We start from the raw sequence: 63,743 nt of genomic DNA, 5'->3' as shown, positions 1-63,743 counted from the left end.
TAGCCTGAATCTAGGATGCAATATCACACCAGCCAGATACCAATCTAGGAGATGAACTCTCAAGGACTATTCAAAACCAAAAAATTTACAACAGGGAACAAGAGAAGTTAATCTGTCAATGACTACATCAGAACAACAAAAGAGGGCATAAACAGAGAAGGTTCACAATTTTCTAATGCAGAGGAAGACATGATGATACCAAGTAATAATAGACTGATTAAAACCTAGGAAGATAAGGGTAAATTTCAAGGTAAACACAAAGAAAGTTAACAAACCAACTCATCGAAATAAAGAAGAAAAACATAAAGTCTCAGTAAAAACAAATCTATAAAAAAAGAGAAAATCGACAAACAAAGGGAATTCAGCACAGGACAGTAACAGAAACAAAGAAAATGTCTGCACCACAAAAACAAACAAAAAACACTACAAAATGACAGCAATAAAGTCACACCTATCAATAATTACACTGAATGAAAGTGGTCTAAATGCACCCATAAAGAGACAGAGAGTGACAGAATGGTTAGAAAAGGATCCATAAATATGACGTCTAGAAGGGCACACCTTAGGCACAAAATGTAAATTTATTAAAAATCAAAGTATGGAAAAAAATGTATCAAGCAAACGGCAACCAAAACAGAGCAGGAGTGGCAATACTAATCTCAGATAAAAGACTTGAAAACAAAGTCCACCATAAAAGGCAAAGAAGGGCACTATATAATGATTAAAGGGATGATCCATCATGAACACATAACCATAATAAATATCTATGCACCCAATGATATAAAACAAACTCTAACAGCACTGAAAAGAGAAAGTCACAGTTCCACAATAATGGTAGGACTTCAGTACAACACTCTCAGTAAAGGACAGAACATCTAGAAAGAAACTCAGTAAAGATACAGAAGATCTAAAGGCCACAATCAGCCAACTTGACCTCATAGACATATACAGAACACTCCACCCAACAGCTGCAAAGTACACAATCTTTTCCAACACATGTGGAATGTTCTCCAGAATAGACCACATCTTAGGCCACAGAGCAACCCTCAACAAAATCCAAAACACTGAGATAATACAAAGTCTCTTCTCTGGCTACAATATCATCAAAGTAGAAATTAACAACAGGAAGAGCAAGGGAAAAAAAAAATTCATTACATGGAAACTGAATAACACCCTGCTTAAAAACCACTGGGTAATAGAAGAAATCAGAGATGGAATCAAAAAATTACTAGAGTCAAATAAGAATGACAACACATCATTCCAAAACGTTTGGGACACAGCAAAGGCAGTGCTCAGAGGTCATGTATAGCAATAGATGCACACATCAAAAAAGAAGGGACAAAATCAAAACATTAACTACACAACTTGAACAAATTGAAAGAGATCACCAAAAGAATGCTACAGCCACCAGAAGAAAGGAAATAATAAAGATCAAGCAGAAACAAATGCAATAAAGACAAACAATAGAAAGAATCAACAAAACCAAAAGTTGGTTTTTTGAAAGGATCAACAAAATCGACAAACCACTGACCAAACTGACAAAAGAGAAACAAGAAAGAGCACAAATAATCCAAATAAGAAATGAAATGGGGGACATTACAACAGACTCAACTGAAATAAAAAAGATCATAACAGAGTACTATGAAAAACTATATTGAACAAATTTGAAAACCTAGAGGAAATGGACAAACTTCTAGGAACACACTACCTACCCAAAGTAACACAAAATGAAGTTGAAAATCTGAACAAACCCACAACAAGAGATGAAATTGAAAGGTAATAAAAAAAAAAAAATTTCCAACAACAACAAAAAACCCTGGCCCAGATGGTTTCACTGGAGAATTCTACCAAACATTCAGAGAAGGGCTTGCACCGGTACTCAAACTATTTCAGAACATAGAAAAGGAAGGCACACTTCCAAATTCATTCTTTGAAGCCAGCATAACCCTGATATCTGAACCAGGCAAAGAAATCACACAAAAAAAGAAAACTACAGACCAGTATCTCTCAAGAATACAGATGCAAAAATTCTCAACAAAATTCTAGCCAATAGAATTCAGCATCATATCAAAAAAACAAACAAACAAACAAAAAAACACCACTACCAAGTAGGATTCATACCAGGTATGCAAGGATGGTTCAACATTAGAAAATCCATCATCATAATCCATCTCATAAATAAAGGAAAAAAAAATCAGATGATCATCTCAATTGATGCAGAAAGGGCATTCAACAAATTCCAACACACATTCCTGATAAAAAGTTCTTAGTAAAATAGGCATAGAAGGGAAATTCCTCAACATAATAAAGGGCATCCATACAAAACCAACAGCCAACATCATTTTTAATGGAGAGAGGCTGAAAACATTTCCCTTGAGAACAGAAAAAAGACAAGGCTGCCCTTTATCACAACTCCTATTTAACATTGTCCTGGAAGTTCTAGCTAGAGCAATAAGGCAAGAAAAAGAAGTACAGTGCATTCAAACTGGTAATGAAGAAGTTAAACTGTCCCTATTTGCAGATGATATGATACATAGAAAACCCAAAAGACTGCAAGAGAAAACTACAGGAGCTAGTAGAAAGATTTGGCAGAGTAGCAGCATTCAAGTTAAACATAAAAAAAATCAGCTGAATTCCTATACATAAATAAAGAGAATAATGAAAAGGAAATCAGAAAAACAATACCATTTATAATAGCCCCTTAAAAAAAAAAAACAACCTAGGAATAAACCTAACCAGGGAAGGCTTATGCAAAGAAAACTTCAAAACACTACTGCCAGAAACCAAAAGAGATCTACATAAATGGAAAAGCATACCATGCTCATGGATAGGTAGACTCAACATTGTGAAGATGACAATTATACCCAAAGCGATTTATAAATACAATGTAATCCCTATCCAAATACCAACAGCTTTCTTTAAAGAGATAGAAAAACTAACGATTAGCTTTATATGGAAAGAGAAGAAGCCCTGGATAAGTAAAACACTATTGAAGAAGATGAATAAAGTAGGAAGACTCAAACCACCTGACCTCAGAACCTACTATATGGCTACGGTAATCAAAACAGCCTTGGTACTGGTACCGTGACAGATACATTGATCAATGGAACAGAATTGAGAACCCAGATGGAAATCCATCCAGTTACAGTCACCTGATCTTTGACAAGTGCCCAAAGTCCATCAAATGGGGAAAAGACACTCTTTTTAATAAATGGTGCCGGTAAAACTGGATGTCCATCTGCAAAAACTTGAAACAGGAGCCACACCCCAGACTATCCACAAAAATGTTCAAAATGGATCAAAGACCTAAATATAAAACAAAAAACTATAGAAGTCATAGAAGAAAAAATAGAATCAATACTAGAGACCCTAATACATGACATTAACATGATACAAACCATAACTAACAACACAGGAACTCCAGAAGATAAGCTAGATAACTGGGATCTTCTAAAAAGTAAACACTTAGGCTCATCAAGACTTCACAAAAAGTGTAAAAACAGAACCTATGGAGTGTAATAGCCAAAAAAAAATTGGCTATTACAAATCTGACAAAGGTCTAATCTCTAAAATCAACAGAAAAATTCAACACCTCTACAGCCAAAAGACAAATAAAAGTGGGCTAAGGAAATGAACAGACAATTCGGTAAAGAAGACATTCTAACAGCTAAGAGACACATGAGGAAACTCTTGAGAATACTAGCCATTATTGTTATTCTTAGGCGCCATGTAGTCGGTTTCAACTCAGCGACCCCATGTACCACATCCTGCGTCATCTTCACAATCATTGTTATGCTTAAGCCCATTGTTGCAGCCACTGTACCAATCCATCTCACTAAAGGCCTTCCCCTTTTCACTGACCTTTTACTTTACCAAGCATGATGTCCTTCTCCAGGGATTGATCCATCCTGACAACATGTCTAAAGTATGTGAGACTTATTCTAGCTATCCTTGCTTCTAAGGAGCATTCCGATTGTACTTCTTCCAAGACAGATTTCTTCATTCTTTTGGCAGTCCATGGTGTGGTCAATATTCTTCTCCAACACCACAACCCGAAGGCACCAATTCTTCTTTGGTCTTCCTTACTCATTGTCCAGCTTTTGCATGCATATGATATGGTTGAAAATACCATGGCATGGGTCAGGCGCACCTTAGTCTTCAAGGTGATGTCTTTGCTTTTCAGCACTTTACAGAGGTCCTTGTAGCAGATTTGGCCAATGCAATGTGTCTTTTGATTTCTTGACTGCTGCTTCCATGGGTGTGGATTGTGGATCCAAGTAAAATGAAATTCTTGACAACCTCAATCTTTTCTCTGTTTATCATGATGTTGCTTATTGGGACAGTTATGAGGATATTTGTTTTCTTTATGTCCATACTGAAGGCTGTGGTCTTTGATCTTGATCAGTAAGTACTTCAAGTCCTCTTCACTTTCAGCAAGCAAGGTTGTGTCATCCGCATAACGCAGGTTGTTAATAAGTCTTCCTCCAATCCTGATGCCCTGTTCTTCTTCATTCAGTCCAGCTTCTTGGATTATTTGCTCAGTATACAGGGTGAATAAGTACGGTGAAATGATACAACCCTGAAGAACACATTTCCTGACTTTTAACCATGCAGCATCCCCTTGTTCTAGTCGAATGATTGCCTCTTGATCTATGTACAGGTTCCTCATGAGCACGATTAAGTGTTCTGGAATTCTCATTCTTCACAATGTTATCCATAATTTGTTATGATCCACACAGTCGAATGCCTTAGCATAGTCAATGAAACACAGGAAAACATCTTTCGGGTATTCTCTGCTTTCAGTCAGGATCCATCAACATCAGCAGCGATATCCCTGGTTCTGCATCCTCTTCTGAATTCATCTTGAATTTCTGGCAGTTCCCTGTTGATATGCTGCTGTGCGCTTTTCAATGATCTTCAGCAAAATTTTACTTGCGTGTAATATTAATGATACTGTTAAATAATTTCTGCATTAGGTGGGGTCACCTTTCTGTGGAATAGGCATAAATATAGATCTCTTCCAGTGGTTGACCACGTAGCTGTCTTCCAAATTTCTTGGCATAGATGAGTGAGTACTTCCAGCGCTGCATCTGTTTTTTGAAACATCTCAACTGGTATTCTGTGAATTCCTGGAGCCTTGTTTTTTGTCCGTGTCTTCAGTGTAGCTTGGACTTCTTACTTCAGTACCATTGGTTCCTGCTCTTATGGTACCTCCTGAAATGGTTGAATGTGTATTCCTCCCATCTTCTTTTTGTGCTTCCTGAGTCATTTAATATTTTACCCATAGAATCCTTCAGTATTGCAACTCAAGACTTGACTTGTTTCTTCAGTTCTTTCAATTTGAGAAATGCAGAGCATGTTCTTGCCTTTTGGTTGTCTATATCCAAGTCTTTGCTCATGTCATTATAATACCTTACTTTGTCTTCTTGAGCTGCCCTTTGAAATCTTCTGTTCAACTCTTTTACTTCATCATTTCTTCCTTTTGCTTAGCTACTCAACATTCAAGACCAAGTTTCAGAGTCTCTTCTGACACCCATTTTGGTCTTTTCTTTCTTTCTTGTCTTTTTAATTACCTCTTGCTTTCTTCTTGGATGATGTCCCTGATGTCATTCCATAACTCGCCCGGTCTTCGGTCATTAGCGTTCAACACGTCAAATCTATTCTTGAGAAGGCCTCTAAACTCAGATGTCTTATAGACAAGGTCATGCTTTGGCTCTCCTGGACTCGTTCTAATTTTCTTCAGTTTTAACTTGAAATTGCATATGAGCAATTGTTGATCTGTTCCACAGTCAGCCCCTGGCATTGTTCTGACTGATGATATTGAGCTTTTCACCCATCTCTTTCCACATATGTAGTCAATTTGATTCCTGTGTAGTCCATCTGGTGAGGTCCACGTGTATAATTGCCATTTGTGTTGCTGAAAAAAAGTATTTGCAATGAAGAAGGCATTTGTCTTGCAAAATTCTACCATGCCATCTCTGGCATCGTTTCTTTCACCAAAGCTGTATTTTCCAACTACTGATCCTTCTTTGTTTCCAACTTTCGAATTCCAATCTCCAGTAATTATCAAAGGATCCTGACTGCATGTTCAATCAATTTCAGACTGCAGAATTTGGTAAAAATCTTCGATTTATTCATCTTTGAAGTTAGTGGTTGGTGTGTAAATTTGAACAATAGTCGTCGTATTAACTGGTCTTCCTTGTAGGTGTATGGATATTTTCCTGTCACTGACAGCCTTGTACTTCAGGATATATCTTGAAATATCCTTTTTGACGATGAACGCAATTCCATTCCTCTTCAAGTTGTCATTCCTGGCGTAGTAGACCATATGATTGTCTGATTCCAAATGGCCAACAGCAGTCCATTACAGCTCAGTAATGCCTAGGATATCAATTTTTATGGGTCCCATTTCATTTTTGATGACTTCCAATTTTCCTAGATTAATACTTTGTACATTCCACACTCTGATTATTAATGGATGTTTGCAGCTGTTTCCTTTCATTTTGAGTCTTGCCACATCAGCAAATGAAGGTCCTGAAAACTTGACTCCATCCATGTCATTAAAGCCGACTCTGCTTTGAGGAGGCAGCTCTCCCCTAGTTGTATTTTTAGTGCCTTCCAACCTGATTTGCTCATCTCCTGGCACTATATCAAATCATGTTCTGCTGCTATTCATAAGGTTTTCAGTGGCTAAATCTTTTCAGAAGTAGACTTCCAGGTCCTCCTTCCTAGTCTGATTAGTCTGGAAGCTCAGCTGAAACCTGTCTGCCACGGGTGACAGTGCTGGTATGTGAATATCTGTGGGATAGCTTCCAGAACCACAGAAACACACAAGCCCCCAAGTACAACAAACTGACAGACAGGTGGGGACACTAGCAGTTAGAGAAATGCAAATCAAAACCACAATGAGATACCACCTCACCCCGAAATTACTGGCATGAATCAAACAACAGAAAATAAATGTTGGAGAGGTTGCAGGGAGATTGGAACTCTTATGCACTGCTGGTGGAAATGCAAAATTGTACAAAATTTTGGTAAAGGTATGGCACTTCCTTAGAAACCTAGAAATAAAAATACCATATGATCCAGCAATGCTATTCCTAGGAATATATCCTAGAGAAATAGGAGTAGTCACACAAATAGACATATGCACAGCCATGTTCATTGCAGCACTGTTCATAATAGCAAAAAGATGGAAACAACCTCAATGCCCATCAATAGATGAATGGATAAACAAACTATGTTATATAATATGCAATGATAAAGAACAATGATGAATCTGCAAATCATCTCACAACATGGATGAATCTGGAAGGCATCATGCTGAGTAAAATAAGTCAATCACAAATGGCCAAATATTTGTGTGAAGGCACTACTATAAAAATTCATGAAAAGGTGTACACACACACACAAAGACAATCTTTGATGATTATGAGGGAAGGGATGGGTGGGGATGGAAAAACACTAAATGGACAATAGATAAGTGATAATTTTGGTGAAGGGTAGGACAGTACACAATACTGGGGTAGCCAGCACAGCTTGTACAAGGCCAGGTCATGGAAGCAAGCTCCATAGAGACATCCAAACTCCCTGAGGGACCAAATTGCTGAGTTGAGGGCTGTGGGGACCATGGTTTCAGGAAACTTCTAGCTCAATTGACGTAACAGTTTATAAAGACAATGTTCTACATTCTACTTTAGTGAGTAGTGTCTGGAATCTTAAAAAGCCTGTGAGTTGCCATCTAAGATACTCCACTGGTCTCACCCCATGGGAGAAAGGGAGAATGAAGAAAACTAAAGACGCAAGGGGAGGATTAGTCCAAAAGACCAATGGATCACAACTACCACAGCTTCCACCAGACTGAGTCCAGTACAACTGGGTGATGCCTGGCTACCACCACTGACAGCTCTGACAGAAATCACAATAGAGGGTCCTGGACAGAGCTAGAGAAAAATGGAGAGCAAAATTCCAACTCACACACACACACAAAAAGAAGACCATGCTTACTGGCCTGACAGAGACTGGAGAAATCTCGAGAGTATGGCCTCGGGACACCCTTTTAGCTTAGTAATGAAGTCACTCCTGATGTTCACCCTTCATCCAAAGATTAGACAGGCCCATAAAACAAAATGAAACTGAAGGGGCACAGCAGCCCAGGGGTAAGGACTAGAAGGCAGGAGGGGACAGGACAGCTGGTAATATGGAACCCAAGGTCAAGAAAAGGGAATGTTGCCTTGTGTTGGTTTTGCTAACCAACATCAAAAAACAATAAGTGTACTAATTATTAAATGAGAAGCTAGTTTGTTCTGTTAGCCTTCATTTAAAGTACAAACAAAAAAAGAAAAATTAAAGTCAGGCTTCTCAGACTTCACCATGTTTCAAAACCTCACAAAGTGCTTTTTAGAATCCATTTCTTTTGAGGAAACCTTGGTGGAGTAGTGGTTAAGTGCTATGGCTGCTAACCAAAATGTCAGCAGTTTGAACCCACCAGGCAGTCCTGGAAAACTCTATGGGGCAGGTCTACCCCATCCTGTAGGGTCCCTATGAGTCAGAATCGACTCAATGACAATGGCTTTGGTTTTTTTTTTTTTTTTTTTTTTTTGGTTGTTGTTATCTTTTGGCTATCTCCCCAGAGATCCAAGTCACTAGTTCTGAAGTGAGTTATGGAAACAAACCACCAGTATGAATAAAGGCCTTAGATGACTTATTTTTACAGGTGCTCTGGGGACATACATGGAGGCAGTTCTGCATGAGAAGACAGCTGGAGTGCCAGGTTAGAGACCACATTCCCAGTGTGATGCTGAACACAGTCGTAGCACCACCATTAGTGATGACCAGAACAGAAGGCTTTCCAGAAACTCTACTGATGGTCCTACAAGACCTACATGGTTGTCACCCCCACACCACGGAGATGATTCTGACTACATGTCCTGCTTTTGTTTTTACTTGTGGAAAGATGACTGACCTCCCTAGTCCTGCCGACTTTGCTTTTCTCCCATCGTGTTTTATAGTGAACACATCTTCCTCTAAACAAAGTCCATTTCCACAGATAAATTTTTACCCTAATAAATTCACATTAAAAATTATATATGAGAATTGTTACAATGCAGCCTTCCCCTTAAAACCTCACTGACTCAATTCACTTTACTTAATTGTATTTCTCTGTGTGAATACAACCAGAAATTACAAAGAAAAAAATGTAAGATAAATTGAATAAGGGGAAAAGTAAACAAACAAAAAACCCATATACCCTCTGTTATGAATTGAATCATGTCCCCCACAAATATGTCTTGTAAATCCTAACCTCCATGCCTGTGGTTGGAGCCCTAGTGGCACAGTGGTTAGGAGGCCTGCTGCTAACCAAAAGATCAGCATTTCATGAGAGTTCCTTGGAAACTCTATGGAGCAGTTTTACCCTGTCCTATGGCATCTCTATTAGTCAGAATTGACTCAAAGGCATTGGGTTACGATTGTGGTTACAGTCCCTTTTGGGAATGGATTGCCTTTGTTATGCTAATGAGGAAGGATTAGTGTAGGGAATATTTTGAGTCAATCTCTTTTGAAATATGAAGGAGATTAAACAAGCAAGTAGAGCAGAGATTGGCAAAGATTGATGCCAATCCACATGGAGATCTCCAAGGAACCAGAAAACAAGTGGAAAAGACAAGGATGTTGATACAGAGCTGACAGAGAGGGAAAGCTTTCCCTTACAGCCAGCACCTGAATTCAGACTTCTAGCCTCCTAAATTTTGAGAAAATAATTTGTTTGTTAAAACCATCCACTTGTGGTATTTCTGTTATAGCAGCACTAGATAACTAAGACAAACTCTTTTTTTTTCCAAGCAATGTATTGTACACAGCAAATAGTTTTCCTTCCAACAGTTTATACACAAATTGTTCTGTGACCCTGGTTGCTGTTCCCACAGTGGGTCAGCATTCCCCTTATTTCTACCTTGCTTCCCTGTTTCTATTCCTCCAGTTTCCCTGCCTCTCCTTGCCTTCTTATCTTTGCTTTTGGGCAAATGTTGCCCATTTGGTCTCTTACAGCTGATTGTTTCAAGAAACACTTTCCTCATGAATGTTATTGTTCATTTTATAGGCCAATCGATTGTTTGACTTCAAGGTGACCTCTGGGAGTGACTTCAGTTGCAGATTAAAAGGATGACTTAGGGCAATTATCACAAGGGTTCCTCCAGTCTCTATCAGTCCAGTAAGTCTGATCTTTTTTCATGAATTTGAGTTTTGTTCTATATTTTTCTCCCATTCTATCTGGGAAGTTCTATTGTGTCCAGACAGACACCTTCTTATCAGTAAATCAGTGAAAAGGAATCAGACAAATAAGGTGACTGAAAGATTACCAACCTTGCCTACTGATTATATTACTAAGACTAGTAAAAGCTGGTGATACATATTATGACAAATGTAAACCAATAAAACTGCTGAAACAAGTGGTAGAAATACAGGAAAGCAAAGAATTACAAGTTTTACAAATGATGACAAGATATAGAACACAATGACCCTAGTTAAATTTTATTGTATATTATGCACCAAACATTGTATTCAGTACTTGTAGTGGTTAGCGGGGTTGACTTCTCCACAGAAAATATACTCTAAGTCATCATTCTAAGGCTCTCATAGTAATTATTTTTCACAATACCAGAAATTTCATTAGGAAGGAACATATGAACCTATTATTTGTGATGAAATGGGATGAGTATTTTCTGTATGACTCCATGGAAAGGATATATTAATTAAAAAATTCTGTTGCCATCAAATCAATTCTGACTCATAGTGACCCTCTATTAGCAAAAGACACCACTCATCTGTCAGTTTGTCATACTGTGGTTGGCTTCTGTGTTCCTTTGATGCTGGAAGCTATGCCATTCCTATTTCAAATAGCAGCAGGGTCACTCATGGTGAACAAGTTTAGGGGAGCTTCCAGACAAAAACAGACTAGGAAAAAGGACCTGGTTACCTACTTCTGAAAAAATTGGCAAGTGAAAACCTTATGAATAGCAGTGGAACATTGTCTGATACAGTGCCAGAAGCTGAACCCCTCAGGTTCAAAGACACTCAAAATATGACTAGGGAAGAGTTGCCTCCTCAAATTAGAGTCAATCTTAAAGAAGTCAAATTTTCAGGACCTTCATTTGTTCATGTGGCACAACCCAAAATGAGAAGAAATATCTGCAAACATCCATTAATAATCAGAACTTAGAATACATGATGTAGGAAAATTGGAAGTCATCAAAAAAGAAATGCATAAAGATCGATATCCTAGGTATTATTGTTGTTGTTAGGTGCCCTCGAGTTGATTCCGGCTCATAGTAACCCCATGTACAACAGTAAGAAACACTGACTGGTCCTGCACCATCTTCACAATCATTGTTATGCTGGAGCCCATTGCTTAGCCACTGTGTCAATCCATCAGGTTGCTGACCCTATACTTCACCAAGCATGATGTACTTATCCAGGGACTGATCACTCCTGATAACACATCCAAAGTATGTGAGACATAGTCATTGCATCCCTGCTTCTAAGGGGCATTCTGGCTGTACTTCTTCCAAAACAGACTTGTTTGTTCTTTTGGCAGTCCATGGTATATTCAGTATTCTTCACCAACACCGTAGTTCAATGTCATCAGTTCTTGCCTCCTTCATTCATTGAACAGCTTTCGAACAAATATAAGGTGAATGAAAATACCATGGCTTAGGTCAGGTACTCCTTAGTCTTCAAGGTGACAACTTTGCTTTTCAATACTTCAAAGAGGTATTTTGCAGCCAATTTGCATCTTTTGATTTCTTGACTGCTGCTTCCATGTGTGTTGACTTTGGATCCAAGTAAAATGAAATCCTTGACAACGTCAATCTTTTCTCCCTTTATCATGATGTTGCTTATTGATCCAGGAGTGAGGATTTTTGTTTTCTTTATGTTCAGGTGTAATCCATACTGAAAGCTGTGGTCACTAGCTCACTAGGTATTAGTGAGCTAAAATGGATTGATATTGGCCATTTTCAATAGGACTTTCATATGATACACCATATTGGGAATGACAAAATGACGAAGAATGGTGTTGCATTCTTCAAAAAAAAAAAAATTTCAAGATCTATTCTGAAGTACAATGCTGTCAATGACAGGATAATATCCATAAATGTACAAGGAAGATCAGTTAAATAACTCTTATTCATGTTTACACACCAACCATTAATCCCAAAGATGAAGAAATTGAAGATCTTTATCAACTTCTGCAGTCTAAAATTGATCAAACATGCAATAAAGATCCATTGATTATTAGAGGTGATTGGAATGCAAAAGTTGGAAACAAAGAGGAAAGATTGGTAGTTGGAAAATATGCCTTGGTGATAGAAACAACACCAGAGATCATATGATAGAATTTTGCAAGACCGATGACTTATTCACTACAAATGCCTTTTTTCAACAATGTAAATGGCTACCATACACGTGGATAACACCAGATGAAATACACAGGAGTGAAATCGACTACATCTGTGGAAAGAGAAGATGGAAAAGCTCAACATCATCAGTCAGAACAAGGCCAGGGGCTGACTGTGGAATAGACCATCAGTTGTTCATAACAAGATCAAGTTGAAGGTGTAGAAAATTAGAGCAAGTCCATGAGAGGCAAAATACAGTCTTCAGTATATCCCACCTGAATTTAGAGACCATCTCAAGAATAGATTTGACACATTGAACACTTATGACCAAAGACCAGACAAATTGTGGAATGTCGTCAAGGATATCACACATGAAGAAAACAAAAGAACATTAAAAAGACAAGAAAAAAAGAAAAGACCAAAATGGATGTCAGAAGAGACTCTGAAACTTGTTTCTGAAGTTAGAGCAGCTAAACGAAATGGAAGAAATGATGAAGTAAAAGAGCTGAACAGAAGATTTCAAAGGGGGCGTTGAGAATATAAAGTAAACTGCTATAATGAAATGTGTAAAGATTTGGAGTTAGAAAACCAAAAACAATTTCTCAGCATATCTCGGCATTTCTCAAGCTGAAAAAACTGAAGAAAAAATTCAATTTTAAGGATTTTTTTTTTATAGTCAAAATATTGAAGGTCCCAGGAAACATTAAAAGAAGATAGAAAGGATACATGCAGTCACTGTACCAAAAAGAATTGCTTGACATTCATACATAAAGAACAATTGGCCTTGAAGGGAAAAGCCCAAGGTACACTGAAGGCATTGGAGACAAACAAGGATCCAGGAGCTGACAGAATACCAGTTGAGATGTTTCAACAAAGGGGTGCAGCGGTGAAGGTGCTCACTTGTCTATGCCAAGAAATTTGGAAGACAGCTACCTGACCAACTGACTGGAAGAGATCCATATTTGTGCCCATTCCAAAGAAAGATGATCCAACAGAATGTGGAAATTACCAAACAATATCATTAATATCACCTGCTAGTAAAATTTTGCTGAAGATAATTCAAAAGCAGTTGCAGTAGTACCTCCACAGGGGACTATCAGTAATTCAAGCCCCATTCAGAAGAGGTCATGCAACAGGGGATCTCGTTGCTGATGTCAGATGGATCTTGGCTGAAAGTATAAAATGCCAGGAAGATGTTTACCTTTGTTTTATTGACTATGCAAAGAAATTCAATTGTGTGGATCATAACAAATTATGGATAACATTGAGAAGAATGGGATTTCCAGAACACTTAATGGTGCTCGTGTGGACAGAATCTGTACATAATCCAAAAGGCAGTCATTCAAACAGAACAATGGCATGCTGTGTGGTTTAAAATCAGGAAAGATGTGGATCAAGGCTGTACTCTTTCACCATACTTATTCAATCTGTATGCTGAGCAAATAATCCAAGAAGCTGGACTATATCAAGAAGAATGTGACATCAGGAGTAGAGGAAAACTCATGAACAGCCTGCAACATATAGATGACACAACCTTGCTTGCTAAAAGCAAAAAGGACTTGAAGCACTTACTGATGAAGATCAAAACCCACAGCCTTCAGTATGGATTACATGTCAACATAAAGAAAACAAACTCCTCACAACTGGACCAATAAGAAACATGATAAACAAAGTAAGGATGGAATTTGCCAAGGATTTTGTTTTAGTTGGATCCACAATCAATGCCCATGGAAGCAGCGATCAGGAAATCTGCAAAAGACCTCTTTAAAGTGTTAAAAAACAAAGATGTCACTTTGTGGGTCCAGGTGCACCAGACCCAAGCCACGCCATTTTCAATCTCCTCATATGCATGCAAAAGCTGGAAAATGAATAAGGAAGACCAAGGAAGAGTTGATGCCTTTGATTTATGGTGCTGGGGAAGAATAGTGGATATACCATGGACTGCCAGAAGAGCAAACAAATCTGTGTTGGAAGAAGCACACTCAGAATGTCCCCTAGAAGGAAGTACAAAGAGACTCTGTCTGATGTACTTTGGACATGTTATCAGGAGTAACCCGTCACTGGAGAAGGACATCATGCTTGGCAAAGTAGGCAGTGAGTAAAAGAGAGGAAGACCCTCAATAAGATGGATTGACACAGTAGGTTTAAAGATGGCTGAACCATAGCAAAGATTGTGAGAAAGGTGCAAGACTGGGCAGTGTTTCATTCTGTTGTATATAGGATTGATTTGAGCTGGAACCTACTCAAAAGCACCTAAAAATGACAATTAACAACAGGTTCATGGAGAAAGAGTGACCTTGTGTGGTTGAGCATTGTAACTGGATATGATGCATAAGTCTGTGGCAGCCATTCCTGGCCATGAGGGTAACCATTCCTAGGATGAAGGTACCTTGTTGAAGCCACCTCATGGAAGACTAAAAAAATTCTTTTTTTTTTTTCTTTTGCATCCTCTATCTCTGAAGTTCTTGTAATGAAAGTTAACTCTATTGTTTATGTATTTTAGAGTCAAGGTTTATATTTTCTTACTAGAATCAAAGCCTTCTAATAAGATTCAATTATCACAGTCATCTGAAGCCACTGAGATAATCCAAATAAGCCAATTTTATACATTATGTAGGGGAAATTGTGGTTCAGTGGTAGCATTCTCACTTTCCATCGAGAGACCCAGTTCTGATTTTTGGTCAATAAACCTCATGTGCCACAACAACCTGTCTGTCTGTGGAGCATTGAGCATTGTTATGATGCTGAATCGGTTTCAGTGGCTCTTCCACATTAAGGTTAACTAGGAAGAAAGCCCTGGCTATCTTCTCCCAAAAAACCAGCCAGTGAGACCCTATGGATCACAATGATTCTACCCATTATGGACGGTGTTGCCATGAGTCAAGTGCCAGGGTGATGGCAGCTAGCAACAACACCCAGTACAAAAATAAATGATTAAACTGAGTATGGTGGATGCTAACGTTACCCGGACACACAGGTTTTACCAATGACATGTCATATTAATATCTAAATTTGGGCATAAAGGGTCAGCTCTCTGGTCTCGCAGTGGGATTAAGCCTGATTTCCATTCACATGACTCAGTCCATGGCATCAGGCGGAAGCTAGTCTCTAGCTTTTCCCACAGCCTTGTCTGCATCCTTTCCCTACCCTTCTACCGTCTCCTGCTTTCTTTATTCTGAGACTGTGCCACAAAAATAAATCAACCCTGCCTCAGGCTCCGCTTCTATGGAACTTGCCCAAAGAGACTCAGCTTAGAGAATTAAAATAATTTGTCAAACAACACAGAGCTACACAAAGAATAAAGTCAAATTTCAAACCTAAGTTGAATTGCACTTAGCCATTATGTTGTGTTGTCATTTTAAAAGAACGTGGTAATGGGAGAGTCAGGCATTCTGCCTCACATGTATTCTTTTCCCTTTGATGCCATCTAGAAATCCAAGCTGAAAGTAGGTAGGTAAGATAATCACTGAAAAGCAGTTATGCTCCTGAAAATTTTTCTGTAAGCCCCCTTCACATCCCTGTTTCTCAGGCTATAGACAAAGGGGTTCATCATGGGAGTGGCCACAGTGTACATCACTGAAGCTACTGCAGTCTTCCTGGAAGAGTGTGTAAATGCAGCACTAACATACGTGCCTAAGCCCGTCCCATAAAACAAGGAAACAACTGAGAGGTGAGACCCACAGGTGGAGAAAGCTTTATACTTTCCACCTGCTGATGGCATTCTCAAAATGGAGGAAGCAATTTGTATATAAGAGAAAATGATTCCACAGAGAGGAACACCACATAATACGGTAGCTGCAAAATATGAGAAGATGTTATTGAGGAGGGCATCAGAACAGGCAACCTCAATGACCTGAAGAACTTCACAAAAAAAGTAAGGAATTTCCGGATCTGGGCCGAAGGACAGTTGCAACACCATCAGACCGTGGAACAAGGCACTCATGATCCTAATGAACAAGGAAGGTAGAAACAGCAGGCCACAGAGGCGAATGCTCATGATGACTGTGCATGTCAGTGGGTGACAAATTGCCACATAGCGGTCATAGGCCATTACTCCCAGGAGAAAATTTTCCAAAGCACCAAAAATCAGGACAAAGCAGAGCTGGTGAGGCAGCCTGCATAAGTGATGCTCTGATTCTGTGTTTGGAGGCTCGCCAGCATTTTTGGGATCGTGGCTGTGCTAAAACAGATGTCAGTGAAGGACAGATTGGCAAGAAAGAAATACATGGGGGTGTGGAGGTAGGAGTCAAAGGTGACAGCCAGGACAATGAGTAGGTTTCCCAGGGAGTGATCACATACATGGACAAGAACAGGCTAAAGAGGAGGGGCTGCAGTTCTAGATCCTCTATCAGTGCTAGGAGAAGGAATTTTGAAATATCTGTTTTATTTCTGGGTTCCATATTGTTGATGAATATGATGGAAAAGATATGATAAGACAGTAAAATGCATGGTTCCTGGAACAGCAGCCGCTGCATCACCAGAGGCAAAAATCATCTTGGGAAAGAACAAAAGGAATAAAGAGGAAAACAAATAGGATGTCTTCATTATGCATACTTTGTTACTTAAAAAATAAACAGATGTTGATACAGCAGAGAATTCTGGAAAGGGGCAAAATTGCATCCATGGTTTTTGTTCTGTTTTTGCACAATCTGCTGGCATGATCTTTTATATATTAGGTAATTTTACAAAAACAAACAGATAGGGACGTAGCCTAATGTGTCTGTCTGGGTCTCCAACTCCTTCATCATAGTTCAGAGGCAGACAACAGAGTTAATATGAAAGTGTGTTAAGAACCGGAGATGGAAGGGTAAAGTGAAGCAGTCCCCTTCCCCACAAGAATGCAGGTAAATGTCAGACAATTCTGTTATAGTCATCCTGTTTGCTCAGGAAGAACAGGGCCCCTGCCCTTACAGAGAGAAGGAGGCTAATGGAATGAGAGTTGCTTGAACATTGATGCTAAGATGCAAGGAAAAATGTCAGAATATTTCTGGCAGACAGGCAGAAGTTCTATGGGTTACTTGGTTCCAATCATTTTATGCATATACTCTATTCACATCTTCACCTGGATGAATCTGTATTAAAATAACCGTCCTTATTTCCAGACATTAGCTAAGCCATTTTTAGTTACCTGGTGACAGCACTGAGGAATGATCACACCTGCCCTGGATGGTGAAGTTGGAAGATATGTCCTCAGGAAAGGCAAAGGAGCTAAATGAGGCATGAGGTCTCAGAGTAAGAAGCATCACTGGTGGGCGGAGTCTCAGGTGTGCCTGCTTCCTGACTATGGGAGGGCTGTTGAGTGAAGTGGTCACAGCAGACTATTTGCAGTCTCTATGTCCCTTGGGGCTCAATAGCCAAAGCTCCTCATTAACCAAACACTTTTATTGTCATTCTGATCCCAGGGCAATGCAAATCTGTAAAGACCAAGACAATAGGAGACATCCAAATTGGAAAAGAAAAGAAACACTACATCTATTCACAAATGACATGACACTTGTTATAGACTGAACTGAGCCCCACAAAAATGTGTGTATCTGTTTGGCTGGGCCATGGTTCCCAGTATTGTGTGATTGTCCACCATTTTGTCAGCTTATATGATTTTCTATGTGTTATAAATCCTGCCTTTATGATGTTAATCAGGGTGGAGGGGCAGCAGTTGTGTTGATAAAGCAGGGCTCAATCCACAGGATTGGATTGTATCTTGAGCCAGTTTCTTTTGGGATATAAAAAAGAGATGCAAGCAGAGAGACAGGGGGACCTTATACCACCAAAAAAGCAGTGCCGTGAGCACAGTGCATTCTTTGGATGCAGGGTTCCTGCAAGCAGAAGCTCCTAGACCATGGGAAGATTGATGAGAAGGACTTTTCTCCAAGCCAAGAGAGAGAGAAAGTTTTCCCCTGGGACTAACACCCTGAATTTGGACTTTTAGCCTACTTTACGGCACTGGGTTGGGTTACTGGGTTACTGTGAGGAAATAAATTTCTCTTTGTTAAAGCCATCCACTTGTTGTAGTACTGTTATAGCAGAACTAGATAACTAAGACAACCATATATATATGTATATATATATATAAAATATGTTGTTGTTGTTAGGTACTGTCAAGTTGGTTCCAACTCACAGCAACCCTATGTACCATAGAACAAAACATGGCCTGATCCTTCACCATGCTCACATTCATTGTTATGCTCGAGCCCATTGTTGCAGTCACTGTGTCACTCCATCTCATTGAGGGTCTTCCTGTTTTTCACTGACCCTGTACTTTACCAAGCATGAAGACCTTCTCCAGGGACTGATCCCTCCTGACAACATGTCCAAAGTATGTAAGACACAGCCTCGCCATCCTTGCTTCTAAGGAGCATTCTGGTTGTACTCCTCCCAAGACAGATTTTTTTGTTCTTTTGGCAGTCCCTGGCATATTCGATATTTTTCACCAACACCGCAATTCAGAGACGTCAAATCTTCTGCAGTCTTCCTTATCCACCATCTAGCTTTCAGATAGATGCGTATGATGCAATTGAAAATACCATGGCATGGTTCAGGTGCACCTTAGTCTTCAAGGTGAAAGCTTTGCTTTTCAACACTTTAAAGAGGTTCTTTGCAGCAGATTTGACAAACGCAATGCATTTTTTGATATCTTGACTGTTGCTTCCATAGGTGTTGATTGTGGATCCAAGTAAAATGAGATCCTTGACAGATTCAGTCTTTTCTGTTTGTCGTGATGTTGCTTATTGGTCCAGTTGTGAGGATTTTTGTTTTATGTTGAGATGCAATCCATACTGAAGGCTGTGGTCTGTTGATAATTCTGCTGAATTACCTTTCTTTGGAATGGGCACAAATATGATCTCTTCCAGTTGTTTGGCCAGGTAGCTGCCTTTCTTCCAAATTCCTTGGCATGGACAAGTGAGTGCTTCCAGTGTTGCATTCATTTGTTGAAACATCTCAATTGGTATTCTATCAATTTGTGGAACTTTGTTTTTCACCAATGCCTTCGGTTCAGCTTGGTGTTCTATTGACTATGCAAAGGCATTCAACTTTGTGGATCATAACAAATTATGGATAACATCTAGAAGAATGGAAATTCCAGAACACTTGATTTTGCTCATGAGGAACCTGTACATAGATCAAGAGACAGTCTTTTGAGCAGAACAAGGGGGCACTTTGTGGTTTAAAGTCAAGAAAAGTGTGCTTCAGAGTTGCATCCTTTCACCATACTTATTCAATCTGTATGCTGAGCAAATAATTTGAGAAGACTGTATCAAGAAGAAGGAGGCATCAGAATTGGAGGAAGACTCGTTAACAACCTGCGTTATGCAGATGACACAACCTTTGCTTGCAGAAAGTGAAGAGGACTTGAAGTACTTACTGATCAAGTTCGAAGACCACAACCTTCAGTATGGATTACATCTCAATACAAAGAAAGAAAAAGTCCTCACAACTGGACCAATAAGGAACATAATGATAAACAGGGAAAAGACTGAGGTTATCAAGGATTTCATTTTACTTGGGTCCGCAATCAAGACCCATGGATGCAGCTGTCAAGAAATCAAAAGACACATTGCATTGGGCAAATCAGCTGCAAAAGATCTCTTTAATGTTTTGAACAGCAAAGATTTCACCTTGTAAACTAAGTTGTGCCTGACCCGATCCATGGTGTTTTCAATCACCTCCTATGCATGTGAAAGCTGGACAATGAATAAAGAAGACCAAAGAAGAACTAACACCTTTAAATTGTGGTGTTGGAGAAGAGTATTGGATATACCATGAACTGCCAAAAGAACGAACAAATCTGTCTTGGAAGAAGTACAACCAGAATGCTCCTTAGAAGCAAGAATGGTGAGACTACATCTCACATACTTTGGACATGTTGTCCAGAGGGATCAGTTTCTGGAAAAGGACATCATACTTGGTAAAGTAGAGGGTCAGCAAAAAAGGGGAAGACCCTCAATTAGATGGATTGACACAGTGGCTGCAACAATGGGCTTAAGCGTAACAATGACTGTGAGGATGTCACGGGACCAGGCAGTGTTTCGTTCTGTTGTACATAGAGCCACTATGAGTCAGAACTGACTCGGTGGCACCTAACAACAAAACATCTGCATTAGAAAAGATATCTGTTATGAAACGTCACCATACATGATGTAAAAAAATACAGCATTGTTTGTCAATGAATTACTGCTATACCCAGGAACACGATTGAATTTCAAAAAGCGTAATCAGGATACAAAATTCATACATTAAGATTTATCTACTAACATGTTTAAAAAGAGACAAATTTGTAAACTGGATAGGGATATACATAGAGGTGATTAAAAATAATCGTTAATTCCATTGCCAGTTTTATAAAGAAAATATGATCTAATACTGCCAATTTCACATGTTTATTAGCTTCCTAGAGCCCATAAAAGGGTACCACAAAGTAGGTGGCTTAAAATATGGAAAAATTATTGTGTCACAGTTCTGGAGGTGGGAGGTGTGAATTCATGGTGTTAGCAGGCTATTGTCTTTCTGAAGGCTCTAGGGAAAGATTCTTGTTTCTCACAGTTTCTGGTATCCCCAGGCATTCTTTGGCTTGCAGCTGCACCATAACTCTTCCTCTGTGTTCAGATGACCATCCTTCCTCTGTCTCTGTCTCTTTTATAAGGATACCACTTACCGGATTTGAACCCACTCTATTCCATTATGACCTCATGTTACCTTAACTGATAACAGCTTTGAAGAGAGCCTATTTCTGAACAAGATCCCCTTCAAAGGTACTAGGGAATTAGGACTTGTTGGAGGATGTAATTCAGTCCATAATAAAAAGATTCAACAAATTGAAGAACATCAGAGAAAATGATAAATACGGAATTCAAGATAGTGTTTGCCACCAGGAGGGTAGAAGGCTATAACACAAGGAGACCTTTCAAATGGTTTCTATGGTGATGTCATTGCTTTATTTTTAAACTAGGTCACAGGCATATGAGTTTTCATTATATCACGATTCTTTAAGAACTATAGATACATTTTACACACTGTTTTACTATTGTATTTTAAAAAATAAAATTGGAAATATTTCAATGTCCAGATTCTTTCATATTCCAGGTTTTAAATACATTCTCCCATATTCTTCTACTATTAAAGTCCCTAAGCCTGCCAACTCTCCTTTTCCACTGTCCTATTTTATACAAAATGTCTTCCTCAAAATAAAGTCCATCTCCGCAGAAAAACTTTTCCTCACAAATACACTTTAAAAAGTTTTATATGAGATCCCTAATAGTATGGCCAGCCCACTATGACTTCAATGATTTAATTAATTTTACTCAACTGTATTTCTTTGTATTGGCTCTACTATATCAAACAATGACTCCACTAGAGATGACAAAGAAAAATTGCAAAATAAGGTAAGTAACGAGAAAACTAAAAGCTTCCATACACTCTTATCAATACCTCAATGAGAAGGAATCAAAGCAAATAAGGTTTCAGAAACATTATTTCCCTTTTCCCTGCCTATTCAATAATTTATCATTTGATTATATTACTAAGACAAGTAAAAGCTGCTGATAGATATTATGATAAATGTAAACCAACAAAACTTCTGAGGTAAGGTATAGAAATATGTGAGAGCAAGAAATAACAAGCCTAATAAATAATGGCAACATATGGAACACACGTGTCTTAGTTAAATTTTATTGAATGTTATATGCCAGGCATTGTATTAAATGCTTGTAATAGTTATAAGGGTTATCCTTCCAACAGGCTAAGGCTCTCATAGTAATTATTTGTTCCCCAAACAGAAATTTGATTAAGAAGGGATATATGATGCTATTCTCAGTGATGAGATGGGAGGAGACATCTTCTGTATGGAAAGGTCTATTAACAATAGATCTACTATCAACAATAGGTTCAGGGACAAATGGTCAGTTTTGTGGCTCTGAGTATCACGTCTGGATATAATACCTGACTGTTGCAGCCATTTGTCACCATGAGGGGAACCATTGCTAGGTGAAACCATCTCAAGGGGAATGAATGAATCCCTACTGTAATGTTCCAGTACATTTCTTAACTCTGAAGTCTTTGTAATGAAAGATAATGCTCTTTACTGTGGGAGCATATTAAAGTCGGTGTTTATATTTTCTAATTACAACTGATGGCTTCCTCACTGATAAGGTTTAATTATATCACAATCATTAGAAACCACTGAGATAATCTAATTATGCCAATTTTATAGATTATGAAGGGGAACAGCAGTGGTTCAGTGGCAGAATTCTCGCCTTCCATGTGAAAGATCCATGCTTGATTTTTGGCCAATGCACCTCAGGCATTGTCACTGGAGACTTGTGTGTTGCAGTGATGCTGAAAATTTTTCAGCAAAGCTTCCAACTAAGATAAACAAGGAAGAAAGGCCTTGTAATCTGCTCATAAAAAATAGGCCAAAAAAGACACTATGGATAATAATGGTATGATCCTGTTGTGTCATGAGTTGATGGCTAACTTAGCAGCATATAAAATGAACAACAATAGACAATAAAATGGAGCATGGTGGATGCCGATGTTATCTTAAACACATATAGTTTACCAATGACGTGTATTGGTAAGAACTATATTGACACATAAAAATTCAGCTCCCTTGACTGTCATTGGGATTAACTGGGTTTCCATTCTCATGGCTCTATCCATGGGATCAGGCTGAAGCTAGTCTCTAGCTATGCCTACAGATTTGCCTACATTCTTTACTTACCCTATCCACCTTTTCCTGCTTTTTAAATTCTAAGAATGTTCCCCCCAAATCAGTTAATAAAGAACCCTGGCTCAGGCTCTGATTCTATAGACCCTGACTAAAGAAACCGAGTTTAGAGAGTTGAAATTATTTGTCAAGCATCACACAGTACACAAGAAACAAAGTCAGGTTTAAAAACCAAATTGAATTGCATTTAGCCATTATGTTGTCTAGTCCTTTTAGACAAACACAGAGATGGAAGAGTCAAGTATCCCACCTCATGAGCATTCTTTTACCTTGACAAAATCTAAAAACCCAAGTCCAAATGAGGTAATATAATCAATGAAAAGCAGATATGCTCCTGACCAGTTTCCTCAAGGATCCCTTCCTGTCCTTGTTTCTCAGGCTATAGATGAAGGGGTTCATCATGGGAGTGACCATAGTGTACATCATTGAAACAACTGCAGTCTTTCTGGATGAGTGGATAAATGCAGCACTAATATATGCACCAAAAGCTGTCCCATAAAATAAGAAAACAACTGACAGGTGAGATCCACAGGTAGAAAAAGCTTTATGCTTTCCACCAGCTGATGGCATTTTCAAAACGGAGGACACAATTTGGGTATAAGAGAAAATAATCCCAAACAGAGGAATGCCACCCAACATGCTAACTGCAAAATATATGAAGATGTTATTGATGAGGGTATCAGAGCACGCAACCTTGGTGACCTGAATAACTTCACAGAAGAAGTAGGGGATTTTCGGATCTATACAGAAAGACAGGTGCAACCCCAACAGGCTGTGGATCAGGGCATCCACAGTGGTAATGAACAGAGAGAGCAGAGTCAGCAGGCCACAAAGGCAGGGGTTCATGATGACCGTGTACCTCAGTGGGTGACAAATGGCCACGTAGCGGTCATAAGCCATTGCTGCAAGAAGAAAATTTTCCAAAGCAGCAAAAACCAGGACAAAGCAGACCTGGGTGAGGCAGCCTCCATAAGTGGTGCTCTGATTCTGTGCTTTGAGGTTCACCAACATCTTTGGGATCGTGGTTGTGCTGAAACAGATGTCAGTGAAGGAGAGATTGGAAAGAAAGAAGTACATGGGAGTGTGGAGGTGAGAGTCAGACCCAACAGCCAGGATGATAAGCAGGTTTCCAAAGACAGTGACCAGGTATATGGACAAAAACAGGATAAAGAGGAGGAACTGCAGTTCCAGATCCTCTGTTAGTCCCAAGAGAAGGAATTCGGAAACACTTGTTTGGTTTCTAGTTTCCATATTGTTGATGTATCTGATGGAAAAAATGGTGTGACAAGACAATCAAATGTATGAGCCCTAGACCAAAAGCAGCAGCACCAGAAACAAATGCCATCTGGGGGAAAGGTAAGAGAGGAATGGTGGGAAATACAGAGGGGGTATCTTCTGTATGCCCATTATTAATTCATTTAATTTTAAAAAAAGACCAGAAGCTGATGTAGCCGGGTGTAAACATTTATTTAATAAGAAAAGGGTAAGGTGCTGTATTTTTTTTTTTTTTTAATTACACTATCTGTGCTGTTGGAGCCCTGGCTGTGCTGTGGTTAAGACCTTGGCCGCTAACCCAAATGTCAACAGTTTGAATCCACCAGCTTCTCCTTGGAAACCCTATGGAGCCATTCTACTTTGTCCTATAGGGTCACTATGAGTCAGAACTAACTCAATGGCACATAACAACAACATCTGTACTGTTACGATAATTTTAAATGTTTGGTAACTTTAAAGAGAAACAAGTAGACTACGGAGGCAGCCTGAAGAGTTTGCCTCAGGCTCTACCTCTTCCTCCAGAGACTAGTACAGGCCACAGAGATACTAAAAAATTGTGTTAAGAACCAGGAATGGAAACTTAAGGGGAAGCTGATAACCCTCATCCTTCACCATCACAAGAATGCAACTAAATGATAGAGAATTTTTAAAGTCATGCTGTATAAGAAGGGGCAGATTTCTGCTCAGGAGGAAAATGGTCCATGCCATTGTAAAGACAATTAAAAGACTGGTAGAATAAAAGTTCCCTGATATTGGTACAAAGATATAAGGAAACATGCAAGGGAGATGGAAGACGGTTAGGTATGAGTTATTGGCAGACTTGGTTCAAATCATTTCATGCATGTACTCTCTTCACAGCTTCCCCTGGATGAAGCTGTAGTGAAACACCTGTCTTCATTTTTAAACGTTAAAGAACCACAGGTTACGTGGCTGGTATCACTGAGGAATGATGCTTGACATCTTCCCCAAATGTAGAAGATGTGTTTCCAGGAAAGGTGGAGGGACAAGTGAGGGACAAGGCTCCTCCATATGAGGATCAACTGTGGGCGGAGTCTCAGGGGCACTGCTTCCTGACTGGGGGTGGCTGTTGAGTGAGGTGGTCATAGGCATAGTATTTGCATTCTCTGTCTCTCTGGGGGATAAATAGCCAAAGCTCCTCATTAATCGAACACTTTTAGTGTCATTCTGATCCCAGGGCAGCGTAGATCCTTAAAGACAAAGACTTCAAAAAGAGAAATTCATGATGGTTGATTTCGTGACCCCGTAAAGGCAGCTACATGCCATTCGCCCCTCTTCACCTGTTCCTGTTCACCTCCATGTCACATACCTTGTACTTGTGAATGCATTATCCTTCTCTAATTGTGTTTCAGTCTTCTTTTTCTAATTACAGCTGAAAGCATCTCTGTCTTTCCAAAGACATTAGAAAACCTGAATCCTATTTTAGGTGTGAAGATATTGTTTACATATATGGATATGACATTTAGAAATATAGCTAAAAAATAAGATACTGTAAAATACAAATATTCAGTGCTGTTTCTTTCTAAAAGTCATTGAATGTCCCTTGAACCTTAATCTTCGTTCTGTATATTTTACATAGAGATATTCTAAGCTAGTCTCTGTGATCAATTCTGACTGTGATAACGATAGATAGACTTGTTACTTCTTTTTTAGGGTTCCGTAGCCAGAGTATCCAGTTTCATGACAGTAGATTCTATGTAAAATTTTATTCACGTTAGTGGAAACAGGTTGATATTTTGGCTCCTGATTTTTAATGGAGTTATGAGAATTCACAGTATAGGCACTAGTATGCAGTTCATCCATAATCTCGGTAGATTTAGACAGATAACAGCCATTATTTAAGAGGTGAAGATGGTGCTCCAATTTAGTATGCACTCAAATACATTCACCTTTAATGAACTCACTATTTTCATGGGTTCATCAGTTTATTTTAGCACGTCTATTTCTACATAAATTTTTTAACCTATATTTTTCTACATATATTATTGAAAAACCCAGCTTGAGACAAGACGGCATTGTGATGTTACCCTTTGCCGTCTTAACTCCATTCACTTCAAATGCATGAAATAAGAGATAAAATAGAACAAGATACAGCCGGCCTCAAAAAAAAAAAAAAAAAACTTTTCCAGGCCCCACAGAAACACCTGAAGCATAAAAAAATACAAGTTAAGTTTTCTAGGTAGTATAAAAAAGAAAAACAAACAATAACAACAAGATACTCAAACATAAAGTGGTGCATATAACAGCTGCAAGTTTCAGAAAAGCCTCCATGGAGGAAATAACTCAAGTTACCAGCTGTCATGGTGGCTGAATTTGTGATACTCTCAGTACTACCAAGTTGGGGAGTCAGGAAATGGAATTCAGGATTGGAGGAGTGGTGATTGGTGAACCTGTAGGACAAGAAAGAGGGAGCACATAATTGCAAAAGAGAGAGGGGAAAATAACCTTGCCATTCAAGTGAAATATGTAAGTTTTAATTTAAATAACCATGAAGAAAAACGATGCAAACAGAATCAACAACATCAAAAATAATCAAATCATAGAGGCCAGCAGAGGTTGTAATGATAAGTGCTGGGAGAATAGAAAAGATGAGATCAAAGACATAGTGTTGGGCAGATTATACAAACTTCACCAAATGGAAAGGGAAGATGAAGAATGACCAGGTACAGAGATTTTTTTTTTTTTAATAATCCTAAAAGTATGGTAACAGCAACAACAACACAATGATGGTACCTTGGATCATGGTGATTAACAGTGAAGGTGGCGAAATCTGATGGGATTCTGCATATATTTGCATTGGATAGACAGCATAGTTCCCTGAAGGGGTGGGCAGAGGGTATAAAAAAAAGAGAGAAATCAAAGATAATGATCAGTGGAGAAAACTGCTCAGCACCTAAAAGAATGGAGTTGACAACCATTGTGACCATGGGCTAATAGTCTCAATATCAGGGCTGTATTTTGGAACATGTTTAGTTTGAGGTGCCTCTTAGGCAGCCACATAGAGATATCAAGTGGACAGGTAACTACACAAGTCTTCAATCCAGAGGAGTGTTCCTTTCTGGAGATATAAATTGGGGAGTTCTTAGTGTGTGTTGTTGTGAGGCGGCATCAAGTTTCTCCCTTGCATAGTAGAACTATCCTGTGTCTAGTAGAACGAAATACTGCCCAGTCCTGAGCCATCCTCACAATCAATTCCGTTTGAGCTCTTTGTTGCAGCAACTGAGTTAATCCATCTCAACGAGGGCATTCCTCTTTTTCGCTGACCCTCTGCTTTACCAAGCATGATGTCCTTCTCCAGGTAACGTTCCCTCCAGATAACATGTCCAAAGTACATGAGATGAACTCTAGCCATCCTCACGTCTAAGGAGTATTCTGGCTGTTCTGAGACAGATTTGTTTGTACTACCGGCAGTTCATAGCATATTCAGTATTCTTCACCAGCGCCATAATTCAAAGGCATCAATTCTTCTTCGGTCTTTGTTCATTGCCCAACTTTTTTTTTTTAATATAATTTTTATTGTGCTTTAAGCGAAAGTTAACAAATAAAGTCAGTATCTCACACAAAAACCCACATACACCTTGCTAAACCCTCCCAATTACTCCCCCTAAAGTAACAGCCCGCTCTCTCTCTCCACTCGCTCTTTTCGTGTCCATTTTGTCAGCTTCTAACCCCCTCCACCCTCTCATCTCCCCTCCAGGCAGGAGATGCCAACATAGTCTCAAGTGTCCACCTGATCCAAGAAGCTCACTCCTCACCACCATCCCTCTCCAACCCACTGGCCAGTGAAATCCGTGTCTGAAGAGTCGGCTTCGGGAATGGTTCCTGTCCTGGGCCAACAGAAGGTCTGGGGGCCATGACCACCGGGGTCCTTCTAGTCTCAGTCAGACTTTTAAGTCTGATCTTTTTATGAGAATTTGGAGTCTGCATCCCACTGCTGTCCTGCTCCCTCAGGGGTTCTCTCTTGTGTTCCTTGTCAGGGCAGTCACTGATTGTAGCCAGGCACCATCTAGTTCTTCAGGTCTCAGGATGGTGTAGTCGCTGGTTCATGTGGTGCTTTCTGTCTCTTGGGCTCATAATCGCCTTGTGTCCTTGGTGTTCTTCATTCTCCTTTGATCCAGGTGGGTTGAGACCAATTGATGCATCTTAGATGGCTGCTTGCGAGCATTTAAGACCCCAGACGCCACTCTTCAAAGTGGGATGCAGAATGTTTTCTTAATAGATCTTATTATGCCAATTGACTTAGATGTCCCCTGAAACCATGGTCCCCAGACCCCTGCCCCTGCTATGCTGGCCTTTGAAGCATTCAGTTTATTCAGGAAACTTCTTTGCTTTTGGTTTAGTCCAATTGTGCTGACATCCACTGTATTGTGTGCTGTCTTTCCCTTCACCTAAAGTAGTTATCTGCTATCTAATGAGTGAATGCCCCTCTCCCACCATCCCTCCCTCCCCCCTCTCGTAACAACAAAAGAATGTTTTCTTCTAGGTTTAAACTATTTCTCAAGTTCTTATAATAGTGGTCTTATACAATATTTGTCCTTTTGCAACTGACTAATTCCACTCAGCATAATGCCGTCCAGATTCCTCCATGTTATGAAAAGTTTCACAGATTCCTCACTGTTCTTTATTGATGCCTAATATTCCATTGTGTGAATATACCATAATTTATTTATCCATTCATCCATTGATGGGCACCTTGGTTGCTTCCATGTTTTTGCTATTGTAAACAGTGCTGCAATAAACATGGGTGTGCATATATCTGTTCCTGTAAAGATTCACTTCTGTAGGATATATTCCAAGGAGTGGGATTGCTGGATCCTATGGTAGTTCTATTTCTAGCTTTTTAAGGAAGTGCCAAATCGATTTCCAAAGTGGTTGTACCATTTGACATTCCCACCAGCAGTGTAGAAGTGTTCCAATCTCTCCACAACCTCTCCGTTTATTATTATTTTTTTTTTTTGGATTAGTGCCAGCCTTGTTGAAGTGAGGTGAAATCTCATTGTAGTTTTGATCTGCATTTCTCTAATGGCTAACGATCATGAACATTTCCTCACATATCTGTTAGCTACCTGAATGTCTTCTTTAGTGAAGTGTCTATTCATATCTTTTGCCCATTTTTTAATTGGGTTATTTGTCTTTTTGCAGTACCATGTAGATTTTATAGAGATCAGGTGCTGATCAGAAATGTCATAGGTAAAAACTTTTTCCCAGTCTGTAGGTAGTCTTTTTACACTTTTGATGAAGTCTTTGGATGAGCATAGGTGTTTGATTTTTAGGAGCTCCCAGTTACCTAGTTTCTCTTCTACATTCTTTATAATGTTTTGTACAGTGTTTATGCCATGTATTAGGGCTCCTAACGTTGTCCCTATTTTTTCCTCCGTGATCTTTATCGTTTTAGATTTTATATTTAGGTCTTTGATCCATTTTGAGCTTGTTTTTGTGCATGCAGTGAGGTATGGGTCTTGTTTCATTTTTTTGCAGAGGGATATCCAGTTATGCCAGCACCATTTTTTAAAAAGACTGACTTTTCCCCATTTAACTCTTTTGGGGCCTTTGTCAAATAGCAACTGCTCATATGTGGGTGGAATTACGTGTGGATTCTCAATTCTGTTGCATTGGTCCATGTATCTGTTGTTGTACCAGTACTGGGCTCTTTTGACTACTTCGGCGGTATAACAGGTTCTAAAATCAGGTCAAGTAAGGCCTCCCACGTTGTTCTTCTTTTTCAGTAATGCCTTATTTATCCGGGGCCTCTTTCCCTTCCATATGAAGTTGGTGATTTGTTTCTCCATCTCGTTAAAGAATGTCGTTGGGATTTGGATTGGAATTGCATTAAATGTATAGATCACTTTTGGTAGAATAGACATTTTTATAATGATAAGCCTTCCTATCCACAAGCAAGGTATGTTCTTCCACTTATGTAAGTCTCTTTTGGTTTCTTGCAGAAGCGTACTGTAGTTTTCTTTGTATAAGTCCTTTACATCTCTGGTAAGATTTATTCCTAAGTATTTTATCTTTTGGGGGGCTACTGTAAATGGCATTGATTTGGTGATTTCCTCTTTGATGTTCTTTGTGTTGGTGTAGAGGAATCCAACTGATTTTTGTATGTTTATCTTGTATCCCGATACACTGCTGAACTCTTCTATTAGTTTCAGTAGTTTTCTGGAGGATTCCTTAGGGTTTTCTGTGTATAAGATCATGTTATCTGCAAGTAGAGATACTTTGACTTCTTCCTTGCCAATCTGGATGCCCTTTTTTTCATTTTCTAATTGCTCTGGCTAGGACTTCCAGCACAATGTTGAAGAAGAGTGGTGATAAAGGGCATCCTTGTCTGGTTCCTGATCTCAGTGGGAATGTTTTCAGGCTCTCTCCATTTAGGGTGATGTTGGCTGTTGGCTTTGTATAAATCCCCTCTATTATGTTGAGGAATTTTCCTTTTATTCCTATTTCACTGAGGGTTTTTATCATGAATGAGTGTTGAACTTTGTCACATGCCTTTTCTGCATCAATTGATAAAATCATGTGATTCTTGTTCTTTGTTTTATTTATGTGTTGGATTGCATCGTTTTTCTAATGTTGAACCATCCCTGCATACCTGGTATAAATTCCACTTGGTCATGGTAATTCTTTTTTGGATATGTTGTTGAATTGTATCGGCTAGAATTTTGTTGAGGATTTTTGCATCTACATTCATGAGGGATATAGATCTATAATTTCTTTTCTTGTGGTGCCTTTACCTGGTTTTGGTATCAGGGATATGGTGGCTTCATGGAATGAGTTTGATAGTATTCCATCCTTTTCTACGCCCTCAAATACCTTTAGTAGTAGTGGTGTTAACTCTTCTCTGAAAGTTTTGTAGAACTCTGCAGTGAAGCCATCCAGACCAGGGCTTTTTTTTTGGCGGTGGGGGGGTTTGATTACCTTTTCAATCTCTTCTTTTGTTATGAGTCTATTTAGTTGTTCTACCTCTGCTTGTGTTAGTTTAGGTAGGTAGTGTGTTTCTAGGAATTCATCCATTTCTTCTAGGTTTTCAAATTTGTTTGAGTATAGTTTTTCATAGTAATCTGATATGATTCATTTAATTTCAGTTGGGTCTGTTGTAATATTGCCCCTCTCATTTCTTATTCGGGTTATTTGCTTCCTCTCCTGTTTTTCTTTTGTCAGTTTGGCCAGTGGTTTATCAATTTTGTTGATTTTTTCAAAAAACCAGCTTTTGATCTTGGTAATTCTTTCAATTGTTTTTCTGTTTTCTATTTCATTTAGTTCAGCTCTAATTTTTATTATTTGGTTTCTTCTGGTGCCTGTGGGTTTCTTTTGTTGCTCTCTTTCTATTTGTTCAGGTTGTAGGGATTATTCTTTGATTTTGGCCCTTTCTTCTTTTTGGACGTGTGCATTTATTGGTATATTGGCCTCTGAGCACCGCTTTTGCTGTGTCCCAAAGGTTCTGCTAGGAATTGTTTTCATTCTCATTGGATTCTATGAATTTCCTCATTCCATCGTTAATGTCTTCTATAATCCAGTCTTTTCTGAGCAGTGTATTGTTCAGTTTCCAAGTGTTTGATTTCTTTTCCCTGCTTTTCCTGTTATTGATTTCTGCTTTTATGGGCTTATGGTCAGAGAAGATGCTTTGTAATATTTCAATGTTTTAGATTCTTCTAAGGCTTGCTTTATGGCCTAATATGTCGATGATGTTGAATTTTATTGCCAGTTTTATAGAGTAAAGATGATCAAATACTGCCAATTTCACAGGTGTATCAACGAAGCCCTCGTGGCTCAATTATTAAATACTTGGCTGCTAGCTAAAAGCCTGGTGGTTCAAAACCATCCAGTGGTCCTGCTGGAGGAAGACCTGATAATCTGTTCCTGTAAAGATTACAGGCTAGAAAACCCTATTGGACAGTTCTGCTTTGTTACATGCAGTCACTGTGAGTTAGAATCGACTCAATGACACCCAGCAACAACATTAATTACATAGGGCTGCAATGTCAAACCACCACTAAGTCAGTAGTTTGAAATGAGAGAAAATTCCTTTCTTAAAGTTCTAGAGGCTGGAAGTCCGAATTCAGATTGTCAACAGGGCTATGATCCCTCTGAAGTTTGTGGGGGAAGATCCTTTCTTGTCTGTCCCAACTCTTGCTATTCCTATGAACTCTTTAGCTTGCAGCTGCAACATAACTCCATCTCTTTCTTTGTCTTCACAGGATATCCTCCTTCTGGTTTAGGGCCGACCCTGCTCCAGTATGACCTCATGTTAACTTAGTTTACAACATCTTCAAAGATCTTATTTCCAAACAAGGTCACATTCACACATACCAGGAGTAAGGACTTCAACCTGTCTTTTTAGGAGGCATAATTCAATCTATAAAAATAAGATTCAACAAAATAAGGGAACTCCAGAGAAAATGGTAAATACAGAATTTGGGATAGTGTTTGCCACTGGAAAGATAGAGAACAATAAGAACGGGAGACTCTTCATTAGAGTCTATGGTTATGTCATTACTTTATTTCATAACCTAGTGATTTGGATTGAATTGTGTCCCTCCAAAGTGTATATTTGGCTAGGACATGATTCCCAATATTGTTTGGTTTTCCAGCATTTGGTGATCTGATGTGATTATCCTATGAGTTGTAAATCCTAACCTCTATGACGTTAATGAGGCAGATTAGAGACAGTGATGTTAATGAGGCAGGACTCAATCTATAGGACTATAGGCTGAGTCTTTTGAGATACAAAAGAGAAGTGAGCAGAGAGGAGAGGAACCTCATGCCATCAGGAAAGAAGAGCTGAGAGCAGAGCTTGTTCTTTGGACTCAGTGTCCCTGAGCTTAGAAACGCCAATCCCAGGGGGAGTTTGATGACAAGGTCCTCCCCCTAGAGTTGACAGAAAGAGAAAGCCTTCCTCTGAAGCTGGTACCCTGAATTCCTGTTTTTTAGCCTCCTGGACAGTGAGAGAATAAATATCTGCTTGTTAAAGCCATCCACTTGTGGTATTTCTGCTATAGCAGCACCAGTTAGCTAAGACACCCAGGTCATAGGTATATGAATTTGGATTAGATTACTATTCTTTAAGAACTACAGATACATTCCATACACTACTTTTCATATGACATTTTAATGAATAAAAATGAAAAGATTTCACTTTCCAGATTCTTTCATATTCTAGATTCTAAATACATTCCCTCATCTTCTTCTAATGTTAAAGTCATGTTTCTCAAAGTTCAGCACACATCAAAATCTCAAAAAAGTAATTATTTTGAATATTAATCCTTCAGATGTTTCCTATATATAAAAGTCAGTAGGTCTTGGGTGAGGTATGGAAACTAGCAGTAGGAACAATGCCTCAGGTGACTCATCTCTGCAAGTGTTTTATGGGCATAAATGGAGACAGTTTTACACTACAATACACCTGGTGTGCCTGGTGAGGAGCTGGCTCCAGTTTTGATGCTGAACACAATCCCACCACCACCATCAAAGAAGACCACAAGATATGCTTTGTTGTCATCCCAACGCCACAGAGATGTTTCTGACTGATGGCCCTGCTTCTTACCAAAAGAAAGAAGTTTCCTGAATAAACAGAATGCTTCAAAGGCCAGTGTAACAGTGGCAGGGGTTTGGGGACCATGGTTTCAGGAGACATCTAAGTCAATTGGCATAATAAAATCTATTAAGAAAACATTCTGCATCCCACTTTGGAGAGTGGCGTCTGGGGTCTTAAATGCTAGTAAGCGGCCATCTAAGATGCATCAATTGGTCTCATCCCACATGGATCAAAGGAGAATGAAGAACACCAAGAACACAAGGGAATTATGAGCCCAAGAGACAGAAAAGGGCACATAAACCAGAGACAACATCACCCTGAGACCAGAAGAACTAGATGGTGCCCAGCTACAACCAATGACTGCCCTGACAGGGAACTCAAACAGAGAACCCCTGATGGAGCAGGAGAGCAGTGGAATGCAGATCTCAAATTCTCATAAGACCAGACTTAATGGTCTGACTGAGACTAGAAGGACCCCAGTGGTCATGGACCCCAGACCTTCATTTGGCTCAGGACAGGAACCATTCCCAAAGCCAACTCTTCAGACAGAGATTAGACTGGACAATGTGTAGGAGAGGGATGCTGGTGAGGAGTGAGCTTCCTGGATCAGGTGGACACTACGTTGGCATCTCCTGCCTGGAGGGGAGATGAGAGGGTAGAAGGAGTTAGAAGGTGGGGAAATGGACACAAATAAAGAGAGTGGAGGGAGGGAGCAGGCTGTCTCATTTGCAGGAGAGCAATTGGGTGTATGTAGCAAGGTGTATACAAGTTTTTGTGTGAGACTGACTTGATTTGTAAACTTTCACTTAAACCACAATTAAAATTAAAAAAAAAAAAAGAAAAAAATCAATGAATAAGGATCAAAGCAAATATGGCTCCAAAAAAGATTGCCAGCTCTACCCTGTCTACTCAGTAATTATTCCTTTGATTTTCAAACATGTTAATAGATATTACAATACTGGTAAACTAATAAAACTGCTGAAGAAAGTAGTGCAAATATGTGAGAGCAAGGAATAAATAAGCCTTATAAATTTGAAGTTCTGGGGGCACAGTTGCTAAGATCTTGGCTACTAACCAAAAGGCTGACAGTTCATATGCACCAGCTGCTCCTTGGAAACACTTTGGGGCAATTCTACTCTGTTCTGTAGGGTCACTATGAGTCAGAATTAGCTCTGCAGCAACTGGTTTGGTTTTTTATTTTTTATTAATTGTGGCAACATATAGAAGACAATGGTCTCGGTTAAATTTTTTTGAGTATTATGTGCCAGGCATTGGTTTAAGTGCTTGTAGTAGGTATAGGAATTAACTTCCCAACAGAAAATATACTCTACATGGTCAGTCTAAGGCTCTCAGAGCAATTATATTATTTTCCCCCAAACAGAACTTTAATATCACTAGTGTTCAACACGTCAAATCTATTCTTGAGATGGTGTCTAAAATCAGGTGGGATATACTCAAGATTATATTTTGGCTCTTGCAGACTTGCTCTAATTTTCTTCAGTTTCAGCTTGAACTTACATATGAGCAATTGACGGTCTGTTCCACAGTCGGCCCCCTGGCTTTGTTCTGACCGATGATATTGAGTTTTTCCATTGGCTCTTTCCACAGATGTAGTCGATTTGATTCCTGTGTGTTCCATCTGGCGAGGTCCATGTGTAGAGTAGCCGTTTATGTTGGTGAAAGAAGGTATTTGCAATGCAGAAGTCACTGATCTTGTAAAATTCTCTCATTCGATCTCTGGCATTTTTCTATCAGCAAGTCCGTATTTTCCAGCTATCAATCCTTTTTCTTTGTTTCCAACTTTCGCATTCCAATCACCAGTAATTATCATCCTGATTGCATGTTTGATCAAATTCAGACTGCAGCAGCTGACAAAAATCTTCAATTTCTTCCTGTTTGGCCTTAGTGGTTGGACTGTAGATTTGAATAATAGTCATATTAATTGGTCTTCCTTGTAGGTGTATGGATATTATCCTATCACTGACAGCGTTGTACTTCAGGGTAGATCTTGTAATTTTCTTTTTGACGATGAATGCAACACCATCCCTCTTCAAGTTGTCATTCCCGGCATAGTGGACTATATGATTGTCCAATTCAAAATGGCCAATATCAGTCCATTTCAGCTCACTAATGCCTAGGATATCAATGTTCATGCATTCCATTTCATTTTTGAAGATTTCAAATTTTCCTAGATTCATACTTCATACTTTCCAGGCCCCAATTTTTAATGGATCATTGCAGCTGTTTCTTTTCATTTTGCGTTGTGCCACATCAGCAAATGAAGGTCCCGAAAGCTTAACTCCATCCACATCATTAAGGTCTACTCTACTTTGAGGAAGCAGCTCTTCCCTAGTCTCCTTTTGAGTGTCTTCCAGCCTGGGGGGCTCATCTTCCAGCAGTATATCAGACAATGTTCCACTGCTATTCTTAAGGTATTCACTGGCTAACTCTTTTCAGAAGTAGACAGCTGGACCCTTCTTCCTAGTCTCTCTTAGTCTGGAAGCTCAGCTCAAACCTGTCTTCTATGGGTGACTCTGCTGGAACCTGAATACTAGTGGCATAGCTTCCAGCATCACAGCAGCATGCAAGACCCTACAGTGTGACAAACTGACAGACCTTCAGCACATCCCACCTGAATTTAGAGACCACCTCAAGAATAGATTTGACACGTTGAACACTAGTAACCGGAGACCAGATGAGTTGTAGCATGACATCAAGGACATCATATATGAAGAAAGTGAGAGGTCATTGAAAAGGGAGAAAAGAAAGAAAAGACCAAGATGGATGTCAGAGGAGGCTCTGAAACTTGCTCATGAACTTCGAGCAGCTAAAGCAAAAGGAAGAAACGATGAAGTAAAAGAACTGAACAGAAGATTTCAAAGGGCAGCTCGAGAAGTCGAAGTATTATAACGATGTGTGCAAAGAGCTGGAGATAGAAAACCAAACGGGAAGAACATCCTCGGCATTTCTCAAGCTGAAAGAACTGAAGAAAAAAATTCAAGCCTTGTGTTGCAATAGTGAAGGATTCTATGCAGAAAATATTAAATGACAGGGGAAGCATCAAAAGAAGATGGAAAGAATACACAGAGTCATTATACCAAAAAGAATTAGTCAACTTTCAACCATTTCAAGAGGTAGCATATGATCAGGAACCGATGGTACTGAAAGAAGAAGTCCAAGCTGCTTTGAAGGCATTGGTGAAAAACAAGGCTCCAGGAATTCATGGAATATCAATTGATTTGTTTCAACAAACAGATGCAGCGCTGGAGGTGCTCACTTATCTATGCCAAGAAATATGGACGACAGCTTCCTGGCCAACTGACTGGAAGAGATCCATATTTATGCCTATAAAGGTGATCCAACTGAATGTGGAAATTATAGAACAATATCATTAATATCAAACGCAAGCAAAATTTTGCTGAAGATCATTCAAAAATAGCTGCAGCAGTATATCAACAAGGAACTGCCAGAAATTCAGGCCAGTTTTAGAAGAGAATGTGGAAACAGGGATGTCATTGCTGATGTCAGATGGATCTGGCTGAAAGCAGAGAATACCAGAAGGATGTTTACCTGTGTTTTATTGACTATGCGAAGACATTGGACTGTGTGGATCATAACAAATTATGCATAACATCACGAAGAATGGGAATTCCAGAAGACTTAATTGTGCTCATGAGGGACATTTACATAGATCGAGGCAGTTGTTCAGACAGAACAAGGGGATATTGATTTGTTTAAAGTCAAGAAAGTTGTGGGTCAGGGTTGTATTCTTTCACCATACCTATTCAATCTGTATGCTGAGCAAATAATCTGAGAAGCTAGACTATATGAAGAAGAACAGGGCATCAGGATTGGAGGAAGACTCATTAACAAGCTGCATTATGCAGATGACACAACCTTCCTTGCTGAAAGTGAAAAGGACTTGAAGCACTTACTAATGAAGATCAAAGACCACAGCCTTCAGTATGGATTGCACCTCAACATAAAGAAAACAAAAATCCTCACACCTGGACCAACGTGCAACATTATGATAAACAGAGAAAAGATTGAAGTTGTCAAGGATTTCATTTTACTTGGATCCACAATCAACAGCCATGGAAGCAGTAGTCAAGAAATCAAAAGACGCATTGCATTGGGCAAATCTGCTGCAAAGGGCCTTTTCAAAATGTTGAAAAGTAAAGATATCACCTTGAAGACTAAGGAGTGCCTGACCCAAGCCGTGGTATTTTCAACCGCATCATATGCATGTGAAAGCTGGACAATGAATAAGGAAGACCGAAGAAGAATTTACGCCTTTAAATTATGGCGTTGGTGAAGAATATTGAATATACCATGGCCTGCCAAAAGAATGAAGAAATCTGTCTTGGAAGAATTAGAGCCAGGATGCTCGTAAGAAGCAAGAATAGTGAGACTGCATCTTAAATACTTCGGAAATGTTGTCAGGAGGGATCAGTCCCTGAAGACGGATGTCATGCTTGGCAAAGCACAGGGTCAGCAGAAAAGAGGAAGACCTTCAATGAGGTGGATTGACACAATGGCTGTAACAATGAGCTTAAGCATAACAAAGATTGTAAGGATGGCTCAGAACCAGGCAGTGTTTCGTTCTGTTGTGCGTAGGATAGCTATGGGTCAGAACCGATGGAACGGCACCTAAGAACAACAACAACAGCAAACGGAAGTTTGATTAGAAAGGGATATATGATGCTATTCTCAGCAATCAGATGGGAGGAGATGTCTTTTGTATGATTCTATGGAAAGGTGTATTAACGATAGGTCCTCTATTCACAGTAGGTCCACGAAGAGTCAGTTTTGTGTCTCAGCATGATGTCTGGCTATGACACGTGACTCTGTTGCAGTCATCTGTGACCATGAGGGAGGCCATTCCTAGGATGAAGGCACCTCGCGGGGAAATGAATGAAGTCCTACTGTCCTGTTTCTATGCATTTCCAATCCCTGATGTCCTTGTAATGAAAGATAACTCTTTTTATTGTTTGAGCATTTAGAGTCAGGGTGTTGTTTTCTTCATAAAACCAAAGCCTTCCTCGGTGATAAGTTTCAATTATCTCACAATCACCTGAAGCCACAGCAATAATCTAATCAGCCAATTTTATACAGGATCAAGCTGAATGTGGTGAATGTTGATGACACCAGGGGCACATGCAGCTTACCAGTGACACTCGTAATAATTTCTAAATTGGGGCATGAAATGGCAGACGCCTTGTCACTCAGTGAGACTAACCCTGGGGTGCCATTTATATGAATCTATCAATGGATAAAGCTGAAGTTATGGCTTGCTTACATCCTTCACCAGCCCAATCCACTTTCTCATTCGTTCTTCTGAGAATGTTTCCCCAAAATCACTATAACAAAACCTACCTCAGGCTCTGCTTCTGTGGAACCTGACTAAGGAAATTGATTTTAGAGAGTTGAAATAATTTGTCAAACAGCACAGAGCTACACAAAGAGTGAAGTCAGATTTCGGCCCCAAGTTTAATTACACTTAGCCATTATGTTATCTCTTCATTTTAGAAGAATATGGTAATGGAAAAGTCAGGCATTCTGGCTCAAGGGTACTTTGTCACTTTGACGCAATCTTGAAATCCAAAACCAAAGCAGATAATATAATCACTGAAAAGCAATTGTGGACCTGATAAGGTTCCTCGTGGCTCCTTTCACGTCCCTGTTTCTCAGGCTGTAGATGAAGGGATTCATCACGGGAGTTACCGCAGTGTACATCACTGAAGCTACTGCGGTCTTCCAAGAAGAGTGTGTAAATGTCGTACTTACATATGCACCAAAAGCTGTCCCATAGAATAAGGAAACAACTGAGAGGTGAGACCCACAGGTAGAAAAAGCTTTATACTTTCCCCCTGCTGATGGCATTCTCAAAATGGAGGAGACAATTTGAGTATATGAGAAAATGATTCCAGAGAAGGGAACAACACCCAGTATGCTAGCTGCAAAATATAAGATGATGTTATTGGTGAGGATTTCAGAACAGGCAACTTTGACGACCTGAAAAACTTCACAAAATACGTAAAGCATTTCCAGGTCTGTGCAGAAGGACAGTCTCAACAACATCAGACTGTGGAGAAGGGCATCCACAATGCTCACGAGCAAGGAGACTAGAATCAGCAGGCCACAGAAGCAGGAGTCCATGATGACCATGTACCTCAGTGGGTGACAAATGGCCACATAGTGGTCATAGGCCATCATTCCAAGAAGAAAATTTTCCAAACTAGCAAAAATCATGACAAAGCAGACCCGGGTGAGGCATCCTGCATAAGTGATGCTCTGATTCTGTGCTTGAAGGTTCACCAGCATCTTTGGGATCGTGGTGGTGCTGAGACAGATGTCAGTAAAGGAGAGAGTGGAAAGAAAGAAGTACACGGGGGTGTGGAGGTGGGGGTCAGAGCTGACGGCCAGGATGATGAGCAGGCTTCCCAGGACAGTGACCAGATATATGGACAGGAACAGGCTGAAGAGGAGAGGCTGCACTTCGGGATCCTCTGTCAGTGCCAGGAGAGGGAATTCTGAAACACCTGTTTGGTTTCTAGGTTCCATATTGTCGATGAATCTAATGGAAAAGATGAGGTGACTTACAATCAAATGTCAGCAAACACCATCTTGGGATGAGAATGAGAAGAATGGAGGGGAATACAAAGGTAGAATCATATGTGTGCATGTTATTTAGTTTAAAAAAAAAAAAAGAAGCTGATATAGCAGAGTGTCAATATTTATTTATTTTGGAAAAGGATGAAAGAGTGGTCTTTTTTTATTAGAGTATTTTTGTTCATTTTAAATATTTGGCAATTTGGAAAAAACAGACTGGGAGGCAGGTGATGAGTCTGTCTTGGACACGACCTCTTTTCCCAGAGGTCAGAACTGGGCAACAGAAATAAATGTATCCCCTGCTTTTCGAAAGTTCACTTTATCCCACTTCACTTTTATGAAAGATCCACATTAGTACTTGTTTTCTCCATTAACTAAAAGGTATCCGAAGAGACTTTTCACATTTATAAAAAAAGGGGAAGAGGGCAACTAGCGTTTAGTGTTCGTTCTACAGAAAGCCATCTAAGAAGCAGCTCGCACCCTGAGAAGTCAGTGTCTTTTGGACAAGTCCCTTCCCTGGGACCTACACTCAGCATCTTAACATAAAATGGCATAGTTTTGAACTGTCTGTTAACGCTGTACGTTAGTGTCATTTTAGGTTTATAGATGTTACTTAGTATGATTTGGTGAGTTATTTTTTGGGTCTGGGAATGCTCACAAAATTTTCCCATATAAATTAATGATAATTTTCTTCGCTTTACACCATTTCGGCTTATGAAATGTTTCATAGGAATGCTCTACTTTCGAGTAGTGGGAGAAACTTGTGATGTAAATGTATGTTGAGAGCCAGGAATGGGAAGATAAGGTGATATTAATGAGCCCTGTTTCATCACCACAAGAATGTTGAAATTACAGAGAATTTGAAAGCAGTCATCATGCTAGAGAAGGGGCTGTTCAGGAGGAAAATGGTCCTTGCCATTGTGGAGAGGGAGGAGGACACTAGTAGAATGACAGCTCCTTGACATCAGCCCAAAGATACAAGGAAACTTGTCGGAAAGATGGGAGATAGTTAGGCAGGAGTTCAGGGGTGACTTGATTCCAGTCATTTCATGCACATACTGTCTTCACATGCATCATTCCCTTGGATGAAACTATTAAAACACCTGTCTCCATTTCCAAACATTAACTAAGGGATTTAGGTTACCTGGCTGGCATCAGTGAGGAATGATGCTTGACATCTGCCCTGGATGTTGGATGATGCAGATGGGAGAGCTTTGCTCAGGAAATGCAGAAGGACCAAGTGAGGCATCAGGCCCCTGAGCAAGAGGCTCATCTGTGGGAGGATTCCCAGGTGTGCTGTTTCCTGGCTGGGGGAGGAATATTGAGTGAGGTGGTCACAGGTAGACTATTTGTACTCTCTAGGTCCCTGGGGGCTCAATATCCAAAGCTCCTCATTAACCAAACACTTTTCTTGTCATTCTGATGGCAGGACAGTGAATATCTTTATGGGCCAGGACAATAGAAGGTAGAATTCAGGAAAGCTGATTCCCAGTCCCTGGGGGACCAGCTGTATGCCATTTACTTCTCTCTACCTGTTTCTCTTACCTTCATGTCACATACCTTGCACACGTGGGTACACCATCCTTCTGTAATTGCATTGCTGCCTTTTTAAGTACAACCGAAAGCATATCCATCTTACCAATGGTATTAAAAAGCCTGATCCCAATTTTAGGTGTGAAAATATAATTTATATATGATGGTAGAGATAATATCTTGAGAAATATAGCTAAGCTATGATAAAATGTAAATCTGTAGCATTGTTACTTTCTAAGAGTCATTTGAATATCCCATGATCCTCACTCTTCATTCTGTATATTTATACAGAGCATATTTTAAGCTATTCTCTGTGATCAATTCTGGCCGTGATCAGTATAGATAGACCTGTTACTCCCTTTTTATGGTTTCATATTTAGCTTTTTTTTTGTTGTGTCCCAATAATTTTGATACACATTTCTCTTCACAGTTGAATGTGGGTTGATATTTTGGCTTTTGATTTTTAATGGAGCTGTGAGAAATCACAAGGTCACTGGCTAGGCATTAGTATGTAGGTTTATCCATACTCAGTAGATTTAGTTAGATGACAAAAATTATTTAATAGATGAAGATGGTGTCCCATGTGAATATTCACTTAAAAACCTTCATCTTTAATGAATACAATGTTTTCATATGCTTATCCATTGATTTTACTACGTGTAGTTTCCATATGAATTTTATTTGCTAATCTACAGTATTCTCAATATATGTTGTATGAAAACCAATTGGAGACAAGATGGCATTGTAATGTCACTCTTCACCATCCTAACCTCATTCACTTCAAACATATGACATAATTAAAAAATAAGAAGGCATAGTGGGTTCAAAAAAAGAATGTAAACTTCTACTGAAACCTTCTATTCAAATAGAATTGGCCAGTCATATTTTTTTTTTATTGTGCTTTAAGTTAAAGTTTACAGTTTAAGTTAGTTTCTCATACAAATATTTACACACACATCGTTATGTGACCCTAGTTCTCTCCCTATAATGTGATAGCACACTCCTCCTTTCCACCCTGGAGTTCCCGTGTCCATTCAACCACCTCCTGTTCCTTCTGTGATGTCTGCTTGATAGATCTTTTTCCATCTTTTGAGTTTTAGTTTGTGTCTTTAAGGTGTGTCTCTTGTAGGCAGCATATAGATGGATCGTGTTTTTTATCCATTCTGCCACTCTGTCTCTTCATTGGTGCATTTAGTCCATTTACATCCAGAGTAAGTATTGACAGGTGTGAGTTTAGTGCTGTCATTTGATGTCTTTTTTGGTGCGTTGTTTGTTGGTAGTTTCTTTGTTTCACTTAATTTTCTGTGCTGAGTTGTTTTTATGCATTTTCTTTTCACCTTTTTCATTGTTGTTGATTTTTTATTTGCTGAGTCTTATGTTTTTCTTGTTTTTTGATAAGATTGTTAGTTTCTTTTGTGGTTACCTTAATATTTACCCCTATTTTTCTAAGTTTAAACCAATCTTTTATTTCTTTATATTGCCTTGCCTTCCTCTCCAAATGAAAGATCAATGACCACATTTTTAAGTCCCTCTTTTCTGTTTTAATGTTGTCATCTTTTACATATTGACACCTCTGTTTCCCTATTTTCTGTGTTTTAGCTTTGATTTATTTTGTGACTTCCCTATCTGGGTTGATATCCGGTTGCTCCGTCCTGTGTTCTAGTCTTGGGTTGTTATCTGATGTTATTGATTTTCTAACTGGAGGACTCCCTTTAGTATTTCTTGTAATTTTGGTTTGGTTTTTGCAAATTCCCTAAACTTCTATTTATCTGAGAATGTCCTAATTTTGCCATCATATTTGAGAGACAGTTTTGCTGGATATATTAATCTTGGCTGGCAATTTTTTTTTCCTTCAAGGCTTTATATATATCATTCCTTTGCCTTCTTGCCCGCATGGTTTCTGCTGAGTAGTCTGAGCTTAGTCTTATGGATTCTTCTGTGTAACTTCTTGTTTATCTTTAGCCACTTTTAAAATTCTCTCTTTACCTTTGGTTTTGGCAAGTTTGATTGCAATATGTCTTGGTGACTTTTTTTGGTTTGTTGACTTTTTTTGGAATCTATCTTTTATGGGGTTTGGTGAGCTCCTTGGATAGATATCTTCTCATCTTTCATGATTTCAGTGAAGTTTTCTGCCAACAAAACTTGAAAAATTCTCTCTGTATTCTTTGTTATTCACCCCTGTTCTGGTACTCCAACCACTCGTAGGTTTTCCTCTTGATAGAGTCTCACATAATCCTTAGGGTATCTTCATTTTTTAAAAAAATCTTTTATCTGATTTTTCCTCAAATAAATTGGTGTCAAGTGCTTTGTCTTCAGTCTCGCTAATTCTGACTTCCATTGCCTCAATTCTGCTCCTATGGCTTTCTATTGAGTTGTCTAATTCTGAAATTTTATTGTTAATCTTTTGGATTTCTGTTTGATGTCTCTCTATGGATTCTTGCAGCCTGTTATATTTGTCATTATGCTCTTGTATAAGCTTCTTAAGTTCCTCTATGGCTTTGTCTCTGTGTTTCTTGCCTTGTTCTGCATTTTGCTTGATCTCCTTCCTGATCTCTTGAAGATTTCAGCATATTAGTCTTTTGAATTCTACCTCTGGTAATTCCAAGAAATTTTCTTTGTCTGGAGGGTTTCTTGATTCCTTGTTTTGGTGGCTTGCTGAAGTCATTGTGGTCTGCCTCTTTATGTGATTTTTATATTGCCTGTTATCTCTGAGCTATCAATAAGTTACTATATTTATTTCTTTTATGTTTGTTTACTGCATCCTAGCTTCTTGTTTTGTTTTCATATACCCATATAGGCTGTTCGTGTGAGCTAGTTTGATTATTGGCACCTTTGAAACTCTCATATCCTGTCTCCAGGTGGCTGGTACTATTACTAGATATGTAAGCCCATGAGTCCATTTACTTTTCTTGTGTGGATTCAGCTAGGTTTCTTGTCGTTGGTCACCAAGTGTGTAGTGCAGATTCTCACCTACAGTCCTAGATGGGCAGGAGAGATTGGAGCAGGCACAGATATCCGGCTGTAGTAAAGGGTCACATGTTCATCAAAGCAGGGGGCTGACCGCTGCCCCTGAGTGTCTGTGTGGAAGGTGTGTTCCTGTTCCCTAGAGTATGTAGGTAGGTGGGTTTTGCAGCCAGACTATGGGCACTCAAGACTACTGGCTGTAAGGGCTAGGAGTCACCACTTATTCTTGCATCCCTGTCATGGGTGGTTCAGTAGAGTGGGTGAAGCCACCAGTCCTCAGGCCCCTGATGTGGGGAGGTGAGGACTGTGCTTAAAGGGCAGGGCAGTGTCAAATGTCAGGAACCTACCACTCCCCCTTATGGCAGATACAGATGAAAGTAGACTTCAGGAATATACCCAGTTATACTGTGCTTATGAGGGCCTACGCTGTTGAAATGGGCCCACACAGCTCTATGCAGTGGTGAAAGGCATTCAAAGTCTTTGGACCTCTTATGCCTGTGCGTAAGTAAAGGGCTATGTCTGCCCAAGTTCCCAGCTTAGGGGAGCTGGTAGATTAATTTTTCCTGTTTGTTAATTTGTTCCCTCTCCAAAAGCCAGGAGAATGGCTGGAGTGCGTAACGAGTCCTACTTCTGGCCCAAGGAGTGCATCGATAGCTGAAGCTGGCCAGGGACCCAGAGCAGAGTGGAGAAAGGGCAGATAAATGGGAAAGAGGTACTTCCCAAAAAGGTTTTTTTAAAATCATACAGTAGGTTAGACTCTTGTACTTATGTTTTGCCAATTGATCACCTTTTCTTGCCGATTCTGGAGGTTTGAGCACTCTCTTCTGATGTGGAAAACACGTCCCAAGTGTCACTGCTTGCCTCTCCACTTGCGCCTGTTGACCCAGCCTGCAGGGTGCCATTTCCAGCCAGGTCAGGTCTGGCAACTCATAGCTACTTCTGAACTGTCTGTCCCCCTGCCGTTCAGTCCAGTTTCTCAACTTTGTCTTTGATGTTCAGGACTCTTAGATTTTCATATATATTCACTTTACTTTTGTGTGTGTGTGTGTGTGTGTGTGTCTTTGTTGAAGAGGGACCACACGAAGTATCTGACTACTCCATCATCTTGGCTTCACCTCCTCCAGTGATGCTTTTCTTAGTGCATCAGGCTAGGTTTCCTGGGAAGAAGATTAGGATGCCAAAGATTTCTTAGGGAGTACACCTTGGATCAGCACGTGTGAAAGAGAAAGGAAGGGAGAAGGATTGGGCAGAGGAATAAATTGAGTTGGGATGCAGTCTGAAGATTAGCCTCTAGTGAGCCTGCAGTGAGCTCTGGAACTGAAGTGGCCCTTTTGAGTTATCCTAGTTAGAGCAAGAGGGTCAGGCCTTTAAAAGGTGTGTTGATGAGTCATTGGTTGCAACCTAGGAGGAGGCTTGGCATTGGGTACAGAATTGCTCTTCTACTGAGGCACTTCCAAATGGGATTAACAGTTAAAGGCACTCTGCTAGGCTAAGTGCTGAGGCAAGTGCTTCTAATATGTGAAAGTAGCAGGAAAGAAAAGAAAGGAGCAGAATGAGAAAGCCAGACCTTGAATAAAGCTGTGTTGGCTCACATTCACTGAGCACATTGAATACTTCTTAGGGGGCAGGCATTGTATTTGTTGCTGTTAGTTGCTACTGAGTCAACACCAACTAATTGGACCCCATGTATAACCAAATGAAATCCTCCTTGATCTTGTGCCACCTTCACAATTTTTGGTATGTTTGTGTTCATTGTAATGGCTGTTGTCAATCCATCTCCTTGAAGGTTTCCCTGGCCTTTGCTGTTCCTCAGCTTTATAAAACATGATGTCTTTCCAGTGATTTGTCCCTTCTGATGATGCAATCAAAGTAAGCGAGTTAAAGATCCAGAACCATATTCTGCTCTCCATCATGTTTTCATCGGCCGATTTTTAGAAGTAGCTTGCTAGGCCTTTCTTCCCAGTCTGCCTTAGTCTGGAAGTTCTACTGAAACCTGTCCACAATAGGTGACCCTGCTGATGTTTGAAATAGTAGTGGTATAGCTTCCAGCATTACAGCAACATACAAGCCACCACAGTAATACGAATTGATATTAAAGTATGCATTTGTAGTCACTATGGTGCTTGACTCCACATCAGACTTTCCTAATAAAGGAATTAGTCTAAGCCTCCCAAGGTAATGAAATTTCTCTTAAAAGTAATTAGATTTGGGAGGGGCATAGGTACCATACCAGGCTGATAATATGGGCTGTCTTCTAAATAATTCCTTGGGAAGACTATCTCTCCATCACAAAGAGACCAAATAGAGGCAGTCAGGTTTCTGTTCCTATTGTTGTTTCTGAAATGATCTTTGTACTGCTGCAACCTTTGGTGACCATAAGGAGAACAGCCTTAGGGAGGAACCAACATATGAAGAATGAAAATGCAATATTATAGCTGCGTACCTGGACTTCCCTATCTCTGAAACCTTTGCTAGGAGTGATAATTGTTTTTAATGCTTGACCCTGTTTGTATCACTTATAAAGTTGAGGCATCTCCAACATTACCCAACACATGAACTAATATAATTATGCCAACTTTATAGATGTTGAAACTGAGCTTGAAGCAAATTGTCAAAGGTCAGACAGCTACTACAGAGCAGAGGTAGGATTCAACTTGAAGTCCAGGATGAAGATCAGGTTCCTGAGATCATTGACTAGGCACATGGAAGGGAACAGCCTAAAGAGGAGGGGCTGCAGTGCTGGATTCTCTGAGAGGATGAGAGGGAGGAATCCTGCTTGGTTTTCACATGTTTTGTTTTCTGATTCCATGTTGTTGATGAGTCTGATGGAAAAAATAGATGTGACGAGACGCGTAATAGATATACAAGGATCCGTCATTTTAGAGGAAGTCTCACATCTATACTGTGAAAAAAAATAGATATTACAAATCCTTCTCTATGCTCACTCTATTTCCTTTTTCCTCCTCTTCCTTTTTTCCTTCCTCTTTCACTCTTTTTCTCTCAGTCCTCCTCTCTCCTCCACTACCTCCTTCTTCAAATTTTAATGATTGAATACCCTAATGCCTAGAAAAAAAAAAAACAAAACTAGAGGCTTACCAAATTCAAGACTATAGTTGCCTCTGAGAAACAAAGGAGGGGAATGGACAGGAATAAAAAGAGCACGTCATCTTTATGCATATTATTGTGTTAATTTCAGAAGATAGTTGTTATGGCAAAATATCACAATTTATTAATTCTAGAAACATAAATACATGGGTATTTCTCCTGTTCTTCTGTGCTGTTGTGCCTGTTAGAAAAGTTCATTGATCAATGAAAGGAAACAGGTAAATGGCTGATTTAGCCTGCAGGTTCTGTCTAATTTTCTGCCTCCTCCCACAGAGTTCTTATAAACAGATAACAGAATGAAGACCAATGATCTTCCCTACAAAGCAGTATTAAGAATCATATATAGAAATGTAAGAAGAGATCACCATACACCCCTGCTCTCTCAAAACAATATTAATTTTGGGGGGGAAAAATCTAGAACATTCATCAAAATTGAGCAAGGACAAGTTTGTCTTGCGATGGGAAAAGTCCCCGGCATTTTAGGGTCAGAGTAGGATATCAGCAGAATGGCAGTTGTGCAAGTATTGGTGTAAAGGTACAAGGAAACATGTCAAAAGGATCGACAATTAGGCAGGAATCTCACACATGACTCCATTCTGCTCATCTTCTGCAAGTATCTACTTCACAGCTGCCCCCAGATGGACTGTTAGACAAAGATCTCTCCCTATTTGCAAAACATAAGTTAGGGAACTTCAGATTACCTAGGTGCTAGCACTAAGAAGTGACATTAAGTTCTCCTTGGACACTGAATTATAAAAATGAAAGTGCTGTACTCAGGGAGCACAGAAAAAACATAAAGACCAGGTCTTTTCTTCTTAGTTGTGCTGCTTACTGACCTGGGCAAGGCTGTTGAGTGTGTGGTTATAGACAGACTATTTGTAGTCTCCGTGGCCCTTGAGGTTTCAATATCCAAAGCTCCTTATTAGTCAAAGTCTTTTGTTGTCATTCTGATCTCAGGGCAGAGAAAATTGTTAAGAAGCAAGGCTCAGAGAAAGAGTTTAGCACTGGCTGATTCCTACCCCAAGGATATGTCATCCACTTTCCTCCAAGTCTTTCTGCTCACATCCATTGTAAGTACCATGCACACGTGGACACAGAACACTTATGTAATTTGATTGTATATTCAAAGACATCCCTCTTCCCCCAAAAGTACCAGGTTGTTTGTGAGTCTTCCACCAATCCTGATGCCCAGTTCTTCCTCATACAGTCCAGCTTCTTGGATTATTTGCTCGGCATACAGATTGAATAGGTACGGTGAAAGGATGCAACCCTGATGCACACCTTTCTTGTCTACAAACCACAAAGCATCCCCCTGTTCTGTTCGAATGATTGCCTCTTGATCTAAGTACAGGTTTCTCATGAGCACAATTAAGTGTTCCAAAATTCTCAGTCTTCCCAATGTTATCCATAATTTGTTATGATCTACTCAGTCTACTGCCTTTGCACAGTCAACGGAAGAATGGATAAACAAAATTTTGTATATTCATACAATGGAATATTATTTAGTCATAAAGAGAAATGAAGTCTTGATACATACTGAAACATAGATGAAGCTTGAAATCTTTATGCTGAATGAAATAAGTCAGGCACAAACGGATAAATATTTTATGATCCACCACAAAAAGAAAATCAAACCGCTTATGGTCAAGTGAATTCCAACTCATAGTGATCCTTCCTATAGTGCAGAGTATAACTGCCCCATAGAGTTTCAAGGATCACCTGGTGGAATTCAAACTGCTGAACTATTCCTTAGCAGCTGTAGCTCTTAATCACTAAGCCACCAGGGTTTCTTATGATCTACTAGGGCTCCTTATATCCCACTTATATAAAACACCTAGTCATACAAATGCCTAGGAAGCAAAGTCTATTAGTGGTTACCAGTAGATGGGAGGAAATGGAGCTGAGAGTTATTGCTGAAGGTGTACTGAGTTTCTCTTTTGGGTAATGCAAATCTTTTGGAAATGATTAATGATGTTAGTACAACATAATGCATGTAATTAATGTCATGAATTTTACAACTTAAGAAGATTAAATGGCATACTTCTGTTATATATATTTTACCACAATAAAAAAAATTAAAAACAACAAACAGATACCACTTCATTCCCACTAGGATGGTATACAATACATACATACATATGTACATACATATATGTATGTATGTACATATATATGTATGCATATAAATACTTCAAGTCCTCTTCAGTTTCTGCAAGCAAGGTTGTGTCATCTGCATAGCACAGGCTCTTAATGAGCCTTCCTCCAATCCTGAGGTCATCTTTTTCTTCCTATAGTCCAGCTTCTTGGATTATTTGCTCAGCATACAGATTGAATAAGTATGGTGAAAGATACAACCCTGACACACAACTTTCCTGACTTTATATCACTCAATATCCTCTTGCTCTGTTCAAACGTACTCCAGTGTGACCTCATCTTAACAAATAACATCTTCAAAGGTATTATTTCCAAATGAAGTCACACTTAAAGGGGTTAGGACTTCAACCTATCTTTTTAGGAGGCATTTTTTTAAAAATTAAATCCGTAACAATAAGATTCAACAAAACAGAACTTAAGAGAAAAAGATAAATATAGAATTCAGGATAGTTTTTGCCACTGGGAGGGTACAGGGAGAGTATTCATTGGATTATATGGTGATGTCATTACTTTATTTCATAACCTGGGACATGGGTATATGAGTTCTCATTGTATTACTATTCTTTAAGAACTACTGATACATTTCACACAGTACTTTGCATGTGATATTTTAATAAGTAAAATTGAAAAGATTTCACTTCCCAGATTCTTTCATATTCTAGATTCTAAATCCATTCTTTCATCTTCTAATATTAAAGTCATTCTTCTCAAACTTCAGCATGCATCAAAATCTCAAAGAAGGAATTATTTAGTATGTTCATCCTTCAAATGTCTCCCCAGATATTGAAGTCAGTAGATCTTGGGTGAGGTATGGAAAACAACACTACAAACAAGGTCTCAGGTGACTCATCTTTGCAAGTGCTTTACGAACGTACATGGAGACAGCTTTGCACTAGAATACACCTGGTGAGGAGCTGACCTCCTGGTTTAGTGCTGAACACAATCCCACAGCCACCATTAATGATGACCAGAACAGAAGGATCTCCAGGCACTGCATTAATTCTTCTACAAGATCTGTCCTGTTGTCACCCTGACACCACAGAGATGATTCTGACTGAGGGCTCTGCTTCTTTGTGATTGTGGGGAAACTAATCTTCTTAAGTTTGCCAACTAGCCTTTGGTCCCATTTCATTTTACACTCTACATTTCTTCCTTGAAATAAAGTCCATGTCTGTAGAAAAATTGTTTTCTTCATAAGAAAACATTACAAAGTTTTGCATGAGATCCCTAAGAGTGCAGACAACCCGCTAAGACTTTAATGATTAAATTAATTTTAACCAGCCTCTGTGTGGACTCACCAGAGTTGAGAAAGAAAAACTGCAACATAAGGTGACTAATGAGAAAAGGAAAATCTCATGTACACTCTCATCAGTATTTTTTGTTTTTGGTTTTTTAAGGATCAAAGCAAATGTGATTCCAAAAAAGACTACCAACTCTACCCTGCCTACTCAACAATTATTCATTCATTTGATTTAATCACTAAGATGAGTAAAATGTGCTAATAGATATTAGAATAATGGTAAACCAATAAAACTGCTGAAGAAAGTGTAAAATACATGAGAACAAGGAATAATACGCTGTATAAATTACAGCAACATGCAGAACACAATGGTCTTACCTAAATTTTATTGAGTATCCTGTGCCAGGCATTGGATTAAGTGCTTTTAGTGGTTATAGGAATTAACTTCCCAACAGAAAATATTCTTTACATAGTCAGTCTAAAGCTCTCATAGTAATTCTTTTCCCCAAACAAAACTTTCATTAGAAAGGGATATGTGATGTTTTTCTCAGTGATAAAATGGGAGGAGATGTCTTTTGTATGATTCTATGGAAAGATCTATTAACAACAGGTCCTCGGACAGTCAGTTTTGTGTCTCCAAGCACGATGTCCGAATATGATAGCTGAGTGTGTTGCAGCCTTCTATGACTCTATCACTTTGATTCAATCTAGAAATCTAACCCAAAGTAGATAATACAATCACTGAAAAGCAGGTGTGCACCTGATAATGTTCCCCAAGGCTCCCTTTATGTCCCTGTTTCTCAGGCTGTAGATGAAGGGGTTCATCATGGGAGTAACTACAGTGTACAGCATTGAAGCTACTGCAGTCTTTCTAGAAGAGTGTGTAAATGTTGTGCCAAAAGCTGACACGTAGAATAAGGAAACAACTGAAAGGTGAGACCCACAGGTAGAAAAAGCTTTATACTTTCCACCTGCTGAAGGTATTCTCAAAATGGAAGAGACAATTTGAGTATAAGAGAAAATGATTCCAGAGAAAGGAAGAGCACCCAGTATGCTAGCTGCAAAATATAAGATGATGTTATTGATGAGGGCTTCAAAACAGGCAACTTTGATGACCTGAACAAATTCACAGAAGAAGTAAGGAATTTCCAGATCTGTGCAGAAGGATAATCGCAACAACATCAGACTGAGGAACAGGGCATCTGAAATGCTAATGAGCAAGGAGACTAGAGTCAGCAGGCCACAGAGGCGGGGATTTATGATAGCTGTGTATCTCAGTGGGTGACAAATGGCCACATAGCGGTCATAGGCCATTACTGAAAGGAGAAAACTTTCCAAACTACCAAAAACCAGCACAAAGCAGACCTGAGTGAGGCATCCTGCATAAGTGATGCTCTGATTCTGTCCTTGGAGGTTCACCAGCATCTTTGGGATCGTGGTGGTGCTGAAACAGATGTCAGTAAACGAGAGATTGGAAAGAAAAAAGTACATGGGGTTGTGAAGTTGAGAGTCAGAGCTGACAGCCAGGATGATGAGCAGGTTTCCCAGGACTGTGAGCAGATATATGGACAGAAACAGGATAAAGAGGAGGGACCGCAGTTCCGGATCCTCTGTCAGTGCCAGGAGAATAAACTCTGAAACACCTGTTTGGTTTCTAGGTCCCATATTGCTGATGAATCTGAAGGAAAAGATGAGGTAATTGCATTCAAAGGTCAGCAAGCAGCATCTTGGGATGAGAATGAGAGGAATGGAAGGGAATAATACAAAGGTGGTACCGTCTGCATGCATTTTATTTGGTTATTTTGTAAAAATGCAGCAGCCGATAGAGCAGAGCATCAACATTTATTTATTTTGGAAAGGGTGAGAGGGTGCTCATTTTTTTTTTAAATTACACTTCTTGTGCTCTCTTTGTCATTTTAAATACTTGGTAATTTTGTTGAGAAAAATAGACTCTGGAGGCAGCCTGGTGAGACTGTCTCGGATTCCAGTGCTTTCCTCAGAAATTAGAACGGGGCAACAGAAATGCAGGCATCCCCTGCTTTTGAAAAGTTCACTTTTTTGCACTTTGCTTTTACAAAATACCCACATCAGTAATTGTTTTCTTCGCTAACCGAAAGACATTTAAGTTGGATTTCACTTTTGCAGAAAAACGTGAAAATCGAAACTAGCGTTCAGTGTTTTGCAGTGAGCCTTTAAGGAGGCATTGCACAGCTCCTAGTGATGAGAGTCTGTCCCAAAGCTCCTTCTTTGAAAAGCACACTTGGCATTAAACTGCAACAGCTTTGAACTGTGCATATCAACTTTATATGTTAGCATTATTTTAGGTTATACGTGTTATTTGGTGTGACTTAGTGGGTTATGTTTTGAGTCTTGGAATCTTCAAAAATTTTTCCCGTATAAATTAATGGTAATTGCTTCTTCACTTTGTGCCATTTTGGCTTATGAAAGGATTCGTAGGAATACTCTACTTTCGGATAGCAGGGAAAACCTGTAATACAAATGTGTGTTAAAAAGCAGGAATGGGAAGATAAGGTGATATTGATAAACCCTCTTCACCACCACAAGAATGTTATAAATGTCAGAATTTTAAAACAGTCATCCTGCTTGAGAAAGGGCAAGCTTCTATTCAGGAGGAAAATGATCCTTGCCATTGTGGAGAGAAAGGACACTAGCAGAATGACAACTCCTTGCTATCGGTTCAAAGATACAAGGAAACATGTCAGGGAGATGGGAGACAGGCAGAAGTTCAAGGGTGACTTGATTCCAATCATTTCATGCTCATACTATCTTCGCATGCATCATTCCCCTGGATGAACCTATATTAAAACACCTGTCCTCATTTCCAAGCATTAACTAAGGCATTTAGGTTACCTGGCCGGCATCACTAAGGAATGATGCTTGACATCTGTCCTGGATGTTGGATGATGTAGATGGAAGAGCTTTCCTTAGAAAAGGCAGAGGGCAAGTGAGGCACCAGGCTTCCCGGCAAGAGGATCATCTGTGGGTGGAGTACTGCTTCTCGATGGGAGAGGAATACAAAATGGTCATATCTGCATGCATATTATTTGGCTATTAAAGTGAGTGAGGTGGTTACAGGTAGACTATTTGTAGCCTCTGTGTCCCTGGGGGCTCAATATCCAAAGTTCCTCATTAACCAAATACTTCTACTGTCATTCTGATCCCAGGACACTGCAAATCTTTAAAGACTAAGAAAATAGAAGGTAGAATTCAGGGTAGCTGGTTCCCAGCCCCTAGGAGACCAGCTGCAAGCCATTTACCTCTCTCTACCTGTTTCTCTCACCTCCAAGTCACATACCTTGCAGACATGGATATACCATACTTCTCTAATAGCATTGCAGTCTTCTTTGAGTACAACCGAAAGCATCTCTATCTTACCAATGACGTTAGAAACTCTGATTCAATTTGCATTATAGTAAAATGCGAATACGTAGCATTGTTACTTTCTAACTGGCATTGAATATCCCTTGATCCTTAATCTTTATTCTATGTATTTTCATGGAGCATATTTTAAGCTATTCTCTGTGATAACTTCTGACTGTGATCACTATAGATAGAGTTGTTACTCCCTTTTTAGGGTTTCATAATCAGCTTTTTTCTTGTTGTGTCCCTATAATTTTGATACACATTTTTCTTCACATTCGTGGAATGTGGGTTGATATTTTGGCTCTTGATTTTTAATGGAGTTGTGAGAAATCACAATATCACTGGCTAGGCAACAGTATGCAGGTTTATCTATACTCTCAGTAGATTTAGCTAGAAAAAAAAAAAGACAACCATTATTTAATAGACGAAGATGGTGTTCCATGTGAATATTCACTTAAAAGGCTTTAATGAATTCAATATATATTTTTTTATTTTTTATTAAGCTTCAAGTGAACATTTACCACTCCAGTCTGTCACATGTAGGTTTACATACATCTTACTCCCTTCTCCCACTTGCTCTCCCCCTATTGAGTCAGCCCCCACAGTCTCTTGTTTCGTGCCAATTTTGCCATCTTCCCTCTCTCTCTATCTTCCCATCCCCCCTCCAGTCAAGAGTTGCCTACTCTCTCTCCCGTGTCCACCTGATTTAATTAGCTCGCTCTTCATCAGTATCTCTCTCCCCGCCACTGACCAGTCCTTTTCATGCCTGATGATTTGTCTTCGGGGATGGTTCCTGTCCTGTGGCATCAGAAGTTCTTGGGAGCATTGTCTCCGGGACTCCTCTCGTCGCAATCATACCATTAGGTGTGGTCTTTTAATGAGAATTTGGGGTCTGTATCCCATTGGTCTCCTGCTCCCTCAGGAGTTGTCTGTTGTGCTCCCTGACAGGGCAGACATCGATTGTGGCCAGGCACCAACTAGTTCTTCTGGTCTCAGGATAATGTAGGTCTCTGGTTCACGTGGTCCTTTCTGTCTCTTGGGTTCTTAGTTGTCGTGTGACCTTGGTGTTCTTCCTTTGCCTTTGCTCCAGGTGGGTTGAGACCAACTGATGTATCTTAGATGGCCGCTTGTTGGCATTTAGGACCCCAGGCGCCACAATTCAAAGTGGGATGCAGAGTGTTTTCATAATAGAATTATTTTGCCCATTGACTTAGAAGTCCCCTCAATCCAAGTTCCCCAGACCCCAGCCCCTGCTCCGCTGACCTTTGAAGCTTTCATTTTATCCCGGAAACCTCTTTGCTTTTAATCCAGTCCAATTAGGCTGACCTTCCTTGTATTGAGTGTTGTCCTTCCCTTCACCCAAAGCAGTTCTTATCTACAGATTGATCAATAAAAGCCCTCTCCCTCCCTCCCTCCCTCCCCCCTTTGTAACCACATAAGTATGTGTTCTTCTCCGTTTTTTCTATTTCTCAAGATCTTATAATAGTGGTCTTATACAATATTTGTCCTTTTGCAACTGACTCATTTCGCTCAGCATAATGCCTTCCAGATTCCTCCATGTTATGAAATGTTTCAGAGATTCGTCACGGTTCTTTATCGATGCGTAGTATTCCATTGTGTGAATATACCACAATTTATTTACCCATTCATCCGTTGACGGACATCTTGGTTGCTTCCAGCTTTTTGCTATTGTAAACAGAGCTGCAATAAACATGGGTGTGCATATATCTGTTTGTGTGAAGGCTCTTGTATCTTTAGGTTATATTCCTAGGAGTGGGATTTCTGGGTTGTATGGTAGTTCTATTTCTAACTGTTTAAGATAACGCCAGATGGATTTCCAAAGTGGTTGTACCATTTTACAATCCCACCAGCAGTGTATGAGAGTTCCAATCTCTCCGCAGCCTCTCCAACATTTATTATTTTGTGTTTTTTGGATTAATGCCAGTCTAGTTGGTGTGAGATGGAATCTCATCGTAGTTTTAATTTGCATTTCTCTAATGGCTAATGATCGAGAGCATTTTCTCATGTATCTGTTGGCTGCCTGAATATCTTCTTTAGTGAAATGTGCATTCATATCCTTTGCCCACTTCTTGATTGGGTTGTTTGTCTTTTTGTGGTTGAGTTTTGACAGAATCATGTAGATTTTAGAGATCAGGCGCTGGTCTGAGATGTCATAGCTGAATATTCTTTCCCAGTCTGTAGGTGGTCTTTTTACTCTTTTGGTGAAGTCTTTAGATGAGCATAGGTGTTTGATTTTTAGGAGCTCCCAGTTATCTGGTTTCTTTTCATCATTTTTGGTAATGTTTTGTATTCTGTTTATGCCCTGTATTAGGGCTCCTAGGGTAGATCCTATTTTTTCTTCCATGATCTTTATCGTTTTAGTCTTTATGTTTAGGTCTTTGATCCACTTGGAGTTAGTTTTTGTGCATGGTGTGAGGTATGGGTCCTGTTTCATTCTTTTGCAAATGGATATCCAGTTATGCCAGCACCATTTGTTAAAAAGACTATTATTTCCCCAATTGACTGACACTGGTCCTTTGTCAAATATCAGCTGCTCATATGTGGATGGATTTATATCTGGATTCTCAATTCTGTTCCATTGGTCTATGTGCCTGTTTTTGTACCAGTACCAGGCTGTTTTGACTACTGTAGCTATATAATAGGTTCTGAAATCAGGTAGGGTGAGGCCTCCCACTTTCTTCTTCTTTTTCAGTAATGTTTTGCTTATCCGGGGGTTCTTTCCTTTCCATATGAAATTAGTGATTTGTTTCTCTATCCCCTTAAAGTATGACATTGGTATTTGGATTGGAAGTGCGTTATATGTATAAATGGCTTTTGGTAGAATAGACATTTTTACTATGTTAAGTCTTCCTATCCATGAGCAGGGTATGTTTTTCCACTTAAGTATGTCCTTTTGAATTTCTTGTAGTAGAGATTTATAGTTTTCTTTGTATAGGTCTTTTACATCCTTGGTAAGATTTATTCCTAAGTATTTTATCTTCTTGGGGGCTACTGTGAATGGTATTGATTTGGTTAATTCCTCTTTGGTATTCTTTTTGTTGATGTAGAGGAATCCAAGTGATTTTTGTATGTTTATTTTATATCCTGAGTCTCTGCCAAACTCTTCTATTAGTTTCAGTAGTTTTCTGGAGAATTCCTTAGGGTTTTCCATGTATACGATCATGTCATCTGCAAATAGTGATAGCTTTACTTCCTCCTTACCAATCTGGATACGCTTTATTTCTTTGTCTAGCCTAACTGCTCTGGCTAGGACTTCAAGTACGATGTTGAATAAGAGTGGTGATAAAGGGCATCCTTGTCTGGTTCCCGTTCTCAAGGGAAATGCTTTCAGGTTCTCTCCATTTAGAGTGATATTGGCTGTTGGCTTTGCATAGATGCCCTTTATTATGTTGAGGAATTTTCCTTCAATTCCTATTTTCGTAAGAGTTTTTATCATAAATGGGTGTTGAACTTTTTCAAATGCCTTTTCTGCGTCTATTGATAAGATCATGTGGTTTTTATCTTTTGTTTTATTTATGTGATGGATTACATTAATGGTTTTTCTGATATTAAACCAGCCTTGCATACCTGGTATAAATCCCAGTTGATCAGGGTGAATTATTTTTTTGATGTGTTGTTGGATTCTTTTGGCTAGAATTTTGTTAAGGATTTTTGCATCTATGTTCATGAGGGATATAGGTCTATAATTTTCTTTTTTTGTAATGTCTTTACCTGGTTTTGGTATCAGGGAGATGGTAGCTTCATAGAATGAGTTGGGTAGTATTCCGTCTTTTTCTATGCTTTGAAATACCTTCAATAGTAATGGTGTTAAGTCTTCTCTGAAGGTTTGGTAGAACTCTGCAGTGAAGCCGTCTGGGCCAGGACTTGTTTTTGTTGGAAGTTTTTTGATTACCGTTTCAATCTCTTTTTTTGTTATGGATCTATTTAGTTGTTCTGCTTCTGAATGTGTTAGTTTAGGTAGGTAGTATTGTTCCAAGAATTTATCCATCTCTTCTAGGTTTTCAAATTTGTTAGAGTACAATTTTATGTAGTAATCTGATATGATTCTTTTGATTTCATTTGGTTCTGTTGTGATGTGGTCCTTCTCGTTTCTTATTCGAGTTATTTGTTTCCTTTCCTGTTTTTCTTTAGTCAGTCTAGCCAATGGTTTATCAATTTTGTTAATTTTTTCAAAGAACCAGCTTTTGGCTTTGTTAATTCTTTCAATTGTTTTTCTGTTGTCTAATTCATTTAGTTCAGCTCTAATTTTTATTATTTGTTTTCTTCTGGTGCCTGATGGGTTCTTTTGTTGCTCACTTTCTATTTGTTCAAGTTGTAGGGAGAGTTCTCTGATTTTGGCTCTTTCTTCTTTTTGTATGTGTGCATTTATCGATATAATTTGGCCTCTGAGCACTGCTTTTGCTGTGTCCCAGAGGTTTTGATAGGAAGTATTTTCATTCTCGTTGCTCTCTAAGAATGTCCTTATTCCCTCCTTGATGTCTTCTATAACCCAGTCTTTTTTCAGGAGGGTATTGTTCATTTTCCAAGTATTTGATTTCTTTTCCCTAGTTTTTCTGTTATTGATTTCTAGCTTCATTGCCTTGTGGTCTGAGAAGATGCTTTGTAATATTTCGATGTTTTGGATTCTGCAAAGATTTGTTTTATGACCTAATATGTGGTCTATTCTAGAGAATGTTCCATGTGCACTAGAAAAAAAAAGTATATTTTGCAGCAGTTGGGTGGAAAGTTCTGTATAAGTCAATGAGGTCAAGTTGGTTGATTGTTGTAAGTAGGTCTTCCATATCTCTATTGAGCTTCTTACTGGATGTCCTGTCCTTCTCCGAAAGTGGTGTGTTGAAGTCTCCTACTATAAATGTGGAGGTGTCTATCTCACTTTTCAGTTCTGTTAAAATTTGATATATGTATCTTGCAGCCCTGTCATTAGGTGTGTAAATATTTAATATGGTTATGTCTTCCTGATCAATTGTCCCTTTTATCATTATATAGTGTCCTTCTTTATCCTTTGTGGCGGATTTAAGTCTAAAGTCTATTTTGTCAGAAATTAATATTGCTACTCCTCTTCTTTTTCGCTTATTGTTTGCTTGATATATTTTTTTTCCATCTTTTGAGTTTTAGTTTGTTTGTGTCTCTAAGTCTAAGGTGTGTCTCTTGTAGGCAGCATATAGATGGATCATGTTTCTTTATCCAGTCCGTGATTCTCTGTCTCTTTATTGGTGCATTTAGTCCGTTTACATTCAGCGTAATTATAGGTAAATAAGTTTTTAGTGCTGTCATTTTGATGCCTTTTCATGTGCGTTGTTGGCCATTTCATTTTTCCACATGCTTTTTTGTGCTGAGACGTTTTTCTTAGTAGCTTGTGAGATCCTCATTTTCATAATGTTTAACTTTGTGTTTATTGAGTTGTTACGTTTTTCTTGGCTTTTTTCTTGAGTTATGGAATTGTTATTCCTTTTTGTGGTTACCTTATTATTTACCCCTATTTTTCTAAGTAAAAACCTAACTTGTATCCTTCTATATCGCCTTGTATCACTCTCCATCTGGCAGTTCAATGCCTCCTATATTTAGTCCCTCTTTTTGATTATTGTGATCGTTTATCTATTGATTTACATGATTTCCTGTTATGTGTATTATTTTGTTTATTTATTTATTTTTTAGAATTAGTCTTAATTTGTTTGTTTTTGTGCTTTCCCTATTTGAGTTGCGTTGATATCAGGACGTTCTGTTTTGTGACCTTGTATTGTGCTGGTACGTGATATTATTGGTCATCCGGCCAAACAATCTCCTTTAGCGTTTCTTGCAGTCTTGGTTTAATTTTTGCAATTTCTCTAAACTTGTGTTTATCTGTAAATATCTTAATTTCGCCTTCATATTTCAGAGAGAGTTTTGCTGGATATATGATCCTTGGTTGGCAGTTTTTCTCCTTCAGTGCTCTGTATACGTCGTCCCATTCCCTTCTTGCCTGCATGGTTTCTGCTGAGTAGTCTGAACTTATTCTTATTGATTCTCCCTTGAAGGAAACCTTTCTTTTCTTCCTGGCTGCTTTTAAAATTTTCTGTTTGTCTTTGGTTTTGGCAAGTTTGATGATAATATGTCCTGGTGTTTTTCTTTTTGGATGAATCTTAAATGGGGTTCGATGAGCATCTTGGATAGATATCCTTTCGTCTTTCATGATGTCAGGGAAGTTTTGTGTCAGGATTTCTTCAACTATTTTCTCTGTGTTTTCTGTCCCCCCTCCCTGTTCTGGGACTCCAATCACTCGCAAGTTATCCTTCTTAATAGAGTCCCACATGATTCTTAGGGTTTCTTCATTTTTTTTAATTCTTTTATCTGAATATAGAGCTGAACACCGTGTTCACGCTCCGCCCCCGTCCGCCAAAATCCGGGCGGGACGGGTCCCCGGCTATGACGCTGCTTTCCTTGCTCGGAGACCAGTCACTTCCTCCCGGGGACTTCTGCCTCTGGTGCGCGGCACCGCTTGCGTGCACTGGGTGGGCGTTTCCCGCACGAACGGGTGGGACCGCCCCCAGGGTCTATTCAGGCGAATATAATTGGGCCCCCGCGGTCACGCCCCGCCCGTGCGCGCTCCCAAATCCCAGCGGGACCACTTCCCGGCTGGGACGCTGCTTTCCCCGTTCTGGGACCAGTCTCTTCCTCCTGGGGACTTCTCCTTCCGGTGCGCCACACCTCTCGCGTGAACTGGGTAGGTGTCACCCGCACGGCCAGGTGGGCCCGCCCCCTGGGTCAATTCAGGGGAATAAAAATGGACCCCGTGCTCACGCCCCACCTGCGCGCACGCCCCGCCCGCGCGCTGCCAAATCCCAGCGGAATGGCTCCCCGTCTGGGATGCTGCTTTCCGCGCTCCGAGACCAGTCACTTCTGGGGATTTCTCCCTCCGGTGTGCTGCGCTACACGCGCGGACTGGGTGTGCGTCCTCCCGCACGAGCGTGTGGGCCCCGCCCCGGGGTCACTTTAGGGAAATATAGCTGACCCCCCCCCGCTCGCGCCCTGCCCGCTTCTCGCCTAACTCCCGGCGGGACGGCTCCCCCGCTGGGAGCTGTTCTCCCCACTCCCAGATCAGTCACTGCCTCCCGGGTGCTTCTCCCTCCGGCTACGCCTCTACGCCACCCGCACCAACCAGCTAGATTTCCTCCCGGGATGGGTTCGGGGGGGGAGGGGTGGGCCCCCCTTCTGTGCCGTCTGCCCCCCTGGGCTCTGCCCCAGATCGGGCTCCGAAGGTCACCTGCCTGGTACGCTGGCTCCTGGTTCTGAAAATGGTCGCTGTCTGCCCGTATTTGTTCGTTTTCCGTCTCTAAGTCTGTGCTTGTTGTTCAGAGTTCGTAGATTGTTATGTTTGTGATCGATTCCCTTGTTTTTCCGAGTCTTTGTTGCAAGAGGGATTCGCGGTAGCATCCACCTAGTCCGCCATCTTGGCCCCGCTCCTGAATTCAATATTTTCATGTGTTTATCAATTTATGTTACTACATGTTGTTTCCATATGAATTCTGGTTGCTAATCTACTGTGTTCTCAATATATTATATGAAAAACAATTTGAGATAAGATGGTGTTATGTCACTCTTCACCATCATAAACTCGTTCACTTCAAACATATGACATAATAAAAAAAATAAGAAGTCATAGTGGCTTCAAAAAGAAGAATGTAAACTTCTACTGAAAGCTTCCATTCAGATAGAATCTGCCAGTCATAGTCACCCTCCCTTTTTTTATTGTGTTTTAAGTGAAAGTTTACAGTTCAAGTTAGTTTCTCATACAAATGTTTATACACACATTGTCATGTGACGCTAGTTGCTCTCCCTGTAATGTGACAGCACACTCCTCCTTTCCACCCTGGATTTCCCGTGTCCATTCAACTACCTCTTGTCCCTTTTTGTCTTGTCGTCTCCTTCTCTCGACAGGAGCTGCCCATTTCGTATCATGTATCTACTTGAGCTAAGAAGCACTCTCTTCACGAGTACTATTTTATGTCTTATAGTCAAATCTAATCTTTATCTGCAGAGTTGGCTTTGGAATGGTTTCAGTTCTGGGTTAACAGAGAGTTGGGGGCCATGTCTTCTGGGGTCTCTCCAGTCTCAATCAGACTATTAAGTCTGGTTTTGTTTTTTTTTTACTAAAATTTTAGCTCTGCATTCCGTTTTTCTCCTGCTCCTTCAGGGACTCTCTGTTGTGTTCCTTGTCAGACCAGTCATTGGAGGTAGCCAGGCACCATCTAGTTCTGGTCTCAGGCTGATGGAGTTTCTGGTTTATGTGGCCCTTTCTGTCTCTTCGGCTCATATTTCTCTGTGTCTTTGATGTTCTTCATTCTCCTTTGCTCCAGGTTGGCTGGGAACAATTGATGCATTTTAGATGGCTGCTCACTAGCTTTTAAAACCCCGGAGGCCACTCACCAAAGTATTATGCAGAATGTTTTCTTAATACACTTTGTTATGCCAATTGACCTAGATGTCCCCTGAAACCATGGTCCCCAGACCCCTGTCCCTGTTATTCTGTCCTTCAAAGTGTTTGGTTGTATTCAAAAAACTTCTCAGCTCTGGGTTTAGTCCAGTTGTGCTGACTGCCCCTGTATTGTGTATTGTCCTTCCCTTCAGTGAAAATAATTCTTGTGTGCTATCTAGTTAGTGAATACCCTTCTCCCCCCTCCCCACCCTCGTAACCATCAAAGAATGTTTTTTTGTGTGTGTTTAAACCTTTAGTCGAGTTCTTATAATAGTGGTCTCCTGCAATATTTGTCCTTATGTGGCTAACTTCACTCAGCAAAATGCCTTCCA

The 63,743-nt window shown here is 39.7% G+C and overlaps 4 protein-coding genes across 4 annotated transcripts; all 4 read right to left on the bottom strand.

Annotated features, from left to right (window-relative positions):
- Positions 1 to 15,858: 15,858 nt before the first annotated feature.
- LOC135230507 (olfactory receptor 7G1-like) lies at positions 15,859 to 16,446 on the bottom strand. Its single transcript, XM_064279861.1, has one exon. It carries the CDS (start codon positions 16,444 to 16,446, stop codon positions 15,859 to 15,861), a length of 588 nt encoding a protein of 195 aa, XP_064135931.1.
- A 4,427-nt stretch (positions 16,447 to 20,873) lies between these two features.
- LOC100674584 (olfactory receptor 7G2-like) lies at positions 20,874 to 24,616 on the bottom strand. Its single transcript, XM_023542328.2, has one exon. The coding sequence runs from the start codon at positions 24,367 to 24,369 to the stop codon at positions 23,431 to 23,433; it is 939 nt and encodes a 312-aa protein (XP_023398096.2). The 5' UTR covers positions 24,370 to 24,616; the 3' UTR covers positions 20,874 to 23,430.
- Positions 24,617 to 39,571: 14,955 nt separating this feature from the next.
- Positions 39,572 to 40,510, bottom strand: LOC100671447 (olfactory receptor 7G2-like). Its single transcript, XM_003423702.3, has one exon. It carries the CDS (start codon positions 40,508 to 40,510, stop codon positions 39,572 to 39,574), a length of 939 nt encoding a protein of 312 aa, XP_003423750.3.
- An 11,782-nt stretch (positions 40,511 to 52,292) lies between these two features.
- LOC135230506 (olfactory receptor 7G2-like) lies at positions 52,293 to 53,219 on the bottom strand. The gene has a single exon (XM_064279860.1). The coding sequence runs from the start codon at positions 53,217 to 53,219 to the stop codon at positions 52,293 to 52,295; it is 927 nt and encodes a 308-aa protein (XP_064135930.1).
- Between the last annotated feature and the right edge of the window lie 10,524 nt (positions 53,220 to 63,743).

This window comes from Loxodonta africana, chromosome 3 (genome assembly GCF_030014295.1).
Source record: "Loxodonta africana isolate mLoxAfr1 chromosome 3, mLoxAfr1.hap2, whole genome shotgun sequence".
NCBI lineage: Eukaryota > Metazoa > Chordata > Mammalia > Proboscidea > Elephantidae > Loxodonta > Loxodonta africana.
The sequence above is the reverse complement of the archived record's forward strand: the minus strand, read 5'-3'. Positions and strand labels throughout refer to the sequence as shown.

Coding starts and splice junctions, on each gene's coding strand:
- LOC100671447 (XM_003423702.3), bottom strand. CDS start 40,510: ATGGAACCTAGAAACCAAACAGGTGTTTCAGAATTCCCTCTCCTGGCA.
- LOC100674584 (XM_023542328.2), bottom strand. CDS start 24,369: ATGGAAACTAGAAACCAAACAAGTGTTTCCGAATTCCTTCTCTTGGGA.
- LOC135230507 (XM_064279861.1), bottom strand. CDS start 16,446: ATGGCCTATGACCGCTATGTGGCAATTTGTCACCCACTGACATGCACA.
- LOC135230506 (XM_064279860.1), bottom strand. CDS start 53,219: ATGGGACCTAGAAACCAAACAGGTGTTTCAGAGTTTATTCTCCTGGCA.